Raw genomic sequence first — 72089 nt, forward strand, 5'->3', positions numbered from 1 at the left:
CTGAGACTGGAGGAATCCCGGCGGTCATAGTCCCCAAACCTTGTGTTGACCCAGGACAGGAACCATTCCCGAAGACAGCTCATCAGACATGAAAGGGACTGGACAGTGGGTAGGAGAGAGATGCTGATGAAGAGTGAGCTAATTATATCAGGTGGACACTTGGGAGTGTGTTGGCATCTCTTGTCTGGAGGGGGGATGGGAGGAGAGAGAGAGTTGGAAGCTGGCAAAATTGTCACGAAAGGAGAGACTGGAAGGGCTGACTCATTGGGGGAGAGCAACTGGGAGTACGGAGTAAGGTGCATATAAACTTATATGTGACAGTCTGACTTGATTTGTAAACGTTCACTTGAAGCTCAATAAAAGTTGATAAAAAAAAACGGAAAAAATATCATACACCTATGTTCATCCAAAGACTTCAACAAAAGACTAAAAAGATTACCTACACACTGGGAAAAAGTTTTCAGCTATGACATTTCTGATCAGTGCCTGATCTCTAAAATCTACATGATCCTGCAAAAACTGAACTACAAAAGACACATAACCCAACAAAAAATGGGCATAAGATATGAACAGACACTTCACTAAAGAACACATTCAGGTAGCTAACAGATACATGAGGAAATGCTCACAATAATTAACCATTAGAGAAATGCAAATCAAAACTACAATGAGATTTCATCTCACTCCAACAAGAATGGTATTAACCCAAAAAACACAAAACAATAAGTTGGAGAGGCTGTGGGGAGATTGGAACACTTATACACTGCGGGTGGGAATGTAAAATGGTACAACCACTTTGGAAATTGATTTGGTGCTTCCTTAAAAAGCTAGAAATAGAACTGCCAGCAATCCCACTCCTTGGAATATATTCTAGAGAAATAAGAGCCTTTACACAAACAGATATATGCACACCCATGTTTATTGCAGCACTGTTTACAATAGCAAAAAGCTGGAAGCAACCAAAGTGCCCATCAACGGAAGAATAGATAAATAAATTACGGTATATTCACACAACGGAATACTATGCATCGATAAAGAACAGTGAGGAATCTGTGAAACATTTCATAACATGGAAGAACCTGGAAGGAATTATGCTGAGTGAAATTAGTCAGTTGCAAAAGGAAAATATTGTATAAGACCACTATTATAAGAACTTCAGAAATAGTTTGAACTGAGAAGAAAATATTCTTTTGGGGTTATGAGAAGGGGAAGGGAGGGAGAGTGAGAGAGGGGTATTCACTAATTAGATAGTAGATGAGAACTACTTTAGGTGAAGGAAAAGACAGCACACAATACAGGGGAGGTCAGCACAATTGGCCTAAACCAAAAGCAAAGAAGTTTCCTGAATAAACTGAATGCTTCTAAGGCCATTGTAGCAGGGACAGGGGTCTGGGGACCATGGTTTCAGGGGACATCTAAGCCAACTGGCATAATAAAATCTATTAAGAAAACATTCTGCATCCTACTTTGAAGAGTGGTGTCTGGGGTCTTAAAAGCTAGCAAGCAGCCATCTGTGGTCTAAACTGCCAGTTTGGGTTCATCAGTCCCTGTAGCCAAGTGGGTCAGGAGAAGCTTCCACCTGGCTCAAGTTTGGGACTTGCCAGCCTCTACAAATTCGTGAGCCATTTCCTTTATATGGTTCATGAGATCTGTGAGACATTGCAGTGAATTACAGAACCCAAAGAAGGGAGGGAGAGCATTGAAGGGAGGGGGATTAGTTGATGTTAGAGATGATGGAGTGGTACAATAGTTTGGAAAAGTTGGACATTTAGGACATCTTCAATCTCTGCATCATAGGATCCAGCTCAGGGCTGATCCTTTTAATAGAAATTTTTTGTTGAACTGTCAAAACTTTTAAGCTCAGGGAGGTGGCTGAGTTCACTGTCCCAGCTGCCTCGTTCACAGCTGAGCCATGGACTTGACACTAAACTCCTCTGAAAATTAAATCATTTTAACCCCAAGTTCCTCTCCCCTAGTGAATAAGGCAGACTGCCAAGTGCCTCTGACACCTGTCAGAATATTTACAGACCAATACACATGAGTTATATGCCAATTCCAAAGGTCCTGGCTTTGAGAAACTCACATCTCTGTGTAGAGACAAACAAACAAAAACAGAAAACATAATACAAATTGGTAAGTCCTAAAACCTGTCTGAGCAGATGGTATAAAGTGAACACAGCTTGTGGAGAAGAGCTCAGCACTGAAGCTCGAAGGAGGAGTAAGAGAGTGGGAGGTTCAAAATCTAGAGTCCCTTCTCCGGCAATGATTTGTCTAAAGTTCCAGCGTCAAGTCAGCCGTGCTGCTCAGAATTGAAGCAACAATTTTGGGTCCAAGCAGAAAGTGGAGAATTTAAAGGTTTGTGTCAACTTGGCTGGGCCATGGTTCTCAGTCATTTGACAGTCATGTAGTGATATAGCCTGACAGTTAAGTAAAGATGTAAGTTGGCAGTGATGTAATTATGTAGTAATCTTCCATTTGGTGATATAATGTAATCACCTCCATGATGTTATCTGATGTGATCAGCCAATTAGTTGTAAGCGGAGTTCCCTCAGGGATGTGACCTACATCCAATGGATATGGACATTCTGGCAAGGCTCTCTGGCTTTTGTTCACTCTGAATCCTGCATCCCACTCATCATCATCTGACTTCTGGGGCTTGGGAAGAGAGCCAGCAGCCAACCACATTGCTTGCTGATCTTGGGATTCATCAGCCTCCACAGCCTGTAAGCCAGCAGCCTGTTGTCTTACCTCCTGATCTTGGATTTGTCAGCCCCTGCAGCTACATGAGACAGAAGAAGCCTCCAGCCCGATGCCTAACCCAAGGATTTGCAGCCTCTACAATTGCATGAGCTATTTCCTTGAGATAACTGTCTCTCTCTCTCTGTATATATACACATATATACAGAGAGCGAGAGAGATACTTATACAGAGAGATATATACATGTTTCATGGTTTTGGTTCTCTAGAGAACCCACCCTAAGACATTTCATACCAAGAGTGGTTCTAGGGAAAGAAAATTAAAAGCATGAGTTTTCTAAACTGGTTCTCAAGTCTGCTTAGTCCTAAATATGTTGATGACTCTGCTTCCAGTAGTAAAGACAGCGTTGTTAATCCATGGCATGAGATGGAAATAGAAATACCCAAAATACCACCACCAATAGATGAAGTATTGGTAAGAGGCAAAACTCGGAATGATTGTATGTTTCATACTTTTCTACAATTTTGTAAGAATAAGAAGTATAAGGAAGCTGGTTTGTTCGTCATACTTTTGCTAGACAAAGTGGTAAAAGAAAGAGGTGAGCTCAGAACTTCAGAGTCACAGCTCAAGTGCCACACAAATGACCGCAAAGTTGCCACTAGTATGCTGAAAGAAACCTTATTCTTGTAGTAAATGAGCTGATATTGCCAAAAACAAACCCAGAGTCTAATAAGAGTGGCTGAATTACACCACCAATTGAATTCCAGAATGCTAATGGTGTCTAAAGTTAAACTGGGGGCATAGGTTGGGAAGATATAGGACCCTTAAATGTGGGATGGGGTCATATGGGTAGATAATCAGGAAGCTGTGGATACTGAGCCCCAAAATTCTGTTAAATCACTCCTGCCAACAGAACAATTCCTCTCACTCCCATCTGAATAGATTACTGCATCTTTGTCTGCTAAATTACAGTCTCCAGTAAACTCATTAGCCTCTCCACTCCCATCTGATGAGATTAACCCAGCTGTGTCTGAAGAACCTTTGTCTAAGATAGTGCCTGGCACTGCATCTGACTCATTGCTTAGGGCATCGACTGAGACAGATGCCTTACAGGACATTGCTGAATGTTCTCAGAACACATCCCCACCACCCATTTTTGCTTCCAGACCTCTAATTAGTTGTAAGTCCCAGGCACTCCCAAATGGGGAAGTACAAATTGTGACCCAGGAAGAGGTACTCTACATTTCAAAATAAACTGCTTGGCTTTTCTAATATGTACAAACAGAAATGGGAATATGTGTGAGAAAGGCTTTTAAAGGAGAATAGTGCAAGGAACATAAAGTTGGATCAGTCTGAGATTATTGCTATGGGCCCACTAAGTTCAGATTCATCATTCAGTGTTTCAGTTCAAGAGGTTAGAAAATAATCTAGTAGTTTATTTGGTTGGTTCACTGAAGCATGGATTACACGGTGGCTCATACTAAATCAAGTTGAAGCACCAGACCTGCCTTGGTATACTGTAGAAGAAGGTACCCAGAGCCTTAGGGAAATGGTACAGTGGATGCACATACCCACACATGGAGTGCCCAGAGGACACACTTTTACCACAGCACTGGGGAACAAATTTGTGAAGTGAGCCTCAGCATCCTTAAAGACTGCCGTGATTGCTATTTTACGTAAGTTAGATTTCATAGCGGGAAATTTCCTAACTGAATTAAGACACCTAAATACAACGAAGCCGATTGGACCCTGTGTTGGTAGAGGCCAAGTGGTAGCACTCAACCAACAAACACAAGGTGGGCTTGGTTACCATAATGGCCAGTGGAGTCAAAGCAGTAATCAGAACAGCCTGACTCGTATGGAATTATGGAGCTGGAACTTAGACATGGTTTCCCTAGGACTGAAATAGATGGTAAATTTACTAAACATTTACTTGATATGTACAAGCAGAATAATTCTAGGTCAAATGAACAGCAGTCTAACTCAAATTTCCAGGATAGAGAGTCATAGCCCCTCAATCATCCCAGACTTCAGGGAGTTTACAGACTCACAACCCACTGGATGAAGAAGAGGCCAGGTCCCTTGATGAAGGATCCCACTGCACTGTCAAAAATCTCTACTGTTAATCTTTCTACCAGCCATCCCCAAAGAGATCTACAGCCTTTTACGACACTGACTATTCACTGGGGAAAAGGAAATAATCAGAATTTCTGGGTATTACCGGATAGTGGCTCTGAACTGACACTAATTTCAGGAGACCCAAAATGACACCGTGGCCCGCCAGTCAGAGTGAGAGCATATGAAGATCAAGTTTTAATGGAGTCTTAGCTCGGGTTCACGTTACACTGGGTCCGCAAATCCATTCTGTAGTGATTTCCCCAGATCCAGAATGCATCACTGGCAAAGACCTACTCAACAACACTCAGCACCCCCACATTGGATCCCTGAAGTGGGGTAAAGGCTATTATGGTAGGAAAAGCCAAATGGAAGCTATTAGAACTACCCTCACCTAAGAAAATAGGAAGCCAAAAGCAGTACCACATTCATGGAGGGATTGCAGTCTTTACTGCCACAATCTAGGATTTGAAGGATGCACAGGTGGTGATCCTTACCACATTCCTATTCAACTTACCTATTTGGCCTGAGCAAAAAATAGATGGATCTTGGAAAATAAGAGTGGATCATCATAAATTTAAGCAGGTGGTGACCATAATTGCAGCTACTGTGCCAGTTGTGGTTTCATTCCTTGAGCAAATGAATACATCTCCTGGTACCTTGTATTCAGTTAGTGATCTGGCCAATGCATTTTTCTCAATTCTGATTTATGAATGCACACCAGAAGTAGTTTGACTTCAGCTAGTAAGGCCAGCAGTACATCTTCACTGTCCTAGATCAGTGGTATATCAACTCTCCAGCCCTATGTCATAATTGAGACCGCAGGGAACTTGATCACCTTTGCTTTCCACAAGATGTCACACTGCTCCATTACATTGATGACATTATGCTGATTGGACCTAGTAAGGAAGCAGTGTCAATGACTCTGGACTTATAGTTAAAACACTTGCATGCTAGAAGGTGGGAAATTAATTCAAGAAAAATTTAGGGACTTTCCACCTCTGCAAAATGTCTGGGGGTCTTGTGGTATGGGGCATGTGGAGACACTTCTTCTAAAGTGAAAGATAAGTTCCTGCAACTGGCTCCTCCCACAACTAAAAAGGATGCACAAGGACTTGTGAATCTCTTTGCATTTTGGAGGCAACATATCTCTCATTTGGGTGTGTTACTCTGCCGTATGTATCAAGTGACTTGAAAATTGCTAGTTTGAATTGGGGCCCAGGACAACAGAATTATCTTCAACAGCTTCGGGAGGCTCTGCAAGCTGCTCTGCCACTTGGGCCATATAATCCAGTTGATCCAATGGTATCTGAAATGTCAGTAGCAGATAGAGATATTGCTTGGAGTCTTTGGCAAGCCACAGTGCAGACCCTTAGAATTTTGGAGGAAAACCTGTCATCCTCTGAAGATAACTGCTCTCCGTTTGCAAAACAGCTTTTCGCTTGTTACTGAGCCTTAGTAGAGACTGAACGCTTAACCGTGCTTAGCCATAGACCACCAAGTGACCATGTGGCCTGAAGTGCCCATCAGGAACTGGGTGTTGTCTAACTGACAGAACCATAAATTCAGACGTGCACAGCAGCACTCCGTCATTAAATGGAAATGGTATATATGAGACTGTAAGTTGAATGTGGAAGTGGCCCAAATGCATAGGGTCTCAACTTCTGTCATGTTACCTACCCTCTCCCAGTATGCACCTAAGGCCTTATGAGGCGTTCCTTATGATCAGGGGACTGAGAAAGAGAACAATCATGCCTGGTTTACAGATGGTTCTGCACAATATGCAGGCACCACTGAAAAGTGGACAGTGACAGGACGATACGCAAGTTCAGTGGTGAAGGACAATTCTCCCAATAGGCAGAACTTCAAGCAGTGCAACAGGCACTTCATTTTCTTTGGAAGGAGAAATGGCCAGATGTGCGATTCTGTACTCATTCACAGACTGTGGCCACTGCTTCGGCTGATAGATCAGGGACTTGGGAGGAACTTGATTGGAAAATAGGAGATAAGGAGGTTCGGGGAAGAGGTATGTGGATAAACTTCTCTGAATGGACCAAAGAAGCAAATATATTTGTTTCTGATGTGAATGTTCACCAAAGGGTGCCCTTGGCAGAAGAGTATTTTAACAATCAAGTGGATAGGAAGACACATTCCTTGGAAAAAGTCATCCTCTTTCTCAGGCACTTGGGTCATTGCCCAGTGGGCTGCTGAATGAAGTGGCCGTGGTGGCAGGCATGGAGGTTACCCGTGGGCTCAGTAAAATGGACTTCCACTGACCAAGGCTGACTTGGCTACAGCCACAGCTGAGTACCCAATCTGCCAGCAGCAGAGACCAACACTGAGTCCCTGATATGGCACCAGTCCTCAAGATGATCAACCAGCAGCCTGGTAGCAGATTGATTACACTGGATGGCTTCCATCATGGAAAGGGCAGCATTTTGCTCTTACTAGAATAGACCATCTGGATATGGATTTTCCTCCCCTGCATGCAATATTTCTGCCAAAACTACCATCTGTGGGCCTACAGAATTCTTTTTCCACCATCGTGGTAACCCACAGCATCACCTCAGATCAAGGGACTCACTTCACAGCAAATGAAGTGCAACAATGGGCCTACCCTCATGGAATTCACTGGTCTTACCATGTTCTCCATCATTCTGAAGCAGCTGGCTTAATTGAATAATGGAATGGTCTTCTAAAGACAATTGAAGCACCAGCTAGGTGACAATACCTTGCAGGGTTGGGGCAATGTTCTCCAGAAAGTTGTATATACTCTAAACCAGGGTCCATTATATGATTTTGTTTCTCCCATAGCCAGGATTCATGGGTCCAGGAATCAAGGGGTGGAAATGGGAATGGCACCACTCACTATTGCCCCTAGCCACCCACTCATAAAATTTTTGTTTTCCGTCCCCTCAGCCTATGCATTGTGGGTCTAGCGGTCTTAGTTCAAAAGGGAGGAATGCACCCACCAGAAGACACAGCACTGATTCCAGTGAACTGGAAGTTAAGAATGTCTCCTGGCCACCCCTCATGCTTCTGGATCAACAGACAAATAAGAGAGTTATTATATTGGCTGGTGTGATTGACCCTGATTACCATGTGGGAATAAGATTGATATTACATAATGGACGTAATGAAGAGTATGTCTGGAATACATGAGATCCCTTAGGACATCTCTAAGTACTACCATGCCCTGTCATTAAAGTCAATGGAAAACTACAGCAGCCCAACTCGGACATGACTACTAATAGCCCAGACCCTTCAGGAATGAAGGTTGGGTCACCTCACCAAGCAAAGAAACACAACCAGCTAAAGTGCTTGCTGATGGCAAAGGGAATGCAAAATGGGTGGTGGAAGAAGGTAGTTCTAAATACCAGTTACAACCACATACCCAGTTGCAGAAAAAAGATTGTAATTGTTATGAGTATTCCTTCTTTGTATTTGTGCATCAAATATTTTTGTTTTCTTCATTTATAAAATATAGGATGAAAACTGGTTTTTGATTGTATGCATGTCAGCTATGTTGCGTGCAAGTAAGACTCTGTAATTGTCTTTATTCAGAGATTCCGCATGGTTTAAGAAGATGTGTACAGGTGCCAAGTTGACAGGTGGTGGACTGTGATTGGTAAGGTTGTTTTTCAACTTGGCTGGGCCATGATTCTCAATGATTTGACTGTTATGTAATGATGTAGTTTGGCAATTAGGTAACGATGTAGTTTTGCCAGTTATGTAATCATGTATTTATCCTTCATTTTGTGATATAATGTAATCACTTCCATGATGTGATCTGATATGATCAGCCAACTCATCGTAAGGGGGTTTCCTCAAAGGTGTGGACTGCATCCAATGTATACAGACGTTCTGGCAAAGCTCTCTGCCTTTTGCTCACTCCTGACCCTGCATCCCTATTGTCATCATCTGAACTCTTGTTCTTAGGACTTGAGCCAGTGGACTGCCATACTGACTGCCAATCTTGGGGGTTGAAGGCCTCTGCAGCGTGTGAGCGAGCAGCCTCCTGTCTTACCTCCAATCTTGGATTCGTCAACCTCCACAGCCTATGAGCCAGCAGCCTACCATCTGCTTGCCAATCTTGAATTCATCAGCCTCTGCTGCTACGTGAGCCAGGGAAAGTCTCCAACCTGACACCTGACCCACAGGCTGGGGACTGGCCAGGCTCCTACAGCTGCTTGAGGCATTTTCTTGAGATAAATCTCTCTCTCTCTCTTTCCTTGGTGACACAGTGGTTAAGAGCTCCAGCAGCTAATCAAAAGGCCGGCAGGTCAAATCCACGAGCCACTCCTTGGAAATCCTATGGGGCAGTTCTACTCCATCCTATAGGGCCGCTATGACCTGGAATCAACTTGATAGCAAAAGATTTACTTCTGTAGAGACCACAGCCTAAGACACAACCCAGGTTCCAATGCCTGCTTTTGCAAGTATCCATTTTCGTGATTCTATGGATGACCCCAATAGCTGTTTGAACTCTTGATTGCCCTGATGCAGGGTTCTGACCTACTAGGGTCTGTAAATATTCCAACAGGCGCCAGAGCCACTTCGCAGTCTGCTCTTATCACTAGGGCAGAAGAACTTGGGGGTTAAATTAAATTAATATTCAAAGTTGTTTTGTGTCAATAAACGTTTATAAACACCTAGTCTGTGCCAGGTATACTGCTAGGTGTTGAGGATCCAGAGGTGCAAACAGTCTCTATCCTCGACGAACTCATATTATAGAAGAGATCAGATAAATGAAGTAGGTGTTGTGGATGCTAGAAGTAAAAAAAGCATAATGTACAATAGATAAACAAAAGGGGAAGTTCTCACATCCTTGGGGTCACCTGCAAGTACAATCACTACATAGAAGATGACACTTAAACTCGGAATTAAGACAAGATGTTCCAAGGCAGGCAAGACTGAGAAAGAAATTTCAGGCAGAGGAAACAGAGACGGCAAATGTAATGAAAGCAGGAAACAGCATGGAGTGTTGTGGGGATTTGCAAATATTTGGACCTATTCCCAGAGCATAGCTGTTAGGAGGAGTTCAGAGAAAAATGAGGTCAAGGATGCAGGCAGGAGACCAGACCACTGTCAGGGCTCTAGCTGAAAATGAATCATCATGGATAAGCACACTGGGTAGCGGAAGAGAGGAGGCAAAAGTTGAGAATGATTCTAGACTGGGAAGTTGCAAGACAGGTGTGGGTAAAGAAAAGACAAAAGCCAAGTTGAGTTGTGGCGGTGGATCATGGAAGGTAGGCTGAGGGAAGGAGGTGACAGCAGCCAAGGCTGACAGGAAGAGAGAAGAAGAAGAGACTTAGAAACCCAAGGACCTGATTTGTTTGAATAGTAGGGGAAATGAAAGTGAGAGAGAGAAGGAGCAACAAGACTAAGCAGAGGTAGGTGGAGAGGAGAACATCAGAATGGAGTACAGCCAACTTGTGACAAAGCCCAGAGTAGAAAGGGAAACCAAGTGGAGAGAAGGAATAAGTGAGGAGGGACTTGTTAGTTAGTTAATTAGCAAATGATTATTATCTTATCTCAAGCAGATCCTGTTGGTGGGATATAGAAGGAAACAGCAGGTCAGATTGAAAGACGGGAGTGACCAGTAGGTGAGTAGGCGACTGTGACCAAGTGGATAGGAGTGACAGAATGAGATGGAGTGAACCTCAAGAAGGAGGTGTAGGGGACATGGCCTGGAAGATGGACATGGTACTGGGGATGGAAGTCAATACTGACCCCTCCTGCCTCCTGTCTCTTTCAGGATTGAGCACGTCGAGAGTGAGCAGCCCACCTGCCTTCCCAGGGAAGAGGCAACAAGGGGATTGGTGTCCTCCAGAGAGCCAGGGAAGGGAAGGCAGACCCTGTGCCATGTTGATTTCTGAGCCCTAAGTGCCCAGTAGTGTGTGATCCCAAGTAGAGGACACCACACTGGGAGTTTGTTTCTCCCTTCCCACTTTATCTGACCAAAAGGTTAGTTTGTTTTTCAAGTATCCCACTGAGGGAAGACTCCTTCCAGCACCCATAAGGAAACACATAACTAGTGTGGACTTTAACCAGCCCTATTCTTTCAGCTCCTTCCTTTGGGACTTCCCCACTAGACAACAAGCTCTAAATCTTCACTGTTTCCTCACTTCTCTCTCCACAGTGTACATGTCTCACACCTCAGAACAGAAGCTCCATCTCATTCACGCACACACATATGCATAAACACACACAAACACACACACACGTACTGCAGGCTCATACATACGAGAAAAAAAAATCCATGGACTTCTGGAGGAGGAGGTGGTTCTCAGGACCCTGCTGCCTCTTCCCATTCATGACAATGACCCATACAGAAAATACCCACTGGCCCTCAGGCTCAAGGGAAAGGCAGGACTTTGGTTCAGGGTGTACTTTTGACCTCAGAGGAGAGATCCAACTCCTCCATGGCCCTTAGAAGTGACTGAACTGAAGGGCTAGGAAATAAAGCATCTGTTCCTCCTCCCTGCTCTTTCTTAAACAGCCAGGTGGGTGATGGACATCTCAGTGCCACACCTGAGGTGCCCCACCCCCTACACACTAAAGCACAGACAGGCACCACTTGGGAGACAAGGAGACACCCCAGGATCCCAGCTCTATCCCAGAAGAAAAAAGAGCATGTGCCATACTAGCAGGGCCCTCCTGTGATGTCAGCAGTTGGGCTACATTGGGGCCCTAAGGAGCAGAAGTGGGCCTGGGGTAAGAACAGGAAGGCCTCTCTGCAGTAAATGTCAGGTGGCTTGACTCCCTTGTGGAGAGTCTACAAAGCCAAGAGTCAGTATTTTTCCATTTGTCCACTCATACCACCAAAAGAGAAGAAAGAAGTAATGCAAGTATCAGGTGCAAGGAGATACCTTATTGTTTTGGGGGTGTCTGGAGGCCTGTAGGCTGGACTGGCCAGGGATCACTGGCATCCCCTGGAACAGGGCGGTGCACCATGGCTCTGTTTGTGGTAGTCAGTGGCTATGTCTCCCAGTACAGAAAGAAACCCAGAAAAGTCAATCTTCTTATCCTTATTCTTGTCTTTTTCATCAAAGACATTGCATAAGTAATTTTTGCCCCTTCTTTCCTGTGGGGTTAAAAAACATACAAACAAACATGAAAATATTATCCAGGGGGAAGGGGAGAATAGAGACACATGAAGAGACAACACCTAGGTCTGAACCAAAGGTGTGGTTGGTCAGGTGAGGCTATGGAGATGGAAAGATGGGGTCAAGCAAAATCAAGCTCTGACTCGTCACTGGAGATTTCTGGCCAAAAATGACAACTTGCATGGGGAGTACACTGATAAATGACAAGGGGGCTCAGGCTCATCCACCACCTCCCCTTCAGAAGCACTGTCTTCATTCTTCTCCCAGGGCACCAATACAGCCCAGCCAGTTACTCTCCTCATTCTCTAATGGTCTTCACACTTAAACTCTTTCCCATCAAAACCTATCAGCTCTGTCCCATTTCTTCTGTTCCTTAGTCTCAATCTGTGCTAATGATTCCTTCTGACAATTAAATGAAATTAGGAATACGAATGCACTTTGCCCGCGTAAAAGATGGCGGCCTTGCCTGTAGTGTTCTTGATTCTCACTGATACCTCTGTTTCCACAGGCAGTGGTAGTTCAGTGGCAGAATTCCCACAGTGCTAGGATTCCCACCTTCCAAACCAGAGGCCCAAGTTCAATTCCCCACCAATGTACCTTGGTACACAGCCACCACTCGCCTGGCAGTGGAGGCTTGCCTATTGCTAAGATGCTGAAAAGCAGCTAACAGTAACCTCTTCTCCCAGGAAACTGTGAAGAAGAGCCTTTAGGAGGCAACCTTTTCCCCTAAGGCAACCAGACAGTTGGAGGGACTCTCAGTGACCAGTGGGAGGGCAGATGCTTTAGTCTATTCACTGACTTTCAAATCATAACACTTTCTTGAGTCTCTAATATGTCCACCACTTTTTCTCATTTTCACAGCATTTTCAAATAAATAATTTCATTTCAACAACGCCACCTCAGGAAATTAAGTTCTATTATCTCCTTTTGCAGATGAGAAAACCAAGGATCAGAGTGTGGGTGATTTTTCCAGGGTCACGAGCAGGGAGCCCCAGGGGCAGGACAGGTGTCCAGGAGAAAGAAGAGCATGACTCTTTGTCCTGAGCTCCTAGAATACTCAATTCTGCCTCCACATGGCACTGGCCCTGCCTTGGGCCTGGAGGTAAAATGAGGAGAGAGAGGAGGCGTGGAGAGAGAATCAAGGAAGGGCCAGACTGCAGATCAGCCAATCAGAAACAGTGCATCCACGTCAAAGCGGGGTTCTCAGACATGCCAAAGCCCATGGACTCCATCCACCCACCCTGTCTCCTTCCTGCACACGCATACACAGCCTCTTCTTGCCCCAGAGAAGCCAGACCCCTACTCACACAGTCATTGAGGAAGTTGGGGAAGTTCTCCTTCAGCAGCTTCAACAAGTTTCCCTATTGATCTTATCATCATGCCCCGTATATCGATGAAATAGTTCGACCAAGCTCAGTGCCAAATTCTCAGCTGGAGTGTGGCATATCTTGACTTTCTCAGCTGCAGTGTTGCTCATCTTCACTTTTATTCCAAGACAAGAGTCTACAGACAAGAAATCAATGAGAATGAACTGGGTGGAAGAGAGTTTGAAGGCCAAGGCCAAGGAACGAGTGAGGGCTGAGGTAAGACAGAAAAAAAGGAACTTGTCTTTCTCAAATGGTGAGGTAAATTGGTCTCAGGGAGGGGAGAGTGGAACTGAGCCCTCGGTCCTGACACCATTCCTGAGGGAGTCTGGGGAGAGAGGGAGGGGAACAGTGGAGATCAGGGTTGTATTAGTGAGGAGCAGGAGCTGACCTTCAGAGGATGGCTACCCAATGTCTTCTGGCTCACCCAGTTGGGAGCCAGATAACAAAGAGAAGCATCAAATCCCAAGGCAAGAATTCCCATCAAGCATAGCCTTTGGTCTACCCCATTCTTCCGACTTCCACCTAGGAAATTACAAAGGACCACCAGCCTGAGCAATCGGGTCGAGAATCCTGGGTTTCCGGATATCTAACACAGTGCTAGAACTCCCACCTTCCAAGCAGGAGGCCCAAGTTCAATTTCCCACAATGTACCTCAGTACACAGCTACCACCAATTCTGACCCCTCCGCCCTCCAAGAATCCCCAGAGTTGTTTTGGAAGACCTTGTGCCAAAACAATGCACTGAAACCAGGGAGTAAAGAAAACCAAGGGCTACAGAAGCAAGATATTTTTTACTTGACAGCTCTCAGGAAAGCACCTAATACTGAGCCAAGAGGAATAACAAGATCATCTCGCCAAGCCAGCCCCCACTGAGACCAGTTGAGAGGAGGGGATATGGAATTTCCCAGGACAAGCACAAGGTCCCACTCTATTGTCTGCAGAACCCATGCATACTGACTCCCAGGCCAGGTTAGTATTCCCCCACAGCTGCAGGAAGCAGACCAGGTGGGCACCCTGACTCCTAGGAAAGAACAAAGACAGGTACAGACTTACTAGAGTGGAGGATGATCCCAGTGGAGAGAATTAGTGAGACTGTGCATCTGGGCACAAAGCAGGCCCTTTATGCAGCTCGGCCTGAGATCTTCCCAGGGACTGGGTGCCCTGTGGTAGTGTTCATTAGTTTCACCAAACATTGTACCACTTTGGGTGGGGCTACACACCGAAGAAGCTATCCTCAAAACTTCCTTCTAGATATGCTGGGTCTCCAGTACCTATCACTATCAGGCCACATCACCACAATTCTGCCCAGCCCAGGCTCCTGGCCAGTGAGAGGAGGCCCCATGTAAGAGAGATGTGGACAGAGTTGAGTACATTGCCTTATCTCAAGGATAATGGACTCTAGGGATCTGGGAGGGAAGAAATACCTGTTCATTCAGTCATTCCACAACATTCTATCAATGGGTAGTAATAACCACTTCCTTTTCCAAGTACTGGAATGAGCCACGGAGTGGGTTACTGTTTTATGTACATTGCCTCAGAGTCCCGTGAGAGCCCTGTGAGTTCACATAGAGCTCTCTAACACAGTGAGGTAGGTATTGTAGCTTCTTACAGATGAGCAAATTAGGACTAAGGCTGGGATTCTAAAGGTTACTCAGATTGAATATGACAAAGTTGGGATTCTAATCCAGATCTCTCAGACTTCAAAGACCTCTCCAAATCATACTGCCCTCTTGGTGAGCCTCTGATGGTGTTACCGTCTGGGCTGGGCAAGGGGTCACACCACTGCCTTCCCTGCAGGAGCCTACACTCCAGGACAGGTGACCCTGCACAGGAGAATCCCACAGGTACCTCCATCCGGGAAAATGTGGACTCCAGGGCAACGGCAACAGTGAGTGGGGCCTCTGTGATTCCCAAAGCCATGGTTGTTCTACTGTTCAGGCCTTGAGCCCCTCTGCAAGAGCTGTCTGTGGGCACTATTTCCTGGGAACAAAACCTTTCCCATTAGGGAAGCTCACTATGTTTTAAAAAAAATCCTCACTGACATCATCTTGCCAGATCTTCACCCGAATCCCCAGAGGGAGACTGCGATTACTGACAGAGGAAGGACTGACACTCAGCCAGAGATAGTCAGTGAGACACTTCAGTATCATCTCATCACACAGCCACGTGGGGACCCCGGGAATATGCCAGGAATCACTGTCAAGATCCAAATTCGGCTCTGTGGTCAGTATGGTAATTACTCTCTAGATCTCTCCTATTTGGAGACGGAAAGTGGAAAATCACATTTTGAGGTTCTTTTGCATCCAGGGCCCAGATATGATTAGGTTGAGAATCTCCAGAGAGATTTAGAAGGTGCAGGAGAGGCTGTTGCAAAGCCAGCTCCAACACAGGTAAGTGTTCACAGAAGCTGTACCCTCAGTGACACTGTCCAGTCACCTGCTTTGTGGGCATGGGAGCTGTGGTGGTGCCATGATGGTAGCTGTCCTAGAACCAGTTTTCTAAATTCTGGGTCACAGCCAAGAAGGTTCACCTTGCAAGCAACAGTTCTGCAGTGGGTCTCTAACTTCCTCTCCTCCAGCCCTCCAAAGAGTTATAAGCCCTTGAGACCCTTGATTAATTGTCTTGCTGCTTAAAATATAGGGAGTGAACCCTCAGGCACCAGAAGAAAGTGAATAATAAAAGTTAGAGAAGAATTAAATGAATTAGAGAGCAGAAAAACTATTGAAAGACTTAACAAGACCAAAAGCTGGTTCTTTGGGAAAAAATTAACAAAACTGATAAACCATTGGCCAGACTATTAAAAGAAAAACAAGAGAAGATAAAAATAACCCAAATAAGAAATGAGATGGGTGATATCAAAGCAGACCCAACTGAAATTAAAAGAATCATATCAGATTAGTATGAAAAATTGTGCTCTAATAAATTTGAAAACCAGGAAGAAATGGATGAATTCCTAGAAACACACTACCTGCCTAAATTAACATGAACAGCGTTAGAACAACTAAATAGACCCATAACAAAAGAAGAGATTGAAAAGGTAATCAAAAAACTCCCAACAAAAAAAAAAAGCCCTAGTCCAGACGGCTTCACTGCAGAGTTCTACCAAACTTTCAGAGAAGAGTTAACACCGCTACTACTAACGGTATTTCAGAGCATAGAAAATGATGGAATGCTTCCAAACTCATTCTAGGAAGCCAGCATATCCCTGATACCAAAACCAGGTAAAGACCATGAAAAAAGAAAATTACAGACCTATATCCCTCATGAACGTGCATGCAAAAATCCTCAACAAAATTCTAGCCAATGATTCACACCAGGTATGCAGAGATGGTTCAACATCAGAAAAACAATGTAATTCATCATATAAATAAAACAAAAGACAAGAACCAAACGATTTTATCAATTCATGTAGAAAAGGCATTTGACAAAGTTCAACACCCATTCATAATAAAAACTGTCAGCAAAAAAGAAAGAGAAGGAAAATTCCTCAACATAATGAAGGGCATTATACAAAGCCAAAAGACAACATCACCTAAATGCAGAGATTCTGAAAGCATTCCCCATGAGAATGGGACCCAGAGAAGGATGCCCTTTATCACCACTCTGATTCAACATTGTGCTGGAGTACTAGCCAGAGAAATTAAGCTAGGTAAAGAAATAAAGGGCATCCAGATTGGCAAGGAAGGAGTAAAAGTATACCTATTTGCGCATGACATGATCTTATAAACAGAAAACCCTAAAGAATCCTCAAGGAAGCTACTGAAACTAATAGAAGAGTTCAGCAGAGTATCACGATACAAGATAAACATACAAAAATCAGTTGGATTCCTCTACACCAACAAAAAGAACATTGAGGAGGAAATCACCAAATCAATACAATTTACAGTGACCCCCAAGAAGATAAAATGCTCAGGGATAAATCTTACCAGAGATGTAAAAGACCTATATGAAGAAAACTACAAGGCTCTACCACAAAAAACTGAAAGAGTCCTACATAAGTGGAAAAACATACTCTGCTCATGGATAGGAAGACTTAACTTTGTGAAAATGTCTATTCTACCGAATGGCATCTATAGATAAAATGCAATTCTGATCCAAATTCCAAAGACATTTTTTAATGAAACGGAAAAAAATTGCCAACTTCATAGGGAAGGGAAAGAGGCCCTGGATAAGTAAAGTAACAATGAAAAAGAAGAACAAAGTGGGAGGCCTCACTCTACCTGTTTTTAGAGTCTATTATACTGCCACAGTAGTCAAAACAGCCTGGTACTGGTACTGGTACTGGTACAACAACAGATACATAGACCAATGGAACAGAATTGAGAATCCAGACATTAAAAAAAAAAAAAAAAACAGAATTGAGAATCTAGACATAAATTGATCCATATATGAGCAGCTGATATTTGACAAAGGCCCAAAGTCAGCTAATTGGGGGAAAGGCAGTCTTTTTAACAAGTGATGCTGGCATAACTGGATATCTATCTGCAAAAAAATGAAACAAGACCCATACCTCACACAATGCACAGAAAAAGACATAAAATGGATCAAAGACCTAAATATAAAATCTAAAACAATAAAGATCATGGAAGAAAAAATAGGGACAATGCTAGATATCCTAGTACATGGCATAAACAGTATACAAAACATTAATAACAGTGCAGAAGAATAACTAGAAAACTGGGAGCTCCTAAAAATCAAACACCTGTGCTCATCCAAAGATTTCACCAAAAGAGTAAAAAGACTACTGGGAAAAAGTTTTTAGCTGTGACATTTCCGATCAGCACCTGATCTCCAAAATCTACATGATACTGCAAAAACTCAACCAGAAAAAGACAACCCAATTAAAAAACAGACAAAAGATATGAACAGGCACTTCACTAAAGAAGACATTCAGGTAGCTAACAGATACGTGAGGAAATGCTCATGATCATTAGCCACTAGAGAAATGCAAATCAAAACTACAATGAGATTCCATCTCACTCCAACATGGCCGGCATTAATTCAAAAAGCACAAAATAATAAATGTTGGAGAGGCTGTGGAGAGACTGGAACACTTATACACTGCTGGAGGGAATGTAAAATGCTACAGCTACTTTCGAAATCAATTTGGCGCATCCTTAATTTTTTTTTTTTTTAAAGCTAGAAATAGATCTACCGTACGATCCACCAATTCCACTCCTTGGAATATATCCTAGGGAAATAAGAGCCTTTACATGAACAGATATATGCACACCCATGTTCATTGCAGCACTGTTTACAACAGCAAAAAGATGGAAGCAACCAAGGTGCCCATCAACAGATGAATGGATAAATAAATTATGGTATATTCACACAATGAAATTCCATGCATCGGTAAAGAACAATGATGAATCCATGAAACTTTTCATAACATGGAGGAACCTGGAAGACACTATGCTGAGTGAAACTGGTCAGTTGCAAAAGGACAAATATTGTATAAGAACTCTATTATAAGAACTGGGGAGATAGTTTAAACAGAGAAGAAAATATTCTTTGAAGGTTACGAGAGGGGGTAGTGAGGGAAGAAGGGAGAGAGATTTTCCCAATTAGATACTAGGTAAGTTTTATTTAGGCAAAGGGAAAAACAACACAGAACACAGGAGAGGTCAACACAACTGGACTAGGCCAAAAGCAAAGAAATTTCCTTTATAAACTGAGCACTTCAAAGACCAATGTAGCAGGGACGGGTGCTTTGGGACCATGGTTTCAGGGGACATCTAAGTCAATTGGCATAATAAAATCAATTATGAAAACATTTGGCATTCCACTTTGAAGAGTGGTGTCCAGGGACTTAAACGCTAGGAAGCAGACAACTAAGATGCGTCAATTGTTCTCAACCCACCTGGAACAAGGAAAAATGAAGAACACCAAAGATACAAGGTAATTATGAACCCAAGAGACAGGAATGCCCACGTAAAACAGAGATTACATCAGCCTGAGACCAAAAGAACTAGATGGTACCCAGCCACAACCAATGACTACCCTGACAGGAAACACAACAGAGAACCCCTGAGGGAGCAGGAGAGTAGTGGGATGCAGACCCAAAATTCTCATAAAAAGACCAGACTTAATGGTCAGACTGAGATTAGAAGGATCCCAAAGGTCATTGTCTACAGACCTTTTGTTAGCCCAAGACAGGAACCATTCCCAAAGCCAACTCTGCAGACAGGGATTGGACTGACTGTGGGATAGAAAATGATTCTTTATCGAATGAGCTTCTTGGATCAAGTAGACACATGAGACTATGCTGGCATCTCCTGTCTGGAGGAGACATAAGAGGGCAGAGGAGGCCAGAAGCTGGCCAAATGGACACAAGGAGAGAGAGTAGAAAGGAAAGAGTGTGCTGTCTCATTAGGGAGAGAGCAATTAGAAATTTAAAGCAAGGTGTATACAAATTTTTGTGTGAGAGACTGACTCGATTTGTAAACTTTCAATTAAAGCACAATAAAAATTTGTTAAATATATATATATACACACACACGGGGAGTGATTTCTGTTTTCTGCACTAAACCCTGACGGTTGCAAATGGTTACTGCAGACTCCCAGGCTCTTAAATGCACCTGGAGACATGGGACTGAGCGAGGTGACCTCCCAGCCCTGTGACTCTTGGCTGCCTATGGAGGAAGGGAGTGAAGACAAGTCATAGAGTCTTTAGCATCTGTCTTCCTTCCTTTAGGCAAAGCATTCTCATGAAAGTCTGTGAAACACCCTTGGCACTGATGTGTTCCTCCCAGCTGCAGAAGAGCTGGAGTGGGAAGCAGGAGCTTGTGGTCAGAAGGAGAGTCCCTGGGGGCACACTGAGGAAAAGCTGCGCTAAATCACTGAAGTTTACTCTTTGCCTGTTACCCCTGCCCCTAAAGTTCCCCACAGGAGATCCTGGACCACTCAGGCTGTTCCCCACAGCTGTTCCTATTACCATCACAGAAAAAACAAACCAGTTCCATCAAGTTGAGTCTGAATCATGGCAAGCCCGTGTACATCAGAGTAGAACTGCTACGTAGGGTTTTCATGGCTATGACTATTCGGAGCAAGATCTCCAGGCTTTTCTTCCAAGATGTCTCTGGGAAGGTTCTAATCTCCAATCCTTCAGTTAGTGGCCAAGAACTTAACCATTTGAGCCACCCTGGGACTCTTAATACCACTCCTAGGAAACCCTGGTGGTGTAGTGGTTAAGAGCTATGGCTGCTAACCAAAAGGTTGACAGTTCAAATCCACCAGGCTGTCCTTGGAAACTCTGTGGGGCAGTTATACTCACTATAAGCCACAATGGACTCAATGGCAACGGGTTTGTTTTTGTTTTTGTTTTAGGATGGGGGTTATTTTCAGGCTCTTCACATTCTCCAGTCAGCCTTTCAGTCCTCAGTGAAACTTACCCGCTTTCTGTACTTACCCCTTTCTCTCATGCACTTGTCTCGTACCCAGAAATTCCTCACAGCGTTACCTGAAAATGTATCTACATCTCTCTGCTGCTGCCCCAAGCAGGAACTCTCGCCAGCCTGGCCCACCAGCCCCACCAGCTGCAGTCTGGGTCTCTGCCTCCATCTCTACCCACCCTCCCACTGACATCAGATCTTTCCTGATCACTGCTTAAAGCCAGTCATTATGGTTTTTAAATCCATCAGTTAAGGACATGCAAGAATTAGTTATAATCGTTGCCCATGGTGAGAAGGACTGAGTAGGTGCGGACGAGAGGAAAAATGATTGAATTTTACATTGAAAAACTCTGTGCTTTTTGAATAGTGTGTCATAACCAACATGATTTCATTGTATTTTAATTGGCATTTGCTTATTTTGAATTACAGGGGCGGAGGAGTGGAGCGATAATCACCCTTGGTATATGGCATATTATCAACATTGCTACAGGAAAGTTCTTCCTTTTGGTTATTTTTAAAAATTTTTCTCCATTCCCAATTCCCTCTCGCACTACACACTTATCATGTTTAATATGTATCTATTTGTCTGCATGTTTACTTAATGTGTACTGTTTTATCGTGTGGGAATTTAAGTTTGCATAAAATTAAGAAAATTATTTCCAGTGTGTTTTATATCCTTCTGGTTTCTATTTTCTTTCACCCAATAGTTTCTTTTTAATACATCCTGTTGCCACTTGTACACGGCTAGAGACAGAAGTTATGTGTCAACCCAGCTCCCCTCAGCCATGCCCGTCCCCCACACCACGGCCACGTGCCTTTCTTCCTGGCCTGGATGGCACTAGTGATGGCTCACACCATTTCCAAACCCCAGCTACCACTGTTGGGTCCTCTTGCAACTCCACTGATTTTCTTGGCCTACCCAAAAGGAGATGGCCAGGTTTTCGATACGGCCTCAATCATGCTCTATGTGGTGGGAGCTGCAACAACCCCATTGCCCAGGTATTACCAGGCTGGATCTACAGAGGCTCTGGTTTTCTTAGTGGTTGCCCCAAAATCAAAAAAAAAAAAAAACCCACTGCCATCTAGTCGATGTTGACTCATAGTGACCCTATAGGACAGAGTAGAACTGCCCCATAGAGTTTCCAAGGAGTGCCTGGCAGATTCAAACTGCCGACCCTTTGGTTAGCACTTAACCTCTAAACCACCAGGGTTTCCTGTGGTCACCCCAGGAGGGGAAATAGTAGAACTGCAAACAGGAGAAAGGTAAAGTGCAGTGATTCAGCACAGCTGTTCCTCACTGTGCCTCCAGGGACTCTCCTTCTGACCTCCAGCTCCTGCTTCCCACTCCAGCTCTTCTGTACCAGGCTGGAATGCATCAGAGCCAAGGGTATTACACAGACTCTCATAGGAATGCTTTGCATAGAGGAAAAGGGACAGATGCTATAGACTCTATGGCTGCTCTTCACTCCTCTCCGTCTTAGGCAGCCAAGAGTCACAGGGCTGGGAGGTTGCCTCATCCAATCCCATGTCTCCAGGTGCGTTTAAGAGCCTGGGAGTCTAGAGTCAGCATTGGCAACTGTCAGGATTTAGCGCAGAAGACAAAAACCACTGTCTGTATTTTAAGCAGAAAGACAATTAACCAAGGGACTCAAGGGCTTATAACTCTTTGGAGGGCTGGAGGAGAGGAAGTTAGAGACCCACTACAGGACTGTTGCTTGCAAGGTGAAGCTTCCTGGTTGTGACCGAAATTTAGAAAACTGGTTCTACGATGGCTACCACCACGGCACAATGACAGCTCCCACGCCCACAAAGCAGATGACAGGGCAGTGTTGCTGTGGGTCCAGCTACTGCAAACACTCATGTGTGTTGGGGCTTTGCAACCACCTTTGCAAAGTGCAAGTGTGGGGGGAGTTAAAATCCTATGAGGCAGACATAAACTGAAAAAAGACGAGAAGGGAGGAATTGGCAGATAAATCGCTAACTGTTCCTGCACATACCCATCCCTGACAGACTGTTCTAAGATGTAGTGCTCCCATATGACCTCTCTGGAGACATCCTCTGTGACCAAGCACCCAGCTCTGTTAAGAAGCAGAACAGCTCAGTAACGCATCACACTATTTGTGCTGTCCCTTCTTGCCTCCTTACTTCTATTCCCTTCTCTCTTGTTTCCCTGGAATTATACTTACACACACACGCAAGCACGCGCACACACCACACACCAAAATGAAGGATTGGTATATATGCTTTGCCTTAGACTCTGTTTTCCAAGGAGCCTGAATTAAGACAATTGGTATCAGGAATGATCCTCGAAATCAGAGTCTCAAAATGGGATCTAGAACAGATCTTCCTCTTCTCTTAAGGCTATAGAAACCCCATTACCAGTGGTAAGTGAAACGATCAAACCTCTGGCATATAGGGGCAGCATAATTACTGAAGTTTTCCCTGTCGTGACTGGGATTAGGCGCAGGTGGAAGGAAAAGCACTGGGAGATCAAGTGCTACAACAGTTGCTCCGTAGGGAGGAGATGATGCTTATAAAGACGGTAGCATGGGTAGGCTTCTTTTTACATAATTGGAGGTTTTAATAAAAGAAAATAATAGGCATGCAGCAAAAGACAGCATCTGTAGGGTAACATTTAAGGAGACTTTAATCTCCTACAACTGCAGGGCATACTGTGCGCAGAACTGAGGACCAGTACCTGACTATAATGGTGACAGAACTGTAAAGGAGACTAAAGGCATAATGTTTGACTTCTATACCAACATCAGAGGCCTAATTAGGGAAGATTAGAACCTGAGAGCTGGAAAGGGGACATTTGGATGATGTTGTTTTTGTTAGGTGCTGTCGAGTTGGTTCCGAATCATAGAGACTGTATGCACAACAGAAGGAAACACTGCCTGACCCTGAGCCATCCTTAAAATCGTTGTTATGCTTGAGCTCGTTGTTGCAGCCACTGTGTCAATCCACTTCGCTGAGTGTCTTCCTCTTTTCCACTGACCCTGTACTCTGCCAACCATAATGTCCTCTCCAGGAACTAATCCCTCCTGACAACATGTCCAAAGTATGTACGACACAGTCTCGCCATCCTTGCTTCTAAGGAGCATTCTGCTTGTACTTCTTCCAAGACAGATTTGTTCATTCTTTTGGCAGTCCATGGTATGTTCAATATTCTTCGCCAGCACCACAATTCAAAGACATCAATTCTTCTTCAGTCTTCCTTATTCATTGTCCAGCTTTCACATGCTTATGATGCCATTGAAAATACCATGGCTGGGATATTGGGATGATAAAAAATCCCCCAAATTACTCTGATTCTTTCTTATTGGCAGAAAACAACAGTCACCCCTTCCCTGAAGACTAGGAAATGACCTCATCTAAAGTAGGTGCCTCCCAGGCACTTGTTTCCCAGGAAATTTACCTTACTACACCTTGTTGATGCAAGCCAATAACCAGAGGCAGACCTAAACACAACCTGAAGTACAAGCCCTGCTCTGGCTAAAAAAAAAAAAAAATAGTCTGAGGAATTTCAGAACCTGATTACCATGAACCAGCAGGAAGAAATGCAGCATTTGAGGATCTTGGGAGAGTTAGACGAGGCAGGTGAGATAAAGTTTTGAATAAAAGAGATTTCACTGACATGGGGGTGCTAGTCCATGACTTGGGACTCAATTTTAGGCAAGGACATCTGGAGCTAGTCCAAACAGTTTGCCAAAATGACTCCTTGATGTTTGGTTACAACATACTGATGACCTTCAGAAATGAGGTAGAGTTGTCAGAACTTCCTGGGCACAGTATTGAAGAATGACTTGGAAGGCTCAGTTAGAATGAATTTACCATGCAATAACTGAGAGCCCATCACCTGACCGTGTTTCTTAGGAGAGCCAGAGGACACTCCCCTCATAAGGCCACAAGAAATACACTCGAGAGAGACAAGAGCATCTTTGACAAGTTCAATGGGAGCTATCCACTGCAAACTGGGAATAATAGTGAAGAATGCTACTATAGAACTGGGCTTCTTAGCATCAGTGTGGATGATGGAATTCCTGAATGGCAGAGGGCAGGAAGGAAAATTTAACCATCAAGGGGGACATAATACGTAGTGGTTAGCCAGGTAGATGGAGGCCTGGTGCTGCAATGGTGAAGAGCTTGGCTGATAACCAAAAGGTCACAGTTCAAATCCACCAGAAACTCCTTGGAAACCCTATGGAGCAGTCTTACTCTGTTCTACATGGTTGGTATGAGTTGGAATTGGCCAGATGGCAATGAGTTTGGATTTTTTTTGAGGTTTCCTTTTTCTTTTTTTACCAAGGCAGGAATGCCTATGTATGGACCCAACAGCATCAGCTCCCTCTCACCAAAGTTGACCTGATGGAAAATTACAGGCAATAAATAATCTCTTTAATGAACATAGATGCAACTCTAAACAAAATAGAGTCCATAGATGTACAGAAAGATAACTCACCATGACTAAGTGGAGCTTATTCCAGTAATACAAACATAGTTTAATATCTTTAAATCAGAGTAATTCACCAAAACAACAGAATGAAGTAAAAAAAAAAAAAAAATCATCTCAATACGTACAAAATATGCGTTTGAAAAAAATTCAACATCCAATCATGTTACCAAACACCTTTGCAAAATGTCATGGATTAAGTTGTGACCCCCAAAAAATATGTGTCAACTTGGTTAGGCCATGATTTCCAGTATTGTGTGGCTGTACTCCATTTTGTGATTTACCTGTGTAAATCTCTGCCTCTGGTTAAAGAGGATTAGGGTGGGATGTAATACCCTTGCTCAGATCACATCCCCGATCTAGCGTAAAGGGAGTTTCCCTGGTGTGTGGCCTGCATCAGCTTTTATCTTACGAGAGATAAAAGGAAAAGGAAGCAAGCAGAGAGTTGGGGGACCTCATACCACCAAGAAAGCAGAGCATGTCCTTTGGCCCCAGGGTCCCAGAGCAGACAAGCTCCTCAACCAGGGGAAGAATGAGGAGAATGACATTCCTCCAGAGCCAACAGAGAGAGAAAGCCTTCCTCTGGAGCTGAAGCACTGAATTTGGGCTTCTCTCCTACTAGACTGTGAGAAAATAAATATCTATTTGTTAAAATCATCCACTTGTGATATTTCTGTTATAGCAACACTCAATAACTAAGACACAAACTATAAACAGAAGGGCACTGTTTTATTCTGATGTAAAGTACCTACAAAGAACCTATAGCAAACAAATCTTTCCCTCTGAGAAAAAGCATGATTCGGGAATGTATGTTATAAGCACGTTTATTCCATTTTGTATGAGAGGGAGAGACAAGTAGTCTTAAAGTGAAATAAGATGAAAAATTAAAGTATAACTAATGGAAAGGAAAAAATAGAACTGACATTATTTTCAGGTGATCTGATTGTTTGCAAGGAAATCTAAAAGAATGTACAGACAAACTATCAGAGTTCATAATTAATTTAGCAAGGACACTGAATACAAGATCAGCACACATAATTTGCATTTCTATACATAAGCAACAAATACAGAACTGTAATTTTAAAATACCACTGTTTTTATTTTTTACTGTAATTATTAAATATCATGACAAAATGGTAAAAATGTAGGTATGAATTCAACGAAATATGTGCAAGGCCTCTACATTAAAAAAGACAAATTTTATTCAGAGAAGTCAGACAGGACCTAGATAAATATACCATATTCATGAATTTTTAAAGATTCTATCTTATAAAAATGACAGTTCTCTTCAAATTGATTTACAGATTGAATGTAGTACCAGTCAAAATTTCAACAGGGAGGGAGCAAGAGAAGGCAGGGAGATCCTTCAGACTGCAATACAGATTTCACACCTGCGAAGAAAAGGGGGAAGGAAGGAGGATTGGGTAGGAAGGGTCTCAACCTGCAATACAGTTCCAAGAAAGGCTTAGCCAAGCCTACGGGGAGTAAGCAACCCAAAACTGTCCAAAGAGGAATTCCACATTTTTCACCAAAGCCCTGCCTTAGTATGTTTCCCACACTCAGGCATTGGCTGAGAAAAGCCTTCAGGAATCATGGCCTCAGTGTAAGTGTAGAGGCGGTTTTGGAGGGGCAGCAGCTGGAGCTGTCAATCAACTATGCAGGAGATCCAATTGGCATATTTGTTATGACCTCCACAGTCCACCCCTTGCCCTACACAGATTTACTCTTCCATACTGGTCAATGGAGAAGCCCCCCATCGTTCCCATGGGCCTCTTTTCCTGAAGCACAAACTCAGAAGAGTAAATGAATTACATCCCCCATCACTGTATCTAGTCTCAGGGGCACAGATTGTACACATATTCTCTTATTTCTCCACTATGCATTCTGAATTCTCCTTATCTTTAGTTATCACCTTGGCAGGTCTTGATGGTTTTCCTAATGGTGTGACTCAAGTCCTTATTTCAGAGGAGTGTGAGCCCTAGGCTACCATATTGTTTTCAGACTAGAGTTCCTACATACTTCTCTTTACACTTACAGTGGGGCTAGGAGTGACCAAGTGAGTCACCTGGGTTCCACACAAACTCCTCCCTGCCTTTCTTGTAAAACAGCAGCCCTATTTCCTCCTGCTTCTCAGAATCAATTAATCCTGCCATGATGGCAACTTATCTTCTTCCTGTTGGTCCCTGGAGACAAGGAGCATCTTTGGTGGCAGCTGTAGCTTGTAGTTGAGTAAGACCCTTGCTGTGTCCCCTGGCAAGCATGTGTCACCTCTGGGGAGAGGACCTTTAACCCTACAGAACCCACAGTTAGAGAAATAAGAAGCACAAACTCTCTAAATGGGTCATGGGGAGTGATGACAGGTGGGGACAACCATGAATCTTAGCTGAGGGAAGAGAAAGATTCAATGCATATTTTGCATCCTGAAGTATGATACTCCATCCTTTCAAATTCTTGTCTCTGAGCTGGTGCTTCAGCTGTGCCTTTGGAAGGTTGTTTCAGTGCTCTGTGAACCTGGATTTTCTGGATGGTGTGGCATGTGATACTACCATATTCTGGACACACTCCTGCACCTATTTCACTGTAATGTTGAGTCCCCTGAATGGATTCCATCCCTATGGGTCAGGCATTCCATAAACCCCTAGATAGTGGTCCTGGTTGAGGCCCTATAGACAGGAAAGGAAAATTCATACCTAGAAAATAAGTATATCCCTGTGAGAAAAAACCACTGGTCCTTTCAAGATAGAAGGGGCACTATGTAGTCCATTCCCCTCCAAGTATCTGCTTGTCTTCTCAAGGAATACTTCCTTATCAGGAGCTCATCACTGGTTTCTGGTGAGGAAAAGTTGGATCCTCAGAAGCAGCAGTAGCTAGGTAAGTCTTGGTAAGTTAGAGTCCTTGTTGTGGGATTCACTTCTAGCCTCTATCTCTGCCACTCTGGCCACTCCATCCAGTTCAGGCAAAGCTAGTTAATGTCAGTTGGCCAAGTCATGTTGTCTACTTGGTTGTTCATTGACTTTTCTGTAGTGGGTGCTTTCTGGTGAGTGATAAAGTGTAATATAAAAATCTTCACACTCCATGCCAACCTCCATATATCAACCCGCATGCCTCTACCCCATACTTCCTTATATCTGATCTTCTAGTTTTTTCCTTCCAGGCCTCTGATCAGACAGCCAAGTCAATGGCTTCTGCCAGGAATATGTATATATTCTCACATCAGGATAATTATCTTCCAAGTAAAGTGAATGACAACGTGCTCAAAAGTTTATACACTGGGAAGGAATTTCCCTCTGACTGTCTTTTAAGAATGTGGCTGTAATACAGCTGCTGTCCATTTCCAGTTTTCACCAAGCTGACCTATCCACAAACCAAGCTTAGGTATTTTCCTTCTCCTTCAGCTGATAATCCCCATATAACAATAGATTTGAGCTGGGGGAGAGATGTTGGTGCAATTTCGACAGGTGACACGTTGTTCTGGGCTGTGCGTCTATGCAACTTACTCACACCCTCCACTTGTGCTCAGGCTTAATCTCAGAAACATCATTTCTTTCTTATGATGAATTTCTGGGCCCATATGATTTTAAGAATTGACAGCTCCAGCAAAACCCAGTTCACAATGGACAGCTACAGATGAGGAATCACTTGATGCCCTCTGGTCAAACATTCCATCTCCACCACGGCCCAATAGCATATCAGGAGCTGTTTCCCAAAAGGCATATAATTCTCTGGTGTGGAGGGCATAGTCTTGCTCCAGAATCCCAGAAATCTGCATTGTGATTCTCCCACTAGAGCTTTCCCACCACTGACCCTTCCAACATCACAAGTCTGATCATATGGCCCAAGCAGAAGGGCAGCTAGCAGCGTAGCCTGAATCTGCTTGCAGAGCCCTTTCCCACCCCCTGCCAACTCAAAGATGTCACCCATTGCAGAGGCCTGAGCAGTATTCCTAGGTGTTGAACACGTTCTTTCCACAACCCAGTGAGGCCTACCAGGTGCTCCGTTTCCTTCTTTGTGTTAGAGATACAAGATACAGCAATTTGCCTTTTACTTTGGATAGAATTCCGAGGTCACACCTGATCCCTGGGCATCTAAAAACTTCACTGAAGCAGTAGGCCCCTGAATCTTTCTGGGGTTTATCTCCCAACCTCTGGAGTGCACGTAGCTCACCAATATCTCCAGAATAATAGCCACCTCTTGTTCATCAACATAATGTCATAGTAAGAGTGGTAGGTGATAGAAGGAGGACCAAGCAGGGTCAGCCCACCACGATCTACTCACAGAGCTTCCTGTTGAACTAGATTCTCAACCACACCAGGGCCCACGGATTCTTCCCCTCCTACCACCCTCCCAGCCTCAGACCCAACAAGCATCTCCTCACAAAGCCAACAAGGGTTTTTTAAAATTCCACATCATCTTCAACAGACCTGACTTAGCCTGTGCACCACCTCCTGAGTGTTGCAGGAAAATATATCCATTGGGCTCTTACAAACTTAACAGCATCAGAGTTACTCATCCTTGTTTGCGAAGGACTGCTGGAAAAAAAAGTGTGTGCTTTGTCACAAGGTGTGGATCTGAAGGGAAAGAATAAGGTTGATGGATGATAAGATGGGTTGAAGAGGATCTGAAAGAAAGTGGATATAAAAAATGTGAGGGCACCTCTATATTGGAGCAGAATTAAATTTATTTTTAATTCTGATCCAAATGAAGTAATTGTAAAATTACAGATAGCATCATTCACGTTTTATTCTATGAATACTCCACACAGAATAAAATCTGAGTGACGTCCCTGGAGTTGTGTAATATTCAGCTTTGGATGATAAACTTCCAGGAGAGGCATAACGGCAGGACAGTGTTCTGGAATCTAGGACCACTCAGGCCCTGTGAGGTCCCAGAGGCAATGCAGGGAAATGCTGTGATGCTTGCTATGCACAGAGAAGGGAGGGGGCTGAGCTTCCATTCTCAGGACGCTGCCTACTCCTAAATGCTAGTTAGTGCAAGATGCCAGTGGTGAAGAATAAAGGGCGCCAGACTCATTGCAAGGCTATCCAGCCAAGCATTGCATATCTTCCTTACCTCAACTCCCAGACTTCACCATAAAACCTTACCAAGCATGTGGTAAATCATGGCATGTGTGTTGGCTGCCCAAGATCTGTTGCCCACAGCAGGGAAGCAGTCCTGCAGAATCTGATTTTGCTTCACTCTGGACAGGCCCAGGAGCTAGGACCCCCTCAGAGTCCTGGACTTTTTCCCATCCCACCACCATCACACATGCATGCACACCAGAACGATGGCTCTCGATGGCCATAGAGTACACTATGGTGCAGCCTTCACACTGACAAAATGGGCACTGACAGGCCACTTCCTACTGATAGGCGTGAGCAGGAAGAAAAATGTACCGAAGCATTCGCAAAAACAGGTTGAAATCAGGAGAAATGAATGCCAAGTTTCTTGATTTGGTGGCAGGTTAGGAGGTCTTTAGATTATCCAGAGTTGTGGGTTGTTGACCCCTGATCCCCTCTCAAACAAACAAATCAATACCTAAACTGCCTTAAAAAGGTCTAGCATAGGTTAAGCAATGTGTCGTGGTTTGACCAGGACTGAGGGAATTCCTGGATACAGCGCTAAACCCAGAGTCCCAAGCAAACTGGAAGAAATTGGTCACCAATGTCTGGTCTCAGGAATGCAGGCTGTTACACAGATGTACGCACGTGGTTATGCCACATAGTGATGCTTAGGGTTTGGGCTGGACTGAAGAAAAAGAACAATGACATCTTTATCACCAAGAACTCCTCACTAAAATAGCAATCCCTCATCACCTAGGTCATGAATGTAGGCAGTTGATAACAGGCTAAATGTTGCTACCCAAAAACAATGAAATCCACATTAGGGTCTGGAATGTCTTCCCTGACTGGTAACCCAGTCAGGGAAGACATTCCAGACCCTATTGAGATGTGACTGGTTTGGTCACTGGGGACAATGAAGATCTGTGCTTATAGGGCAATGGATTTTACTCTCACAGGCCTGTGGTCTGACCCTGTTTTCTAGGCAAGGCTGAACATGGCCAAGGCAATAGAGTATGAGACACCCAGAACTAGAGGCAAGACAAAATATAAGATTGATTGGTTTATCCCTGAATTATTTCACTGCGAACATTTTGAGAAGCCTCAAGCCCAGATTCCTGATAAAAGTTGAGGAGAAAGGAGAGTTAGCGGCCAAAGGGATAAAGTGGACACCGGTTATGCTGGAGATGCCTTTGTCCTCAGCTTCCATTGCAAGTATTTTCCCCACTTGACCCCCATGACTGGAGACTCATAGTGTCAACTTCAGAGCTGGAATGGTTATAGCCAATATTCTGGTTTTATAGATAAAAACACTGAAGCCCAGTGAAGAAGTGACTAACCCAAGTTCATGTGGTCTAGCTGGCGAATTGATAACCAGTTAAAGGCACCTTACCCTGCTCTTCAGATATTACACCTTGGGCTTTACACCTGAAGTAATAAAGGGGTCAGATGCGACCTCTGTGATGCATCATTGAGAAGAAGGACAAGTTGTAAAGAACAGAACCATCTCTATATGTCAAAGCTGGCCAGTGCCCAGACCAGACATGCTGGCAGGGGTCTAGTATCCAGGCCCAGCAATTCCCAACAAAGTCCAGAGGTCCACAAGAACCCTGGGACCTATCTGTGTCTTCTGAGCCTTCTGATCCATCCCAAGTCCCAGGAACTGAGGTGGGGGTGATAGAATACATTGAGTTAAAGCAGAGGCTGCTTTTGAACTCTAGCTAATAGGCAGGGAAAAAACGGTGTTCTCAGTCCTACAACATCAAAGAAGTGAATTCTGTCACAACCTGAATGATCCTAGAAGCAGATTCTTTCCCAGAGTCTCCTGACAAGAGTCCAGCTGGCTCACACCTTGAATGCAATCTTGTGACACCCTAAGCCAAGAACTCATCCAAGGCCCCTGCCCACATTTCTGACCTACAGAACTCTGAGACAACAAATAGGTGTTGTTTTAAGCTGCTAAATTTATGCTAATTTGTTATGCATTAATAGAAAACTAGTATGCTGAAGGTCACTTCCATGTATATAGTTAAGTAATTGCTAGCCATTCCAGTAAAGAAGTGACTTCTAGGACTCCTACCACTCACTGTGTTGACTCACCCAGCATCACGAAACGAAGGTGCAGGGTCAGAGGTTATATCATCTTATGAATGTACCCACCAATGTCCAATATCAAGCAGTGATGCTAAAAACAAAAACTTTTCTAAACTATCAATAACCAAAAATTTGTTTCAATCACCAATATCAGAGGAAAGACTGAATTCTTTCCAATCTCTGTATAGTAAATTGTTTTACAAAACAATTGTCACATGATGCAATCAAAGATCACAGACCCAAAAACACAGGCAAATAACAAGTGTACGGTTGAGTCACCAGTTAATAAAAAATATTATGCCATTTTTCTGGCTTCTGTAATGTTTGTAATTTGCTGTGATTTCTTTTCTCATTCTAAATAAAGATTTGCTTTTGTAATTTTATACTGTTTTTCTTAAAGGAAATCAAAATAGTTGACGTCTCATGGCCCACAAAACCTGAATCCTGCCTTCACATGCTTGTCCATTTTGCCCATGAATTTGCCCACACCACATCTCTGCCTGGCAACCCCTTCTGCCTCTTCTCTGCATGAAAAAAAAAACCATCCTTCAAGGCTTGACTCAAAAGTCACCTCTTCTGGGAAGCCTTTCCAGAAGGCTTAAGAAAGTAGACTTCTCCTTCCTGTCTCCAGGATACCATAGCACTTTCTTACCTCTTTCAACCCTCTCTCATGGCACTCTAATTACTCTGTACAGAAGCCTCCCCCCAGCTAGGCAGCAAGCTCCAAGCAACACACACTGCACTTAATCATCTCCATAGCATGTTCCCAGGCGAAAACAGGAGCTCCCAGAGAACATGTTTGTGTTGTTGTTGTTCTTGTTAGTGGCCATCAAGTTGGTTCTGATTCATGGCATCCTTATGCATATCAGAGCAAAGCATCGTCTAGCCCTGTGCCATCCTCACAATCCCTGGTATACTTCAGCCCAGTAGTGCACCTATTATGTCAATACACCTTGTGAAGGGTTTCCCTCGTATTCACTGACCCTCTGCTTTGCCAAACATGATGTCCTTTTCAAGCAATTGGTGTTTTCTAATGACATATCCCGGGATAACAGAAAAGACAGAGAGAAGAGTTGAAGATTTCTTCTCAGAAAATTTCCCTGATATCGTGAAAGATGAGAAGGTATTAATCCAATATGCTCATTGAATTCCACATAAGGTAGATGTTAAAAGAAAGTCACCAAGACACATTATAATCAAACTAGCCCAAACCAAAGCTAATGAGAGAATTTTAAGAGCAGCTCGGGATAAATGAAAAGTCACCTATAAAGGAGAGCCAGTAAGAATAAGCTCAGACTACTCAGCAGAAACCATGCAGGGAAGAAGGCAGTGGGATGACTTATATAAAAAATTGAAGGAAAAAAATTGCCAACCAAGAATCATATATCCAGCAAAACTGTCACTCAAATATGAATGTGTAATTAGGACATTTCCAGATAAACAGAAGTTTAGGGAATTCATAAAAACCAAACCAAAACTACAAGAAATACTAAAGAGAGTTCTTTGGTTAGAAAATCAATAATATTGGGTATCAACCCAAGACTAGAACACTTGGCAGAGCAATTAGAAGTCAACCCAGACAAGGAAATCAAAAAACCAAATCAAGGTTAAAAAAAAAAAGTGCAAATCAGAGTAACCGCGATGTTATTGGGTGGAGGAAGACAACAATAGAACAATAAAGAGGGAATAAGAAATGTAGTCATAGATCTTCCATATGGAGAGGAAGATAAAGTGATACAAAGAAATAAAAGTTAGGTTTAAATTTAGAAAAATGGGGGTAAATAATAAGGTAACCACAAAGGAGACAAACTATCCTACACATCAGCAGTAACAAAATCAACAACAATAAATACAAGCAAATGACAATATATAAAGATAATCTACTCAGCACATAAAATTCAGTGTGAAAAAGAAATTGTCAGCAACACACAAAAAAAGACATCAAATCATAGCACTAAATTCATTATCCATAATTACGCTGTTGTAAATGGACTAAATGCACCAATAAAGAGACAGAGAGTGGCAGAATGGATTAAAAAACACCATCCATCTATATGCTGCCTACAAGAGACACAGCTTAGACTTAGAGACACAAAGAAACTAAAATTCAAACAATGGAAAAAAACATATCAAGCAAACAACAATCTAAAAAGAGCAAGAGTGACTATATTAATTTCTGACAAAATAGATTTTAAAGTTAAACCCACCATAAAGGATAAGGAAGGACACAATATAATGATTAAAGGGACAATATACCAAGAAGATATAACCATGTTAAAATTTATGCTCCCAATACAGGGCTTCAAGATACATAAAACAAACTCTACTAGCTTTGAAAAGTGAGAGACAACTTCACAATAATAGTAGGAGGCTTCAACATGGCACTTTCGGTGAAGGGCAGGACATCTAGAAAGAAGCTCAATAAAGACATGGAAGATCTAAATGCCACAATCAACCCACATAACCTCATAAACATAGACAGAAAATTCCACCCAATAGAAACCAAGTAGACTTTCTTTTCTAGTGCACATAAAACATTCTGTAGAATAGGCGACATATTAGGGCATAAAACAAGCCTTAGCAGAATCCAAAACATTGAAATTCTACAAAGCGTCTTCTCTGATCATAAGGCCATAAAAGTGGAGATCGATAACAGAAAAAGCAGCGGAAAGAAATCAAACACTTGGAAAGTCAAAAATACCCTGCCCAAAAAAGACTGGATTATAGAAGACATTAAGGATGGAATAAAGAAATTCAGAGAATCCAATGAGAATGAAAACATTTCCTATCAGAACCTTTGGGACACAGCAAAAGCTGTGCTCAGAGGTCAATTTATATCAAGAAATGCGCACATCCAAAAAGAAGAAAGGGCCAAAATCAAAGAATTATCCCTACAATTTAAACAAATAGAAAGAGGGCAACAAAAGAAACCCTCAGGCACCAGAAGAAAACAAATAATAAAAATCAGAGCAGAACTAAATGAAATAGAAAACAGAAAAACAATTGAAAGAATTAACAAGACCAAAAGCTGGTTGTTTGAAAAAAATCAACAAAATTGAGAAATCATTGGCCAAACTGACAAAAAAAAAAAAAAAAAAAAAAAAACAGGAGAGGAAGCAAATACCCCAAATAAGAAATGAGTTTGGTGATATTACAACAGACGCAACAGAAATTAAAAGAATCATATCAGATTACTATGAACAACTATACTCAAATTTGAAAACCTAGAAGAAATGGATGAATTCCTAGAAACACACTACCTACGTAAACTAATACAAACAGAGGTAGAACAACTAAACAGACCCATAACAAAGAAGAGACTGAAAAGGTAATCAAAAAATGAAGCCTCGGCCTGGTCAGCTGCACTGCAGAGTTCTACCAAACGTTCAGAGAAGAGTTAACACCACCACTACTGAAGGTATTTCAGAGCACAGAAAAGGACAGAATACTCCCAAACTCATTCTAGGAAGCCAGCATATCCCTGATACCAAAACCAGATTAAAAAAAAAAAAAAAAAACTTTTTTTTTTTTAGATAAAGACACCACAAAAAAGAAAATTACCGACCTATATCTGTTATGAAATTATGCAAAAATCTGCAACAAAATTCTAGCCAATAGAATTCAACAACATATCAAACAAATAATTCACCATGACCAAGTGGGAGTCATACCAGCTATGCAGGGATGGTTCAACGTCAGAAAAAAAATTAATGGAATCTATAAAACCAAAGACAAGGATCACGATTTTATCAATTGATGCAGAAAAGGCCTCTAGCAAAGTTCAACACCCATTCATAATAAGAACTCTCAGCAAAATAGAAATAGAAGGAAAATTCCTCAACATAATAAAGGGCATTTATACAAAGCTAGTAGAAAACATCACCCTAAATGGAGAGAGGCTGAAAACACTCCCCTTGAGATGCAGAGCCAGAAAAGGATGCCTTTTATCACCATTCTTATTCAACAGTGTGCTGGAGGTCCTAGCCAGAGCAATTAGGCTAGATAAAGAAATAAAGGGCAACCAGATTGGCAAGAAAGAAGTAAAAGTATCTCTATTTGCACATGACATGATCTTATACACAGAAAACACTAAAGAATCCTCCAGAAAACTACTGAAACTCATATAGGAGTTTAGCAGAGTACCAGGATAGAAGATAATCATACTAAAATCAGCTGGATTCCTCTACACCAACAAAAAGAACATTGAGGAGGAAAAAACCAAATCAATACCATTTACAGTACCCACCAAGAAGATAAAATACTTAGTAATAAATCTTACCAGAGATGTAAAAGACTTATACAAAGAAAATACAAGACTCTACTGCAAGAAAACAAAACAGACCTACAAAAGTGGATAAACATGCTCTGCTCATGGATAGGAAGACTTAACTTTGTAAAAATGTCTATTCTACCAAAAGCCATCTATAGATACAATTCTGATCCAAATTCCAACAACACTTTTTAATGAGATGAAGAAACAAATCACCAACTTCATATGCAAGAGAAAGAGGTCCTGAATAAGTGAAAAAAAAAAAGCAACATTGAAAAAGAAGAACAAAGTGGGAGGCTTCACTCTACCTGATTTTAGAACCTATTATACTGCCATAGTAGTCAAAAGAGCCTGGCACTGGTACAACAAGAGATACATAGACCAAAAGAACAGAATTGACAATCCAGACATAAGTCAATCCGCATATGAGCAGCTGATATTTGACAAAGGCCCAAAGTCAGTTAACTGGGGAAAAGGCAGTCTTTTTAGCAAGTGGAGCTGGCATAACGGGATATCCATTTGCAAAAAAAAAAAAAAAGACTTATCCCTCACACCATGTGGAAAAAAGAACTCAAAATGGATCAAAGACCTAAATATAAAATCTAAAATGATAAAGATCCTGGAAAAAAAATAGGGACATTAGGAAACCTAATACATAGCATAAACGGTATACAAAACATTACTAAAAATGCGAAAGAAAAACTACATAACTGGGAGTTCCTAAAAATCAAACACCTATGCTCATCCAAAGCCTTCAACAAAAGAGTAAAAAGATTACCTACAGACTGGGAGAAACATTTTAGCTATGACATTTCCGATCAGCGCCTGATCTCTAAAATCTACATGATACTGCAAAAACTCAACTACAAAAAGACAAATAACCCAATTAAAAAAAAAGGCAAAAGATATGAACAGACATTTCACTAAACAAGACATTCATAAGATACATGAGGAAATGTTGACAGTCATTCGCCATTAGAGAAATGCAAATCAGAATTACAATGAGATTTCATCTCACTCCAACAAGGCTGGCATTAATCCAAAAAACACAAAACAATAAATGTTGGAGAGGCTATGGAGAGATTGGAACAATTATAAATTGCTGGTGGGAATGTCAAATGGTACAACGACTTTGGAAATCGATTTGGCGCTTCCATAAGCTAGAAATAGAACTACCATATGATCCAGCAATCCCACTACTTAGAATATATCCTAGAGAAATAACAGCCTTTACACGAGCAGATATATGCACATCCATGTCCACTGGAGCACCCTTTACAATAGCAAAAAGATGGAAGCAGACAAGGTGCCAATCAACAGATGAATGGATAAAGAATTTATGGTATATTCACACAACAGAATACTACAAATCAAAAAAGAATAATGATGAATCCGTGAAACATTTCATAACATCGAGGAATCTGGAAGACATTATGCTGAGTGAAATTAGTCAGACGCAAAAGGACAAATATTGTACAAGAACACTATTATAAAACTCGAGAAATAGTTTATACAAAGAATAAAATATTCTTTGATGGTTACAAGAGGGGAGAGCGAGGGAGGGTGGGAGAGGGGTATTCACTAACTAGAAAATACATAAGAACTGCTTTAGGTGATGGGACAGACAACACGCAATACAGGTGAGGCCAGCACAACTGGACTAAACCAAAAGCAAAGAAGTTTCCTGAATAAACTGAACACTTTGAAGGCCAGAGTAGCAGGGCCAGGGTTTTGGGGACCATGGTTTCAGGGGACATATAAGTCAATTCACATAATACAATCTATTATGAAAACATTCTGCATCCCACTTTGGAGAGTGGCATCTGGGGTCTTAAACACTAGTAAGTGGCCATCTAAGATGCATCAATTGCTCTCAACCCACCTGGATCAAAGGACAATGAAGAACACCAAGGACTCAAGGTAATTACAGCCCCAAGAGACAGAAAGGGCCCCATAAACCAAAGACTACATCAGCCTGAGACCAGAAGAACTAGATGGTGCCGGGCTACAACCGATGACCGCCCTGACAGGGAAAACAACAGAGAACCCCTGAGGGAACAGGAGAGCAGTGGAATGCAGACACCAAATTCTCGTAAAAAGACCAAACTTAATAGTCTGACTGAGACTAGAAAGACCCCTGTGGTCATGGCGCCCAGACCTTCTGTTGACCCAGCACAGGAACCATTCCCAAAGCCACCTCTTCAGACAGGGATTGGACTTGACAATGGGTTGGAGAAGGATGTTGCTGAGGAGTGAGCTTCTTGAATCAGGTGGACACTTGAGACTATGCTGCCATCTCCTCCTGGAGGAGAGATGAGAGGGTAGAGGGGGTTAGAAGCTGCAGAAATGGACATGAAACTAGAGAGTGGAGGTAGGGAGCAGGCTGTCCCATTAGGGTAAGAACAATTGGGAGTATGTAGCAAGGTGTATATAAGTTTTTGTGTGAGAGACTGACTTGGTTTGTAAACTTTCACTTAAAGCACAATAAAAATCAAAAAAAAAAAAAAATTCTCCATCAATACTTTACCAAATGCTTTTACCATCCACTAATGATCATTGCCTGAATTGTTTTTGTTTTGTTTTGTTTTTTCCATTGAGAGTTTCCAAATGATGATTTTTCTAATTATGTCATTTCTTTGCTTTTATAATCTGGATGCTTCTAACAAAAGGACTTTCCCTCATCCAGTAGGGCTATTTGGTTATACTGAAATACAGTTTATACCAGAAAGCAGAATAAATTCTATATCTTTAATTATCCCTTTTCAGAGTATTAAGTTGGTACCTAACAACCTCCTCCTCAACCTCACTCACTCCTTACCTTCTTCCTTTTCTTTCAGGATCATTAAGGCCTCACGGCTTTTACATACTCAATATATTTAAATAAACAGCTGGTTCCTTTGCTTTATTACAGGACCCCATTTGTCTTTGGCAGCTTTCATGATTCATGGCCCACCAAGATGTCCAACTCACCTTGCCTATTTTCTGCTCTGGTTTTAAGTTATATTTTAAAGATGCCAGTTAGTTAAACTGTCCTGGAACTGATGGCAAGCTACCTTTACTAATTAAGTACCAAAGGGTCTCTGAGGAGTTAAAGCTCACCACTAAGACTGGCAGGAATAAAGAACAGCAATGCTGAAGAAAAATGACTCTTGAATAAGACAACTTTCTGAGGGTTCCACCCCCAGCCTTGCTCAGCCCCTTGGGACAGCAGCAGGAAACCGTCCAGGTCTTCAGTCCATTCACATCTCTTCCTCAGACTTCACTCTGATTAGGACTCTCAGTTATTTGTCCCTGGACTATCTGGCCTTATCTGCCATGCTCGGGCATTTTTCTTTGCCTTCCCCAGCCCTAACTGGAGCCTACTGAACTTCCCCAGCACTTCCCTAATGCTTAACTCATCAGTCTTGCCACTTCCACCACTCTCAGTGCCTCCATATACCCATGTCCTCTTCCCCTATCTTTGGCTTCCCAAAATGAAACCAACTTTAATATGAATATAATATTTATATTTTTTAAAGTAATACATACTCATTGAAAAATACATCAAAAAACACAGAAGCTATCACAGACACATCCAAACTCCCTGAGGGCCCGAGTTACTGGGCTGAGGGCTCGGGGCCATGGTCTCAGAGAACAATTAGCTCAAAAGGAATGATATAGTTTATGAAGAAAATGTTCTACTTCTGATTGTGGTGAGTAGTGTCTGAGATCTTAAAAGCCTTCAAGTGGCCATGTAAGACATATCTACTGGTCCCATCCCCACTGGAGCAAAACAGAATGAAGAAAACAAAAGACACATGGACAAAATTAGTCTGAAGGGCTAATGGACCACAACTACCACAACCTCCACCAGATTGAGTCCAAAACAACTCGATGGTGCCTGGCTACCACCACTGACTGCTCTGACAGGGATCACAATAGAGAGTCCTGGACAGAGTGGAAGAAAAATGTAGAACAAAATTTGAATTCACAACAAAAACACCAGGCTTGCTGGTCTGACAGAATTGAGAAACCCCAAGAGTGTGGCCCCTGGACACCTTTTAACGCAGTACTGAAGTCACTTCTGAGGTTCACCCTTCAGCCAAAGATCAGACAGGTCTATAATGACAAACAGCAACACACATGAAGAATGTGCTTAGAAGTGTAATCGTGTATACCTGACAAAATGGGCACAGTAGACCAAAAGCAAAGACAAGAAGGCAGGAAGGGATTGGAAAACTGATGAATGGAAACAGGGAGCCTGGGGTGGAGAAGAGGAGAATGTTGGCACATCGCAAGTTGGCATCCAATGTCACAAAACAGTTTGTGAATTAATCACTTAATAAGAAACTAATTTGCTCTGCAAACTTTCACCTAAAAAAAAAGCACAATTAAAAAAAAAAAACTTATAGGTTAGTAAAACAGTTACTTCAAACTGGGAAAAGTATGTAAAAAAAAGAAAAAAATCTATATGCAACTTATTATAACTTTGTAAATACTCAAGTTTTTCAAAAGTCCCACTGTGTTATCTAAAGATACTGACACATTAGGATTCATGACTTATAAGAAACTAAAATTTGAGATCAAATTTAAGGAAATATTGAAAATAATAATTGAGGTATATATTTGATGCATTATAAACTATTATTTGAAAACTAATATTAAATATAATTTAATTATACAGTCTAATTTCACATTAGAACCTGTAAATGGAGATTCATTTGGGTAGTATGAGATAAGGAGACAATAAAATTATTCTTTTAAAAAACACAGAAGCTAGCCCAGCACAGTTTCATCATCCAAAGACATACCGTGCAGAATTATTTTCTGTATCTCCAAAAAAAAAAAAAAATCTTTTTTTTTTCACATGGGGGGGTGATTTAACGAAATCTGAAGCCACTATGCATGCATCCTGAAAATCCATTCTTCATTTGACATTATGTCAATCATAATATTCGTTAAACAAATATTTATTAAGAGCCAACTCTGTGTCAGGCTTATGACAGCCCTATAGGACAGAGTAGAGCTGCCCACAGGATTTCCAAGGCATGGTTGCTGGATTCAAACTGCTGATCCTTTGGTTGGCAGCCAAACAATCAACCACTGCGCCACCAGGGCTGTAAGTCAGGATCAACTCGACAGCAACGGCTTTTTGTTTGTTTCTTTGTTTTTGATGTGCCAGGCATCATTCTACATGCTGAACATTCCCAGGACAACGACATGGGCTTATTTCATTCTTTTCAGTGATACACAGTATTCCATAGTACACACTTTCCAGAATTTATTTACCCAATACTTTTTGACTGAACATTTATTTGTTGTTCTTAGGTGCCCTCAAGTTGGTTCCAACCCATAGCGACCCCATGCTACCCATAGCGAACCATAGTGACCCCATCCTCACAACTGTTGCTATGCTTGAGACCATTGTTGCAGCCACTGCACCAGTTCATCTCATTGAGGGGCTTCCTTTTTTGCTGACCCTCTGTTTTACCAAAGCATGATGTCCTTCTCCAGGGACTGATCCCTCCTGATAACAAGATCAAAGCATGTGAGATGTAGTCTCACCATCCTTGCTTCTAAGGAGCATTCTGCTTGTACCTCTTCCAAAACAGATTTGTTCCTTCTTCTGAAAGTCCATGGTATGTATATTCAGCATTCTTCACCATCACCACAATTCAAAGGCAGCCATTCTTCTTCTGTCTTCCTTATTCATTCTCCAGCTTTCACATGCATATGAGGCAATTGAAAACACCATGGCTTGGGTCAGGCACACCTTAGTCTTCAAGGTGACATCTTTGATTTTCAACACTTTAAAGAGGTCTTTTGCAGCTGATTTGCCAAGTGCAATGCATCTTGTGATATCTTCACTGGAGCTTCCATGTGTGTTGATTATGAATCCAAGTAAAATGAAATCCTTGACACCCTCAAACTTTTCTCCCTTAATCATGATGTTGCTTAGTGGTCCAGTTGTGAGGATTTTTGTTTTCTTTATGTTGAGCTGAAATCCATACTAAAGGCTGTGGTCTTTGATCTTCATCAGTAAGTGCTTCGAGTTCTCTTCACTTTCAGCAAGCAAGGTTGTATCATCTGCATAATGCAGGTTGTTAATGAGTCTTCCTCTGTCTTAGTCATCTAGTGCTGCTATAACAGAAATACCACAAAGGGATGGATTTAACAATGAGAAATTTATTCTCTCACAGTCCAGTAATCTAAAAGTTCAAATTCAGGGCACCAGCTCTAGGAGAAGGCTTTCTCTCTCTCTGTTGGCTCTGAAAGAAGGTCTTTGTGATGCATCAGTCTTCCCTTGATCTGGGTGCATCTCAGCACAGGAGCCTCAGATCCAAAGGGTGCGCTCTGCTCCCAGCACTGCTTTCTTGGTGGTATGAATTTCCCATATCTCTCTGCTTGCTTCTCTCTTTTATATCTCAAAAGAAGTTGGTTTAGGCCTCATCAATATAACTGCAGCTAATCCATCTTATTATACCATAGTGTTAGGATTTACAGCACATAGGGAAATCACATCAGAAGATAAAATGATAGACAATGGTAAAAATCCTACAAGGGAATCATGACCTAGCCAGGTTGAGGGATATTTTGGGGAGACACAATTCAGTCCATGCGGTCCTCCAATCCTGATGTCCCATTCTTCATCACACTGTATAGCTTCTCAGATTATTTCCTCAGCATACAGGTTGAATAGTTACTGTGAAAGGATATAGCCCTGATGCACACCCTTCCTGGCTTTAAACCATGCAGTATCCCTTGTTCTGTTCTAATGACTGCCTCTTGATCCATGTACAGATTCCTCATGAGCAATATCAAAAAAAAATAAATAAATAAATTATTTTTATTTTTTTAAATATTAGGTGTTCCTGAATTCCCATTCTCTACAATGTTATCCATAATTTTTTATGATCCACACAGTCAAATGCCTTAGTGTAGTCAATAAAACACAGGTAAACATCTTTCTGGTATTCTCTGCTTTCAGCCAGGATCCCTACAAGATCAACAGTGATATCCCTGGTTCCATGTCCTCTTATAAACCCAGCTTGAATTTCTGGAAGTTTCCTGTTGATATACTGCTGCAGCCACTATTGAATGACCTCCAGCAAAATATTACTTACATGTGATATTAATGAAATTGTTCGATAATTTCCACATTCAGTTGGATCACCTCTCTCGGTAATAGGCAAAAATATGGATGTCTTCCAGCCGATTGACCAGGTAGCTGCCATCCAGATTTCTTGGCATAGATGAGTGAGCAGTTCCACTGCTGTGTCCATTTGTTGAAACATCTAAATTGATATTCCTTAAATTCCTGGAGCCTTGTTTTTTGCCAATGACATCAGTGCAGCTTGGACTTCTTCCTTCAGTACCATTGGTTCCTGATCATTTGCTACCTCCTGAAACAGGTGAACATTGACCAACTCTTTTTGGCATCAAGATTCTATATTCCTTCCATCTTCTTTGTATGCTTTCTGTATCGTTTAATATTTTCCCCCCTAGAATCCTTGAGCATTACAACTCAAGACTTGATTTTTTTCTTCAGTTCTTTCAGCTCAAGAAATCTTGAGTATGTCCTTCCCCTTGGTTTTCTATCTCCAGCTCTTTACACATGTCAGCATAATACCTTACTTTGTTTTTTCGAGCAGCTCTTTGAAATCTTCTGTTCAGCTTGAACATTCATTTACTGATTATTTTTATTAGAATAAAAAAATGCTGCAATAAAATCCTTTTGCTGTTTGTATATCTTTGTAAACTACAAAGGAGGAATGTCTGGGACAATGGTTCTATAAAAAGAAGGATCATCATCAGCATAAAAGAGCCCTAAGCCCCACTGACTCAAGGCAAGAAGAAAGGACTCCTACAAAGGATTGTCTATTGATGTGAGCCAGAGATGGGAAGCAGGAGGCAGAGTGGGTGGTAGGAGAAAGGCAGGAGCATTCAGTACCTCAAACAAAGTATTCCCCAACAGGTCATGCTTATGCCTCTGGGCAAGAGGTAATGGCATCTCATGTGAACACAGGATTCTTTAGTTCTCCTTGGAGTGGCAACATCTCCCTAAAAAGCAACTATGACCTGAGTTTGGGAGAATTGGTAATTATCGAAGAAGATCTCCAAACCAATACAATAACAACACAAAAAGTAATAATAACAGAAATAGGTGCCAATTGCTTTTCAGTGAAAGACTTCATACACCAGCAAGGCCTTAAAAAGACCCAAACATAAATGAGCCTAACTCCAAAACTCAGACTCTTAAACACTACTCTGTATTGCCCTTTGCTCACGAATCTAAACTGTAACTCTAGGCTCCCATCTATTTCCTTGGAATTCCCTGAAAATTAAAACACAGGTGTGGTGTAATGAATTACTTCATATGTCCCTTCTAGCCATGGTCTTTGTGACTCACACACAATAATGGAATGGGACTATGCAAATCAGGTATATGGATAATGCGATGGTTAAGGGTTATGTGCCAATTTGCCTAGACCACGATTCCCAATATTATATGGTTCTCCTCCATTTTTTGGGTCGTGGGTTCTGATCTCTAATGTTGATGAGGCAAGATTGGTGTAGGGTGTGTCTTGGATTGCAGCTTTGCAGGAGGGCTTGACTCAAGTCTGACCCTTACTCAAGTTATGCCCTTCCCTGCGGTGTGGCCTACATGTAACGTATATGTGTGGATGACCTGGCAGGATTCTCTCTCTCTGCATCTGAATCCCAAATCTGGTTCATGACCAATTGACCCCCAGTGCTTGGGACTTCAGCCAGAGCCCTACTGTCTGACCTGCCTTTTATGGGATTCGCAGACCTCCACAGCCCCATGGACCAGCAGCTTATCATCTGACCTCATTCTGCAGCCTTGTGAGCCCGCAGGGGTCTGAACTGCCAGTTTGGGTTCATCAGACCCTGTAGGCACATGGGTCAGGAGAAGCTTCCACCTGACTCAGATTTGGGACTTGCTAGCCTCTACTACTTCGTGAGCCATTTCTTTATATGGTTTGTGAGTTCTGTGAGACGTTGCAGTGAATTACAGAACCCAAAGAAGGGAGGGAGAGTATTGAAGGGAGAGGGATTAGTTGATGTTAGAGATGATAGAGTGGTACAGCAGTTTGGAAAAGTTGGACATTTAGGACATCTTCAACCTCTGCGTCATTGGATCTAGCTCTGTGCTGATCCTTCTAAAAGAAATTTTTTTTTAATAACTTTTATTAAGCTTCAAGTGAACGTTTACAAATCCAATCAGTCTGTCACATATAAGTTTACATACATCTCACTCCCTACTCCCACTTACTCTCCCTGTCTTGAGTCAGCCCTTTCAGTCTCTCCTTTCTTGACAATTTCTAAAAGAAATTTTTGATGAACTTTTTTTTTTTTTCTAATTAAAATTTTGGGCTCACATATGTGGCTGAGTTCACTGTCCCAGTTGCTTCGTTCACAGCTGAGCCATGCACTTGACACTAAACTCCTCTGAAAATTAACTCAATTTAACCCGAAGCTCCTCTCCCCTAGTGAATAAGGCAGACTGCCAAGTGCCTCTGGCACCTGCCAGAATATTTACAGACCAACACACATGAGTTATATGCCAGTTCCAAAAGTCCTGGCTTCGAGAAGCTCACATCTCAGGCTGGAGACAAACAAACAAACAAAAACAGAAAAAATAATAGAGATTGTTAAGTCCTAAAACCAGTGTGAGCAGAAGGTATAAAGTGAACACAGCTTGTGGAGGGAAGCTCAGCACTGAAGCTAGAAGGATTAGTAAGAGAGTGGGAGGTTCAAAATCTAGAGGCCCTGCTCTGGCAGTGAGTTGTCTATCATTCCAGCCTCATGTCAGCCGTGCTGCTCAGAATTGAAGCAACAATTGTGGATCCATGCAGAAACAGGAGAATTTAAAGGTTGTGTGTCAACTTGGCTGGGCCATGGTTCTCAGTGTTTTGACAGTTATGTAATGATATACTCTGACAGTTATGTAATGATGTAATTTGGCAGTTATGTAATCATGTAGCTATCATCCATTTTGTGATATAATGTAATTACCTCCATGATGAGATCTGATGTGATCAGCCAATCAGTTGTAAGAGGAGTTTCCTCATGGATGTAGCCTACATGCAATGGATATGGACATTCTGGCAAAGCTCTCTGGCTTTTGCTCACTCTGGATCCTGCATCCCACTCATCATCATCTGACCTCTGGGTCTTGGGACTTGAGCCAGCAGCCTACCATATTGCATGCCGATCTTGGGATTCATCAGCCTCCACAACCTATGAGCCAGCAGCTTGCTGCCTTACCTCCTGATCTTGGATTAGTCAGCCCCTGCAGCTACATGAGACAGAAGAAGCCTCCAGGCTGGTGCCAAACCCACGGATTTGCAGCTTGTACAATTGCATGAGCTATTTCCTTGAGTTAAATCTCTCTCTATATATCTATATATAGATAAAGATATATAGATAGATGATAGAGATGATAGGTGATTGATAAATAGATGAATATATATAGATAGATGATGATAGATAGATAGATGATAGAGAGAGAGATGATGATGATAGATAGATAGATGATAGATAGATAGATAGATGATAGATAGATGATAGATAGAAGATAGATAGATAGATAGATAGATAGATAGATAGATAGATAGATAGATAGATAGATAGATAGATAGATAGATAGATAGATAGATAGATAGATAGATAGATAGATAGATAGATAGATAGATAGATAGATAGATAGATAGATAGATAGATAGATAGATAGATAGATAAAGATATAGGTATATATAGAGATATATACACACTTCGTGGTTTTTCTTCTCTAGAGAATTCCCCCTAAGACATTTCACACGAAGAGTGGGTCCAGGGAAAGAAAATTAAAAGGATGAATTTTCTAAACTGATTCTCAAGTCTGCTTAGTCTTAAAGATGTAGATGACTCTGCTTCCAGTAGTAAAGACGGCATTGCTAATCTAGGGCACGAGGTGGCAATAGAAATACACAAAATACCACCACCAATAGATGAAGTATTGGTGAGAGGCAAAGCTCAGAATGATTGTATGTTTCATACTTTTCTACAATTTTGCCAGAATGAGAAGTATAAGGAAGCTGGTTTCTCGGTCATACTTTTGCTAGACAAAATGATAAAAGAAAGAGATGACCTCAGGACCTCAGAGTCACGACTCAAGTGCCACACAAATGACCTCAAAGTTGTCACTTGTGCCCTGAAAGAAAACATTATTCTTGTAAAAAATGAGCTAATATTGCCAGAAACATACCCAATGTCTAATAAGAGTAGCTGGATTACAACGCCAATTAAATTCCCAAACTCTCATGGTGTCTGAAGTTAAAGTGAGGGCATAGATTGGGAAGGTATAGCACCCATAAACGTGGGATGAGGACATAAGGGTAGATAATCAGGAATCTGTAGATACTGAGCCCCAAAATTCTGTTGAATCACTACTGCCAACAGAACCATTCCTCTCACTCCCATCTGAATAGATTACTGCATCTTTGTCTGCTAAATCACAGTCTCCAGTAAACTCATTAGCCTCTCCACCCCCATCTGATGAGATTAACCCAGCTGTGTCTGAATAGCCTTTGTCTAAGACATTGCCTGGCACTGCATCTGACTCATTGCTTAGGCCATAACCTGAGACAGATGCCTTACAGGACATTGCTGAATGTTCTCAGAACACATCCCCACCACCCATTTTTGCTTTCAGACCTATAACTAGATGTCAGTCCTGGGGAGTCCCAAAAAGTGGAGTAAAAAGTGTGACCCAGGCAGAGGTACTCTGCATTCCAAAATAACTCCTTGGCTTTTCTAATATGTACAAACAGAAATGGGAATATGAGTGAGAAAGACTTTTAAAGGAGAATAGTGCAAGGAACGTAAAGTTAGATCAGTCTGAGATTATTGCTATGGACCCACTAAGCTCAGATTCTTCATTCAATGTTTCTGCTCAAGAGGTTAGAAAATAATCTATTAGTTTATTTGGTTGGTTCATTGAAGCATGGGTTACATGGTGGCCCATATTAAATCGTGTTGAAGCACCAGACCCACCTAGGTATACTGTAGAAAAAGGTGTCCAAAGCCTTAGGGATATGGTAGAGTGGACCCACAGACCCACACATGGAGTGTCCAGAGGACACACCTTATACCACAACCGTGGGGAACAAATTTGTGAAGGGAGCCCCACCATCCGTAAAGACTACAGTGAATGCTATTTTACATAAGTTACATTTGGCAGTGGGAAATTTCCTAACCAAATTAAGACACCTAAATACAACGGAGCCGAATGGACCCTGTGGTGGTGTGATGGTAGAGGCCAAGTGGCAGCACTCAATCAACAAAGACAAGGTGGACTTTCTTACCATGATGGCCAGTGGAGTCAAAGCAGTAATCAGAACAGTCTGATTCATATGGACTTATGGAGTTGGAACTTAATCATGGTGTCCCTAGGACTGAAATATATGGTAAATTTACTAACTATTTACTTGATCCGTACAAGCAGAAGAATTCTAGGTCAAGTGAACAGCAGTCTAACTCAAATTGCCAGAATACAGACTCATGGCCCCTCAATCAATTCCCAGACTTAAGGGAGTTTACAGACCCACAATCCACTAGATGAAGAGGAGGCCAAGTCCCTTGATGAGCGATCCCACTGCACTGCCCAAAATCTATACTGTTAATCTTTCTCCCATCCTTCCCCAGAGAGACGTACAGCCTTTTACGACACTGACTGTTCAATGGGGAAAAGGAAATAATCAGAATTTCTGGGAATTATGGGATAGTGGCTCTGAACTGATGCTAATTTCAGGACACCCAAAATGTCACTGTGGCCCACCAGTCAGAATGAGGGCATATGGAGATCAAGTTATTAATGGAGTCTTAGCTCAGCTTCATGCTACAGTGGGTCCCCAAATCCATCCTGTGGTGATTTCCCCAGTTCCAGAATACATAATTGGAATAGATATACTCGACAACACTCAGCACCCCCACACTGGAACCCTGAAGTGGCATAAAGGTTACTATGGCAGGAAAAGCCAAATGGAAGCCATTAGAACTACACCTACCTAGGAAAATAGTAAGCCCAAAGCAGTACCACATTCATGCAGGGATTGCAGATATTACTGTCACTATCAAAGACTTCAAGGATGCACAGGTGGTGATTCGCACCACAGTCCTATTCAACTTGCCTATTAGGCCTGTGCAAAAAATACATGGATCTTGGAGAACAAGAGTGGATCATCATAAACTTAACCAGATGCTGACTATAATTGCAGATGCTATGCCAGATGTGGTTTCATTGCTTGAGCAAATTAATACATCTCCTGGTACCTGGTATGCAGTTAGCTATCTGGCCAGTGCATTTTTCTCAATTCTGGTTTTGAATGAACACCAGAACCAGTTTGCATCCAGCTAATAAGGCCAAAAATACACTGGCATAGTCCTAGATCAGAGGTATATCAGCTCTCCAGCCCTATGTCATAATTTAGTGTGCAGGGTACTTGATCATGTTTACTTTCCACAAGACATCACACTGCTCCCTTACATTGATGACATTATGCTGATTGGACCTAGTAAGGAATCAGTGTTAATGACTCTGGACTTATAGGTAAAACATTTGCATGCTATCAGGTGGAAAATCATTCAACGCATATTTAGGCACCTTCCACCTCAGTGAAATATCTAGGGGTCTTGTGGTGTGGGGCATGTCGAGACATTTCTTCTAAAGTGAAAGATAAGTTCTTGCATCTGGCTCCTCTCACAACTAAAAAGAATACACAACGACTTGTGAATCTCTTTGCATTTTGGAGGCAACATACCCCTCATCTGGGTGTGTTACCCTGGCCTATGTATCAAGTGACTTGAAAACTGCTAGTTTGAATTGGGGCCCAGGAAAAGAGACGGATCTTCAACAGCTTCAGGAGGCTCTGCAAGCTGCTCTGCCACTTGAGCCACATAATCCAGTTGATCCAATGGTTTTGAAATGTCAGTGGCAGGTAGAGATGTTGTTTGGAGTCTAAGGCAAGCCACTATTGGTGAATCACAGTGCACACCCTTAGGAATTTGGAGCAAAACCCTGTTATGCTCTGAAGATAACTGCTCTCCTTTTTAGAAACAGCTTTTGACTTGTTACTGGGCCTTAATAGAGACTGAACGCTTAACCATGCTTAGCCATAGTCCACCAAGTGACCCTGTGGCCTAAGGTGCCCATCGTGAATTCCCTGTTGTCTGACTGACAGAACCATGAAGTCAAACATGCACAGTAGCAGTCTGTCATTAAATGGAAGTGGTATATATGAGACTGGGCACAAGCAGGACCCGAAGGTACAAGTAAGTTGAATGAGGAAGTGGCCCAAATGCCTAGGGTTTCCACTTCTGTCATGTTACCTACCCTCTCCCAGTCTGCACCTACGGCTTCATGGGGAGTTCTTTATGATCAGCTGACTGAGGAAGAGAATACTCATGCCTGGTTTACAGATTGTTCTGCACAATATGCAGGCACCACTCAAAAGTGGACACTTGGCAGCACTATAGGCCCTTTCTTCCTGAAGGTCAGTGGTGAAGGGTAACTGTCCTAATGGGCAAAAATTCAAGCGCTGCACCAGGCAGTTCATTTTGTTTGGAAGGAGAAATGGCCAGATGTGCGATTCTGTACTGATTCATGGACTGTGGCCACTAGTTTGGCTGATTGGTCAGGGACTTGGGAGAAACTTGATTGGAAAATAGGAGATAAGGAGGTACAGGGAAGAGGTATGTGGATAGACCTCTCTGAATGGACCAAAGAAGCAAATATATTTGTTTCTGATGTGAATGTTCACCGAAGGGTGCCCTTCGCAGAAGAGTATTTTAACAATCAAGTGGATAAGAAGACACGTTCTGTGGAAAAAAGTCATCCTCTTTCTCTAGCCATTCTGGTCATTGCCCAGTGGGCTCATGAATGAAGTGGCTGTGGTGGGAGGGATAGAGGTTATCTGTGGGCTCAGCAACATGGACTTCCACTGACCAAGGCCGACTTGGATACAGCCACTGCTGAGTGCCCAATCTGCCAGCAGCAGAGACCAACATTGAGTCCCTGATATGGCACCATTCCTCAAGGTGATCAACCAGCAGCCTGGTAGCAGATTGATTGCATTGGACTGCTTCCATCATGGAAAGGGCAGCATTTTGTTCTTACTAGAATAGACACTTAATCTGGATTTCTATTTGCCTTCCCTGCATGCAATGTTTCTACCAAAACTACCATCCTTGGGCCTACAGCAGGCTTTTTCCACCATCATGGTATCCCACACCATTGCCTCAAATCAAGGGACTCACTTCACAGCAAAAGAAGTGCAACAATGGGCCTACCCTCATGGAATTCACTGGTCTTACCATGTTCTCCATCATTCTGAAGCAGCTGGCTTAATTGAATAATGGAATGGTCTTCTAAAGACAATTGAAGCACCAGCTAGGTGACAATACCTTGCAGGGTTGGGGCAATGTTCTCCAGAAAGTTGTATATACTCTAAACCAGGGTCCATTATATGATTTTGTTTCTCCCATAGCCAGGATTCATGGGTCCAGGAATCAAGGGGTGGAAATGGGAATGGCACCACTCACTATTGCCCCTAGCGACCCACTCATGAAGTTTTTGTTTCCCGTCCCCTCAACTTATGCTTTCTGGGTCTAGCAGTCTTAGTTTCAAAGGAAGGAATGCACCCACCAGAAGGCACAACACTGATTCCATTGAACTGGAAGTTAAGAATGCCTCCTGGCCACCCCTCATGCTTCTGGATCAACAGACAAATAAGAGAGTTATCATATTGGCTGGTGTGATTAACCCTGATTACAATGTGGAAATAAGATTGATATTACATAGTGGAGGAAATGAAGAGGATGTCTGGAATACAGGAGATCACTTAGGACATCTCTAAGTACTACCATGCCCTGTGATTAAAGTCAATGGAAAACTATGGCCCAGACCCTTCAAGAATGAAGGTTGGGTCACCTCACCAAACAAAGAAACACAACCAGCTAAAGTGCTTGCTGAGGGCAAAAGAAACACAAAATAGGTGGTGGAAGAAGGTAGTTCTAAATACCAGTTACAACCACATACCCAGTGGCACAAACAAGGATTGTAATTGTTATGAACATTCCTTCTTTGTATCTGTATATCAAATATTTTTGTTTTCTTCATTTATAAAATATAAGATATAAACTGGTTTTTGTTTCTATGCATGTCAGTTACATCAGGTGCACGTATGACACCGTAATTATCTTTATTCAGAGACTGTATGTGATTTAAGAATATGTATACAGGTGCCAAGTTGACAGGGGGTGGACTGTGATTGATAAAGTTGGTTTTCAACTTGGCTGGGCCTTGATTCTCAGTGATTTGACAGTTATGTAATGATGTAGTTTGGCCATTATCTAATGATGTAGTTTTGACAGTTATGTAATTTGGCAGTTATGTAATTATGTGTATACCCTTCATTTTGTAATATAATGTAATCTCTTCCATGATCTGATCTGATATGATCAGCCAACCTGTTGTAAGGCGGTTTCCTCAAAGGTCTGGCCTGCATCCAGTATATATGGACGTTCTGGCAAAGCTCTCTGGCTTTTGTTCACTCTTCATCCTGCATCCCACTCATCATCATCTGACCTCTGATTCTTGGGACTTGAGCCAGCAGCCTGCCATATTGCCTGCCAATCTTTGCGGTTAACAGCCTCTTCAGGCTGTGAGCCAGCAGACTACTGTCTTACGTCCCATCTTGGATTCATCAACATCCACAGCCTATGAGCCAGCAGCTTGCCATCTGACTTGCCAATCTTGAATTCCTCACCCCATGCTGCTATGTGAGCCAAGAGAAGTCTCCAACCTGACACCTGACCCACAGGCTGGGGACTTGCCAGCCTCTTACAACTGCATGAGCCATTTCCTTGAGATAAACCTCTCTCTCTCTCTTCACCCTTCCCCCGCCCTTGGTGGCACGGTGGTTAACAGCTATGGCAAAGACTGGCAGGTCAAATCCACCAGTCACTCCTTGGAAATCCTATGGGGCACATCTACTCTATCCTATAGGGCTACTATGACTTGGAATCAACTCAACCGCAACAGGTTTACTTCTCTAGAGAACCCAGCCTAAGACACCACCCAGCTTCCAATGCCTGTGTTTGCAAGAATCCATTTTCATGATTCTATGGATGACCCTGACGGCTCTTTGGACTCTTCATTAGCCTGACTCAGGGTTCTGACCTACTCTCTGCCTGTTGCAGACCTACTAGGGTCTGTGAATATTCCAAAAGGTGCCAGAGCCACTTTGCAGTCTGCCCTTATCACTAGGGCAGAAGAACTTGGGGGTTAAATTCAATCAATTTTCAGAGGAGTTTTGTGTCAACAAAAGTTTATAAACACCTACTTTTGTGCCAGGTATACTGCTAGGTTTTGAAGATCCGGGGGTGCCAACAGTCTCTGCCCTTTACAAGCTCATATTATACAAGAGATCAGATAAATGAAGTAGGTGTTGTGGATGTTAGAAGTAAAAACAAGCATAATGGAGAATAGAGTCACAAGAGGGGAAGTTATCACATCCTTGTGGTCACCTCTGAGTATAATCACTACAGACAAGATGACACTTAAACTCAGAATTAAGACAAGATGTTCCAAGGCAGGCAAGACTAAGAAAGAAATTTCAGGCAGAGGAAACAGAGACAGCAAATATAATGAAAGCAGGAAACAGCATGGAGTGTTGTGGGGATTTGCAAGTACTTGGTCCTATACCCAGAGCATACCTGTTAGGAGGAGTTCAGAGAAAAATGTGGTCAAGGAGGCAAGAAGGAGACCAGCTTCAGGGCCATGGCACAAAATTAGCCAACAGGGATGACCACCCTGGGTAGCAGAACAGAGGAGGCAAAAGTTGAGAATGATTCTAAACTGGGATGTTGCAAGACAGGTGTGGGTAAAGAAAAGATAAACGCCAAGTTGAGTCGTGGTGGTGGATCATGGAAAGTACGCTGAGGGAAGGAGGTGACAGCAACCAAGGGTGACAGGAAGAGAGAAGTAGAAGAGGCTTAGAGACCCAAGGTCCTGATTTGTTTGAAAAGTAGTGGAAATGAAAGTGAGGGAGAAAAGGAACAGCAAGACTAAGCAGAAGTAGGTGGAGAGGAGAATGTCAGAAAGGAGTACAGCCATCTTGTGACAAAGCCCAGAGTGGAAGGGAGCCCAAGTGGAGGGGAGGAAGAGGTGAGCAGGGACATGTTAGTTAATTAGTAATTGATTATTATCTTATCTCAAGCATATCCGGTTGGTGGGATAGAGAAGAAAAAAGCAGGTCAGGTTGAAAGATGGCTGTGACCAGTAGATTAGTAGGTGACTGTGACCAAGTGGATAGGAGTGAAGGAACGAGATGGACTGAACCTCAGGGAGGAGGTATAGGGACATGGCCTGGAAGTGGCACTGGAGATGGAAGTGAGTACTGACCCCTCCTGCCTCCTGTCTCTTTCAGGCTTGACCACTTACAGAGTGAGCAGCTCCACTGCTTTCCCAGGGAAGAGGCCACAAGGGGATTGGTGTCCTCCAGAGAGCCAGGGATGGAAAGGCAGCCCCTGTGCCATGTTGGTTTCTGAGTCATAAGTGCCCAGCAGTGTGTGACCCCAAGTAGAGGGTTCCCCACTGGGAATTTTTTTCTCCCTTCCGACATTATCTGGCAAAAAAGTTAGTTTGTTTTTCAAGTATCCCACTGAGGGAAGATTCCTTCCAGCATCCATAAGGGAACACATAACTACTGTAGACCTTAACCAGCCCTATTCTTTCACCGGCTTCCTGTGGGAGTTCCCCACTAGAAAACAACCTCTTCAAATCTTCACTGTTTCCTCACTTCTGTCTCCACAGTGCACATGTCTCACACCGCAGTGAGGAGAAATACCTCAAAGCAGAAGCTCCCTGTCATTCACACACACACACATATAAACGCACACTGACACATACATACGTTCTGCAGGTTTACACATACAAGCCAAAAAAAATCATATCCATAGACTTCTACAGGCAGAGCTGGTTCTCAGGACCCTGCTGTCTCTCCCCATTCATGACAATGACCCATAGAGAAAATGCCCACTGGCCTCAGGCTCAGGGGAAGGCACGACTTTGGTCCAGGATGTACTTTTGACCTCAGAGGAGAGATCCAACTCCTCTTCGGCCCTTAGAAGTGACTGCACTGAAGGGCTAGGAAATAGAGCATCTGCTCCTCCTCCCAGCTCTTTCCTAAACAGCCAGGTGGGGGATGGACATCTCAGTGCCACACCTGAGGTGCCCCACCCCCTACACACTCAAGCACAGACAGGCACCACTTGGGAGACAAAGAGACATCCCAGGATCCCAGCTCTATTCCAGGAGAAAAAAGAGCATGTGCCATACTAGCAGGGCCCTTCTGTGATGCCAGCAGTTGGGCTACATTGGGGCCCTGAGGAGCAGAAGTGGGCCTGGAGTAAGACCAGGAAGGCCTCTCTGCAGTAAATGTCAGCTGGGTTGACCCCCCTTGTGGAGAGTCTACAAAGCCGAGAGTCAGTATTTGTCCATTTGTACACTCATACCTCCAAAAGAGAAGGAAGAAGTAATGCAAGTATCAGGTGCAAGGAGATACTTTATTGTTTTGGGGGTGTCTGGAGGCTTCTAGGCTAGACTGGCCTGGGATCACTGCCATCCCCCAGAACAGGGCGGTGCACCATGGCTCTGTTTGTGGTAGTCAGTGGCTATGTCCCCCACTACACGGAGAAACTCGGTAAAGTCAATCTTCTTATCCTTATTCTTGTCTTTTTCATCAAAGACATTGCATAAGTAATTTTTGCCCCTTCTTTCCTGTGGGGTTAAAAAAACATACAAACAAACATAAAGACATTATCCAAGGAGAAGAGGAGAATAGAGACAGATGAAGAGACACCTAGGGCTGAACCAAAGGTGTGGTTGGTCAGGTGAGGCTATGCAGATGGAAAGATGGGGTCAAGTAAAGTCGAGCCCTGACTCATCACTGGAGATTTCTGGCCAAAATGTCAACTTGCACAGGGAGTACACTGGTTAATGACAAGGGGGCTCAGGCTCATCCACCACCTCCCTTTCAGGTACACTGTCTTCATTCTTCCCCCAGGGGACCAATACAGCCCAGCCAGTTACTCTCCTCATTCTCTAATGCTCTTCACACTTAAATTCTTTCCCATCAACACCTATCAGTTCTGCCCCATTTCTTCTGTTCCTTAGTCTCAATCTGTGCTAATGATTCCTTCTAACAGTTAAAGGAAATTAGGGCTATGAATGCAATTTGCCCATATAAAAGATGGTGGCCATGTCTGTAGGGCTCATGATTCCCACCGTGTTACCTTTGCTTCCACGGGCAGTGGTGGTTCAGTGGTAGAATTCCCACAGTGGTAGAATTCCCAACTTCCAAACAGGAGACCCGAGTTCAATTCCCCACCAATGTACCTTGGTGCATAGCTACCACTTGCCTGGCAGTGGAGGCTTGCATGTTGTTATGATGCTGAAAAGAAGCTAACAATAACCTCTTCTCCCAGGATAATGTGAAGAAGAGCCTTTAGGAAGCAACCTTTTACCCCAAGGCAACCAGACACTTGGAGGGACTCTCAGTGACCAGTGGGAGGGCAGATGCTTTAGTCTATTCACTGATTTTCAAATCGTAACACTTTCTTGAGTCTCTAATACGTCCACCACTTTTTCTCATGTTCAAAGCATTTTCAGATAAATCATTTCATTTCAACAAATACCACCTCAGGAAATTAAGTTCTATTATCTCCTTTTGCAGATGAGAAAACTAAGGATCATATTGTGGGTGATTTGTCCAGATTCACACAGCAAGGAAGCCCCAGTGGCAGAACAGGTGCTCAGGAGAAAAAAGAGCATGACTCTTTGTCCTGAGCTCCTAGAATCTTCCATTCTGCCTCCACATGGGACTGTCCCTGCCTCGGGTGTGGAGGTAAAAAGAGGAGAGAAAGGCGGTGTGCAGAGTGAATCAAGGAAGGGCCAGACTCCAGATCAGCCAATCACAAATAGTGCATCCACTTCAAAGCGGGGTCCTCAGACATGCCAAAGCCCATGGAGTCTGTCCACCCACCCCGTCCCCTCCCTGCACACATATACACAGCCTCTTCTTGCCCCAGAGAAGCCAGACCCCTACTCACACAGTCATTGAGGAAGTTGGGGAAGTTCTCCTTCAGCAGCTTCAGCAGTTTCTCCCTATTGATCTTATCATCATGCCCAGTGTATCCATGAAAGAGTTTGACCAAACTCAGGGCCAAACTCTCAGCTGAAGTGTGCCATATCTTGACTTTCTCAGCTGCAATGTTGCTCATCTTGCCTTTTATTCCAAGAGAAAGAGTCTACAGACAAGAAATCAATGAGAATGAACTGGGTTGAAGAGAGTTTGAATGCCAAGGCCAAGTCCAAGGAGTGAGTGAGGGCTGAGCTAAGAGAGAACAAAAGGAACTTGTCTTTCTCAAATGGTGAGGTAAATTGGTCACAGAGAGGGGAGAGTGGAACCAAGTCTTGGGTCTTGAGACCATTCCTGGGGGAGGCTGAGAGGAGAGGGCAGGGAAAAGTGGAGATCAAGGCTGTGTTAGTGAGGGGCAGAGGCTGAGCTGCAGGGGACGGGTATGCAAAGTCTTCTGGCTCATCCGGTTGGGAGCGAGATCACAAAGAGAAATATCAAATCCCAAGGCAAGATATTCCCATCAAGCATAGCCTTTGGTCTACACTATTCTCCCTAATTTCACCTAGGAAATCACCAAGAACCACCAGCCTGAGCAATCAGGTCTAGAATCCTGGGTTTCTGGCTATCTGACACAGTGGTAGAACTCCCACCTTCCCAATAAGAGGACCAAGTACAATTCCCCACCAATGTACCTTGGTGACAGCCACCACTGATTCTGACCCCTCCACCCTCCAAGGCCTTCCCAGAAGTTATTTTGGAAGAACTTGTGCCCAAACAGCACACAGAAACCAGGGAGTAAAGAAGATCAGGAGCCTCAGGAGGAAGACATTTTTTACCTGACAGTTCTCAGAAATGCACCTAATACCGAGCCAAGAGGATTAACAAGATCACCAAGCCAAGCCAGCCCCCCACTGAGACCAGTGGAGGACAGCAGATATGGGATTTACCAGGACAAGCACAAGGTCCCACTCTATACGTTGCAGAACCCATGCATACTGACTCCCAGGCCAGTTACTATTCCCCCACGGCTGCAGGCACGAAAGCAGGTGGGCCCCAGGCATGACTCCTAGGAAAGAACAGAGACAGGTACAGACTTACAGGAGCTGAGGATGATCACGAAGGAGAGAACTGGTGAGATTGTGCATCTGGGCACAAAGCAGGCCCTTTATGCAGCGTGGCCTGGGATCTTCCCAGAGGCTGGGTGCCCTGTGGCAGTGTTCATTAGTTTCTCCAAACATTGCACCATTTTGGGTGCGGAGACACACCAAAGAAGCTATACTCAAAACTTCCTTCTAGATATGCTGGGTCTCCAGTGCCTACCACTATCAGGCCACATCACCACAATTCTGCCCAGCCCAGGCTCCTGGCCAGTGGGAGGAGGCCCTATGCAAGAGAGGTGCGGACAGAGTTGAGTACATTGCCATAGCTCAAGGATGATGGAATCTAGGGATCTGGGAGGGAAGATACACCTGTTTATTCTTTCAGTCATTCCACAACATTTTATCAATGGCTAGTAATAACTGCCTCCTTTTCCAAGCACTGGAATGAGCCAGGAAGTGGGATACTGTTTTATGTACATTGCCTCAGAGTCCCATGAGAGCCCTGTGAGTTCACATAGGGCTCTCTACCACTGTGAGGTAGGTGTCCCTTCTTACAGATGAGCAAATTGGGACCGATGCTGGGTTTCTCAAGATTGTTCAGTTAGAATATGACAAAGTCAGGATTCAAACCCAGATCTCTCAGACTTCAAAGCCCTCTCCGAATCACACGGCCCTGATGGAGTTACTGTCTGGGCTGGGCAACGGGTCACACCATTGCCCGCCCTGCAGAAGCACACACTCCAGGACAGGTGACCCTGCACAGGTACCTCCATCCAGGAAACTGTGGGCTTCAGGCCACTGCAGCAGTGAGTGGGGCCTCTGTGATTCACAAAGCCCTGGTTGTCACAACTTTCAGGCCATGAGCCTCTCGGCAAGGGCTGTCTGTGGGCACCATTCCCTGGGAACAAAACCTTTTCCGACAAGGAAGCTCACTATGTTTTCAAAAACACCTTCACTGACATCGTCTTCCCAGATCTTCACAGGAATACCCAGAGGGAGACTGCGATTCCTGACAGAGGAAAGACTGACACTCCGCCAGAGACGGTCGGTGAGACAGTTCAGTATCATCTCACCACACAGCCTCATGGGACCCCAGGAGTATGCCAGGAATCATTATCGAGATCCAAATTTGACTGTGTGGTCGGTATGGTAATCACTCCCTCAATCTCTCCTATTTGGAGACTGAAAGTGGAAAATCACATTTTGAGGTTCTTTTGCATCCAGGGCCCAGATATGATTAGGTTGAGAATCTCCAGAGAGATTTAGAAGGTACAGCAGAGGCGGCTGCAAAGCCAGCTCCAACACAGGTAAGTGTTCACAGAAGCTGTACCCTCAGTGACACTCTCCAATCATCTGCTTTGTGGCCCTGGGAGCTATGGTGGTGCCATGGTGGTAGCCGTCCTAGAACCAGTTTTCTAAATTCTGGGACACAGTCGAGAAGGTTCACCTTGCAAGCAAATTTTTGCAGTGGCTCTCTAACTTCCTCTCCTCCAGCCCTCCAAAGAGTTACAAGCCCCTGAGACCCTTGATTAATTGTCTTACTGCTTAAAATATAGGAACCAGAAGAAAGCAAATAATAAAAATTAGAGAAGGATTAAATGAATTAGTGAACAGAAAAACAATTGAAAGAGTTAACAAGACCAAAAGCTGGTTCTTTGGGAAAAAATTAACAAAACTGATAAACCATTGGCCAGACTGACAAAAGAAAAAACAAGAGACGAAGCAAATAACCCAAATAAGAAATGGGATGGGCAATATCACAGCAGACCCAATTAAAATTAAAAGAATGATATCAGATTAGTATGAAAAATTATACTTCAACAAATTTGAAAACCGAGAAGAAATGGATGAATTTCTAGACCCATACTACCTACCTAAACTAACACAAACAGAAGTAGAACAACTAAATAGACCCATGACAAAAGAAGAAATTGAAAAAAACTTCAAAACAAACAAACAAAAAAAAAACCCTGGCCCTGATGGCTTAACTGCAGGATTCTACCAAACTACTACTAAAGGTATTTTAGAGCATAGAAAAGGACAGAATACTTAAAAACTCATTCTAGGAAGGCAGCATATCCCTGCTACCAAAACCAGGTAAAGACCACAAAAAAGAAAATTACAGACCTATATGCTTCAGGAACTTACGTGCAAAAACCCTCAACAAAATCTGGCCAGTAGAATTCAACAACATATCAAAAAAATAATTCACCATGGCCAAGTGTGATTCATACCAGATATGCAGAGATGGTTCAACAGTGGAAAAACAATTAATGCAATTCACGATATAAATAAAACAAAAGACAAGAACCGCATGATTTTATCAATTGATGCAGAAAAGGCATTTGACAAAGTTCAAAATGCATTCATGATAAAAACTGTCAGCAAAATAGAAATAGAAGGAAAATTCCTCAATATAATAAAAGGCTTTTATACAAAGACAACAGACAACATCATCTTAAATGGAGAGATTCTGAAAGCATTCCCCTTGAGAATGGGAACCAGACAAGGATGCCCCTTATCACCACTCTTATTCAATATTGTGCTGGAGTTCAAGACAGAGAAATTAAGCTAGGTAAAGAAATAAAGGGCATCCAGTTGGCAAGGAGGGAGCAAAAGTATCTCTATTTGCAGATAACATGATCTTATACACAGAAAACCCTAAAGAATCCTCAAGGAGGGTACTGAAGCTATAGAACAGTTCAGCAGAGTATCACGATACAAGATAAATATTCAAAAATCAGTTGGATTCCTCTACGCCAACAAAAAGAACATTGAGGAGGAAATCACCAAATCAATACCATTCACAGTAGCCCCCAAGAAGATAAAATACTTAGGAATAAATCTTACCAAAGATGTAAAAGACCTATATAAAGAAAACTACAAAGTACTACTACAAGAAACTAAAAAGGACCTACTTTAGTGGAAAAACATACTTTGCTCATGGATAGGAAGACTTAACATAGTAAAAATGTCTATTCTACCAAAAGCCATCTATACATACAATGCACTTTCGATCCAAATTCCAACGACATTTTTTAATGTGATGGAGAAACAAATCACCAACTTCATATGGAAGGGGAAGAAGCCTCGGATAAGTAAAGCATTACTGAAAAAGAAGAAGAAAGTGGGAAGCCTCACTCTACCTGATTTTAGAACCTATTATACAGCCACAGTAGTCAAAACAGCCTGGCACAGGTACAACAACAGATACATAGACGAATGGAACAGAATTGAGAATCCAGACATAAATTGATGCACGTATGAAGAGCTGATATTTGACAAAAGCCCAAAGTCACCTAATTAGGGAAAAGGCAGTCTTTTTAACAAGTGATGCTGGCACAACTGGATATCTATCTGCAAAAAATGAAACAAGACCCATACCTTACACCATGCACAAAAAAGTACTCAAAATGGATCAAAGACCTAAATATAAAATCTAAAACAATAAAGATCATGAAAGAAAAAATAGGTACAAACCTAGGAGCTCTAATACATGGCATAAACAGTACACAAAACTTTACTAACAATGCAGAAGAATAACTAGAAAACTGGGAGCGCCTAAAAATCAAACACCTATGTTCATCCAAAGACTTCAACAAAAGAGTAAAAAGACTACCTACAGACTGGGAAAAAGTTTTTAGCTATGACATTTCTGATCAGCGCCTGATCTCTAAAGTCTACATGATACTGCAAACACTCAACTACAAAAAGACAAATAACCCAATTAAAAAATCGGCGGAAGATATGAACAGTAACTTCACTAAAGAAGGCATTCAGGTAGCTAACAGATACATGAAGAAATGCTTATGATCATTAGCCACTAGAGAAATGCAAATCAAAACTACAATGAGATTTCATCTCACTCCAACAGGGTTGGCATTAATCAAAAAACACAAAACAATAAATGTTGGAGAGGCTGTGGAGAGATTGGAACACTTCTACACTGCTGGTGGGAATGTCAAATGGTACAACCATTTTGGAAATCAATTTGGGGGCTCTTTAAACAGCTAGAAATACAACTACCATACGATCCAGCAATTCCACTCCTTGGAATATACCCTAGAGAAATAAGAGCCTTTACACCCATATTCATTGCAGCACTGTTTACAATAGCAAAAAGGTGGAAGCAACCAAGGTGCCCATCAACTGAGGAATGCGTGAATAAATTATGGTCTATTCACACAATGGAATCCTACACATCAGTAAAGAACAATGACGACGAATCCATGAAACATTTCATAACATTGAGGAACCTGGAAGACATTCTGCTGAGTGAAATTAGCCAGTTGCAAAAGGACAAATATTATAAGACCAGTATTATAAAAAATGGGGAGATAGTTTAAACAGAGAAAAAAATATTTTTTGATGGTTAAAAGGAGGGGGGGTGAGGGAAGGAGGAGAGAGGTTTTCACTAATTAGACAATAGGTAAGTTTTATTTTAAGTGAAGGGAAAGACAACACACAATATACTAGAGGTCAACACAACTAGACTAAGCCAAAAACAAAGACGTTTCCTGAATAAACTGAACACCTCAAAGGCCAGCATAGCAGGGACCAGGGTTTTGGGACCATGGTTTCAAGGGACATCTAAGTCAATTGGCATAATAAAATCTATTATGAAAACATTCTGCATCCCACTTTACAGAATGGTGTCTGGGGACTTAAACGCTAGTAAGCGGCCGTCTAAGACTCATCAATTTGTCTCAACCCACCTGGAACAAGGAAGAATGAAGAACACCAAAGACACAAGGTAATTATGAACCCAAGAGACAAGAATGACCACACAAACCAGGGACTACATCAGCCTGAGACCAGAAGAACTAGATGGTGCCCAGCCACAACCAATGACAGCCCTGGCAAGAAACACAACAGAGAACCCCTGAGGGAGCAGGAGAGCAGTGGGATGCAGACCCCAAATTCTCATAAAAAGACCAGGCTTAATGGTCAGACTGAGATTAGAAGGATCCCAAAGGTCATCGTCCACAGACCTTTTGTTAGCCCAAGTAAGGAACCATTCCCAAAGCCAACTCTTCAGATGGACTGGACTGGACTGTGGGATAGATAATGATACTGATAAAGAATGAGCTTCTTGGATCAAGTAGACACATGAGACAATGCTGGCATCTCCTGTCTGGAGGAGAGATGAGAGGTCAGAGGAGGCCAGAAAGTGGCCAAATGGACACAAGGAGAGAGAGTAGAAGGAAGGAGTGTGCTGTCTCATTAGGGAGAGAGCAATTAGGAATGTAAAGCAAAGTGTGTACAAATTTTTGTGTGAGAGACTGACTTGATTTGTAAACTTTCAATGAAAGCACAATAAAAATTGATTATATATATATATATATATGTACATAGGGAGTGATTTCTGTCTTCTGCACTAAACCCTGACTGTTGCCAATGGTAACTGTAGACTCCGAGGCGCTTAAATGCACATGGAGACATGGGACTGAGCGAGGTGACCTCCCAGCCCTGTGACTCTTGGCTTCCTATAGAGGAAGGGAGTGAAGACAAGTCATAGAGTCTTTAGCATCTGTCCTCCTTCCTCTATGCAAAGCATTCCCATGAAAATCTGTGCAACGCCCTTGGCACTGATGTGTTCCTGCCTGCTACAAAAGAGCTGGAGTGGGAAGCAGGAGCTGGTGGGTCAGAAGGAGAGTCCCTAGGGGCACACTGAGGAAAGGCTGAGCTAAATCATTGAAGTTTACTCTTTGCCTGTTACCCCTGCCCCTAAAATTCCCCACAGGAGATTCTGGACAATTCGGACTGTTCCCCACAGCTGTTCCTAATACCATCACAAAAAAAACAAACCAGTTGCCATCAAGTTGAGTCTGACTCATGGCAACACCGTGTACATCACAGTAGAACTGCTCCATAGGGTTTGCATGGCTATGACCATTCGGAACAAGATCTCCAGGCTTTTCTTCCCAGATGTCTCTGGGAAGGTTCTAATCTCCAATCCTTCAGTTAGTGGCCAAGAACTTAACCATTTGAGCCACCCTGGGACTCTTAATACTGCTCCTAGGAAACCCTGGTGGTGTAGTGGTTAAGAGCTATGGCTTCTAACTAAAAGGTGGACAGTTCGAATCCACCAGGCACTCCTTGGAAACCCTGTGGGGCAGTTCTACTCGCTATGAGTCACAATCCACTCAATGGCAATGGGTTTGCTTTTCTTTTTGCTTTAGGATGGGGCTTATTCCCAGGCTCTTCACATTCCCCAGTCAGCCCCTCTTTCAGTCTTCAGTGAAACTTACCAGCTTTCTGGACTTACCCCTTTCTCTCATGCACTTGTCTAATACCCCAAAATTGACCACAGCGTTCCTTGAAAATGTATCTATACCTTTCTGCTGCTGCCCCAAGCAGGACCTCTCACCAGCCTGGCCCACCACCCCCACCAGCTGCAGTCTGGTCTCTGCCTCCATCTCCACCCACCCTCCCACTGGCATCAGATCTCTCTTGATCACTGTTTAAAACCAGTCATTATGATTTTTAAATCCATCAGTTAAAGACATGCAAAATTAGTTTTAATCATTGCCCATGGGGAGAAGGACTGAGTAGGTGGGGACAAGAAAAAAACGATTGAATTTTAAGTTGAAAAACTTTTTGTGCATTTTGAATGCTGTATCATAACCAATATGATTTCATTGTATTTTAATTGACATTTGGTCATTTTGAATCATAAGTGCGGAGCAATGGAGTGATAATCACCCTCGGTTTCTGGCGTATTATCAACATCACTACACGGAAGTTCCTTCTTTTGGTTACTTTTTCAATTTTTCTCCATTCCCAATTCCCTCTCTCACTACACACTTATCATGCTTAATATGTATTTATTTGTCTGCATGTTTACTTAATGTGTATTGTTGTTTCATGTGTGAATTTCAGCTGGCATGAAATTAAGAAAATTATTTCTGATGTGTTTTATAACTTTCTGGTTTCTATTTTCTTTCACCTAATAGATTCTTGTTAATACATCCTGTTGCCACTTGTACACTGTAAAAGACACAAGTTATGTGTCAACCCAGCTCCCCTCAGCCATGCCCATCCCCCAAACCATGGCCACGTGCATTTCTTTCTGGCCTGGATGCTACTAGTGATGGCTCATGCCATTCCCAAACCCCAACTACGATTCTGGGTCCTCTTCAACTGCACTGGTTTTCTCAGCCTCCCTAAAGGGCAATGGCCAGGTTTTCAACATGGCCTTGATCATAGTCTATGTGGTGAGAGCTGCACCAACCCCAGTGCCCAGGTAGGACCAGGCTGTATCTACAAAGGACCTGGTTTTCTTATGGTTGTCCCAAAACCAAAAACAACCAAACCCGGTGCCGTAGAGTTGAATCCAACTCATAGCGACCCTATAGGGCAGAGTAGAACTGCTCCATAGAATTTCCAAGGAGCGCCTGGCAGATTCAAACTGCCGACCCTTTGGTTAGCACTTAACCACTACACCACCGGGGTTTCCTGTGGCCACCCCAGGAGGGGAAAAAGTAGAATTGCGAACAGGAGAAAGGTAAACTGCAGTGATTCAGCACAGCTGTTCCTCACTGTGCCCTCAGGGACTCTCCTTCTGACCCGCCAGCTCCCGCTTCCCCTCCAGCTTCTGCACCAGGCTGGAACACATCAGAGCCAAGGGCATTGCACAGACTCTCATGGGAATGCTTTGCATACAGGAAGAGGGACAGATGCTATAGACTCTATGACTGCTCTTACTCCTCTCCATCATATGGGCCCAAGAGTCACAGGACTGAGAGGTCACCTTGTCCAGTACCATGTCTCCACATGCATTTAAGAACCTGGGAGTCTGCAGTCACCATTGGCAATTGTCAGGGTTTAGTGCAGAAGACAGACACCACTGCCTATATTTTAAGGAGAAAGACAATTAATCAAGGGACTCAAGGGCTTATAACTCTTTGGAGGGCTGGAGGAGAGGAAGTTAGAGATCCAGTGCAGGACTATTGCTTCCAAGGTGAAGCTTCCTGGTTGTGACCCAGAATCTAGAAAACTGGTTCTATGACGGCTACCGTCATGGCACCACCAAAGCTTCCATGCCCACAAAGCAGATGGCTGGGCAGTGTTGCTGGGGGTCCAGCTACGGAAAACACTCACGTGTGTTGGGGCTTTGCAACCACCTGTGCAAAGCTGAAGTGTGGGGGAGTTAAAGTCCTATGAGGCAGACATAAACTGACAAGAGACAAAAAGGAAGGAATTGGCAGATAAGTCGCTCACTTTTCCTCCCCATACCCATCCCTGACAGATGGTTCCAAGATGTAGTGCTCCCATATGACCTCTTTGGAGACATCCTCTGTGACCAAGCACTCAGCCCTGTTTTCTAAAGAAGCAGTGGTTAGCTCAGTAATGCACCACACTATTTATGCTGTCCCTTCTTGCCTTCTTACTTCTATTCCCTTCTCTCTTGTTTCCCTGGAATGATACATACACAAAGACGCACACACACACACTGGGAGTTCAAGTGCTACAACAGTTGCTCCGTGTGCAGGCGAAGATACTTATAAAGACAGTAGCATGGGGAGTCTTCTTTTTAAATAATTGGGGGTTTTGATAAAAGAAAATAATAGGCATGCAGCAAAAGACAAGTACCTTTAGGGTAACATTTAAGAAGACTTTAATCTCCTACAACTGCAGGGCATACTGTGCACAAAAGTGAGGCCCAGTGCTGATTATACTGGTGACAGAGCTGTAAGGAGACTAAATGCATAGTGTTTGACTTGTATACCAAGGTCAGAGGCCTGATTACGAAAGACAAGAACCCTGAGAGCTGGGATGAGGCATTTGGATGATGATGTTGTTGTTGTTAGGTGCCGTCAAGGTGGTTCCAACTCGTGGCGACCGTATGCACAACAGAACGAAACACTGCCCACTCCTGAACCATCCTTATAATCGTCGTTATGCTTGAACTCATTGTTGCAGCCACTGAGTCAACCCACCTCGTTCAGTGTCTTTGTCTTTTCCACTGACCCTGTACTCTGCCAAGCATAATGTCCTTCTCCAGGAACTGATCCCTCCTGACAACATGGCCAAAGTATGTAAGACACAGTCTCGCCATCCTTGTTTCTAAGGAACATTCTGTTTGTACTTCTTCCAAGGCAGATTTGTTCGTTCTTTTCCCAGTCCATGGTATGTTCAATATTCTTTGCCAATATCACAATTCAGAGACGTCAATTCTTCTTCAGTCTTCCTTATTCATTGTCCAGCTTTCACATGTTTATGATGCAATTGAAAATGCCATGGTTTGAGTATTTGGATGATCCCACCCAGTGCCCTCCAGTCGATTCCAACTCAGAGCGACCCTATAGGACAGAGTAGAACTGCCCTAGATCCTCCCAAAGTACTCTGATCCATCCTTCTTCCCAGAAAAGAACTGCCTTCCCTTCCCTGAAGACAAGGCAATGACCTCATCTAAAGCAGGTGCCTCCCAGACGCTTGTTCCCCAAGAAATTTATCTTACTACACCTCGTTGCTGCAAGCCAATAACCAGAGCCAGGCCTAAACACAATCTGGAGTACAAACCCTGCTCTGGTTAAAAAAAAAAAAAAAATAGTCTGAATGCCAAAGGAATTTCAGAACCTGATTTCCATGAACCAGCAGGAAGAAATGGAGCATATGAGGATCTTGACAGTGTTAGACAAGGCAGGTGAGATAAAGGGTTGAATAAAAGAGTTTTCACTCACATGGGGCCACTAGTCCATGACATGGGATTCAATATTTAGGCAAGGACATCCGGAGTTGGTCCAAACAGTTTGCTGGAATGAATCCTTGATGCTTGGCTACAATGCAGTAAATATATAGGTATAAATCCAATGAAATATATGCAAGACCTCTATATTAAAAACTACAAATTTTATTCAGAGAAGTCAGAAAGGACATAGTTTAAAAAAAGAAATATACCATATTCATGAATTTTTAAAGATTCTATCTCATAAAAATGACAGTTCTCTTCAAATTGATTTACAAATTAAATGTAGCACCCTCAAAATTTCAACAGGGAGGGAGCAAGAGAAGGCAGGGAGATCCTTCAGACTGCAATACAGATTTCACACCTGCGAAGGAAAGGGAGAAGGAAGGAGGATTGGGTAGGAAGGGTCTCAACCTGCAATACAGTTCCAAGAAAGGCTGAGCCAAGCCTACGGGGAGTCCACAACCCAAAGCTGTCCAATGAGAAATTTCACAAATTTCATGATAGCCCTACCTTAGTATGTTTGCCACACTCTGTCACTGGCTGAGAAAAGCCTTCAGGAAGCATGGCCTCAGTGCAAGTGTAGTGGTGGTTTTGAAGGGGCAGCAGCTGGGACTGTCAATCAACTATGCAGGAGACCCAATTGACATATTTTTTTATGACCTCCACAGTCCACCCCTTGCCCTACACAGATTTACTCTTCCATGCTGGTCAATGGAGAAGACCTCCATGGTTCCCATGGGCCCCTTTTCCTGAAGAAAAAACTCAGAAGAATGAATGAATTACAGCCCCCATCACTGTCTCTAGTCTCAGGGACACAAAGTGTACACATATTCTCTTAATTCTACTAATTCTCCACTACGCATTCTGAAATCTCCTTATCTTTAGTTATTACCTTGGCAGGTCTTGATGGGTTTCCTAATGGTGTGGCCCAAATCCTACTTTCAGAGGAACGTGATCCCTAGGCTATCATATTGTTCTCAGACTAGACTTGCTACATATGGCTCTTCACAGCTTCACTGGGGCTAGGAGGTGACCAAGTGAATCACCTGGGTTCAACACACACTCCTCCCTCCCTTTCTTGTATAACAGCATCCCTATTTCCTCCTGCTGCTCAGGATCAATTAATCCTGCCCTGATTGTGACTTATATTCTCCCCTGTTGGTCCCTGCAGACAAAGAACTTCTTTGGTGGCAGCTATAGCTTGTAGTTGAATTAGACCCTTGCTGTGTCCACTGCCAAGCATGTGCCACCTCTGGGACCAGGGTCTTTAACCCTACAGAACCCAGAGTTACAGGAATAAGAAGCACAAACTCCCAAAATGGGTCATTGGAAGTGATGACCATTGGGGACAACTATGAATCTTAGCTAAGGGGAGAGAAAGATTTAATGCATATTTTCCATCTTGAAGTATGGTACTCCATCCCATCAGATTCTTCTCTCTAAGCTGGTGCTTCAGCTGTGCCTTTAGAAGGTTGTTTCAGTGCTCTGTGAACCTGGAATTTCTGGATGGTGTGCCGTGTGATACTACCATGTTCTGGACCCACTCCTGCACCTATTTCACTGTAATGTTGAGTCCCTTGAATGGATTCCATCCCTATGAGTCAGACATTCCATAAATCCCTAGATAGTGGTGATGGTTGAGGCTCTGTAGACAGAAAAGGAAAATTCGTACCTAAAAAATATGCATATGCCTTTGAGAACAATCACTGGTCCTTTCAGGATAGAAGGGGCACTCTCTAGTCCATTTGCCTCCAAGTGGCTGCATACTGGTCTCCTCAAGTAATAGGTCCTTATCAGGAGCTCATCACTGGTTTCTGCTGATGAAAAGTTAGATATTCAGAGGCAGCAGTAGCTAGGTAAGTCTTGGTAACTGAGAGTCCTTTTTGTGGGATTCACTTGCAGCCTCTATCTCTGTCACTCTGGCCACTTCATCAAGTTCAGGGGTAGTCAAAGGCAAAGCTAGTTAATGTCAGTTGGCCAAGTCATTTTGTCTACTTGGTTGTTCAGTGACTTTCCTGTACTGGGTGCTTTCTGGTGAGTGAAAAAGTGTAATATAAAAATCTTCACACTCCATGCCAACCTCCGTATATCAACCCGCATGCCCCTACCCCATAATTCCTTTTCTCTGATCTTCTAGTTCTTTTCCTTCCAGGCCACTGACCAGACAGCCAGGTCATCAGCTTCTGCCAGGAGTCTGAATATATTCTCACTTCAGGATAATTATCTTCCAAGTGAAGTGAATGACAAGGTGCTCAAAAGTTTATCCACTGGGAAGGAATTTCCCTCTGAATGTCTTTTAAGAATGTGGCTGTAATACACCTGCTATCCATTTCCAATTTTCACCAAGCTGACTACGCACAAACAAAGCTCAGGTATTTTCCTTCTCCTTCAGCTGATAATCCCCATATAACAATAGATTTGAGCTGGGGGAGAGATGCTGGTGCAATTTCGACGAGTGACACATTCTTCTGGGCTGTGCACCCATGCAACTTACTCACACCCTCCATTTCTGCTCAGTCTTAATCCCAGAGGTATCATTTCTTTCTTACGATGAACTTCTGGCCCACATGATTTTATGAGTTGACAAGTCCAGCAGAACCCATTTCATGATGGACAGCTCCAGATGTGGAACAACTTGAAGCCCCCTGGTCAAACATTCCATCTCCACCAGGGCCCAATAACATATCAGGAGCTCTTTCCCAAAAGGCACATAATTCTCTGGTGAGGAGGGCATGGCCTTGCTCCAGAATTCCAGAATTCTACATTGTGATTCTCCCACTGGGGCTTTCTCACTTTTGACCCTTCCAACATCATAAGTCTTACCATATGGCCCAAGCAGTAGGGCTGCTAGCAGTGTAGCCTGAAACTGCTCGAAGAGCCCTTTCCCACTCCCTGCCAACTCAAAGATGTCACCCAGTGCAGAGGCCTGAGCAGTATTCCTAGGAGTTGAACATGTTGTTTCCACAACCCAGTGAGGCCTACCAGGTGCTGTGTGTCCTTCTTTGTGGTAGGGATACAAGATACAGTAATTTGCCTTTTACTTTGGATAGAATTCCCAGGTCACCCCTGATCAATGGACATCTAAAAACTTCTCTGAAGCAGTAGGCCCCTGAACCTTTGTGGGGCTTATCTCACACCCTCTGGAGTGCACGTATCTCACCATTATCTCCAGAGTAATAGCCACCTCTTGTTCATCAACATGATGTCACAGTGAGGGTGATAACTGCTAGAAGGAGGACCAAGTTCAGGATCAGCCCACCAGGATCTACATACAGAGCTCTCTGTTGAACTAGATTCTCAACCACACCAGGGCCCATGGATTCTTCCTCTCCTACCACCCTCCCAGCCTCAGACCCAACAAGCTTCTCCTTACAAAGCCCACAAGGATTTTTGAAAATTCCCCATCATCTTCAACACACTTGACTTAACCTGTGCACCACCTCATGGGGGTTGTTGTAAGATACACCCATTGGCCTATTACAAACTTATCAGAATAAGTGTTACTCTTCCTTGTTTGTGAAGGACTGTTGGAAAAAATAATAAGCCGTGTGTTTTGTCAC

At 42.9% G+C, this 72089-nt stretch overlaps 1 protein-coding gene and 1 pseudogene across 1 annotated transcript; both read right to left on the reverse strand.

The window, feature by feature from the left end:
• Positions 1-11735: 11735 nt before the first annotated feature.
• Positions 11736-13862, reverse strand: LOC126073627 (protein S100-A7-like; annotated as a pseudogene).
• A 42348-nt stretch (positions 13863-56210) lies between these two features.
• On the reverse strand, positions 56211-57877 carry LOC126071460 (protein S100-A7-like). The gene is made up of 2 exons (XM_049875654.1): positions 57707-57877; positions 56211-56375 (listed from the first exon to the last, which is right to left on the reverse strand). The coding sequence occupies exons 1-2, from the start codon at positions 57875-57877 to the stop codon at positions 56211-56213; spliced, it is 336 nt and encodes a 111-aa protein (XP_049731611.1).
• Positions 57878-72089: the final 14212 nt, after the last annotated feature.

The sequence above is a fragment of the Elephas maximus genome, chromosome 3, assembly GCF_024166365.1.
Source record: "Elephas maximus indicus isolate mEleMax1 chromosome 3, mEleMax1 primary haplotype, whole genome shotgun sequence".
NCBI classification, from domain to species: domain Eukaryota; kingdom Metazoa; phylum Chordata; class Mammalia; order Proboscidea; family Elephantidae; genus Elephas; species Elephas maximus.

What these genes read in the sequence shown, in the direction of transcription:
- LOC126071460 (XM_049875654.1), bottom strand. Translation starts at nt 57,877, where the DNA reads ATGAGCAACATTGCAGCTGAGAAAGTCAAGATATGGCACACTTCAGCT. An exon ending in CCAACTTCCTCAATGACTGT is followed by an intron (nt 56,376 to 57,706) that starts GTGAGTAGGGGT and finishes TTAACCCCACAG; the next exon opens with GAAAGAAGGGGCAAAAATTA.